At 47.0% G+C, this 60948-nt stretch overlaps 4 protein-coding genes across 10 annotated transcripts; 2 read left to right on the plus strand and 2 right to left on the minus strand.

The window, feature by feature from the left end:
* Positions 1-21233: 21233 nt before the first annotated feature.
* Positions 21234-28773, plus strand: LOC143694281 (SWI/SNF-related matrix-associated actin-dependent regulator of chromatin subfamily A member 5-like). Its single transcript, XM_077179463.1, has 8 exons — positions 21234-21319; positions 22563-22699; positions 23158-23807; positions 24041-24151; positions 24690-24803; positions 25422-25544; positions 26819-26951; positions 27911-28773. Exons 3-8 carry the CDS (start codon positions 23637-23639, stop codon positions 28084-28086), a joined length of 828 nt encoding a protein of 275 aa, XP_077035578.1. The 5' UTR covers positions 21234-21319; positions 22563-22699; positions 23158-23636; the 3' UTR covers positions 28087-28773.
* A 101-nt stretch (positions 28774-28874) lies between these two features.
* On the plus strand, positions 28875-38229 carry LOC143694245 (uncharacterized). Its single transcript, XM_077179418.1, has 4 exons — positions 28875-29138; positions 29325-29720; positions 32985-33109; positions 37083-38229. Exons 1-4 carry the CDS (start codon positions 28875-28877, stop codon positions 37216-37218), a joined length of 921 nt encoding a protein of 306 aa, XP_077035533.1. The 3' UTR covers positions 37219-38229.
* A 7861-nt stretch (positions 38230-46090) lies between these two features.
* On the minus strand, positions 46091-52230 carry LOC129122245 (uncharacterized). Its single transcript, XM_077179422.1, has 6 exons — positions 52093-52230; positions 50439-51080; positions 49857-49921; positions 49174-49237; positions 47564-47685; positions 46091-47154 (listed from the first exon to the last, which is right to left on the minus strand). The coding sequence occupies exons 1-6, from the start codon at positions 52228-52230 to the stop codon at positions 46926-46928; spliced, it is 1260 nt and encodes a 419-aa protein (XP_077035537.1). The 3' UTR covers positions 46091-46925.
* A 2383-nt stretch (positions 52231-54613) lies between these two features.
* On the minus strand, positions 54614-60497 carry LOC129121906 (uncharacterized). Of its 7 annotated transcripts, none has more exons than XR_013182633.1 (12): positions 60441-60497; positions 59251-60360; positions 59145-59172; positions 58726-59057; positions 58510-58648; positions 57601-57641; positions 57461-57502; positions 57319-57362; positions 57175-57218; positions 55609-55721; positions 55215-55381; positions 54614-55043 (listed from the first exon to the last, which is right to left on the minus strand). XR_013182633.1 is itself a non-coding variant. In XM_077179467.1 (12 exons), the coding sequence occupies exons 8-11, from the start codon at positions 57329-57331 to the stop codon at positions 55235-55237; spliced, it is 297 nt and encodes a 98-aa protein (XP_077035582.1). In that variant the 5' UTR covers positions 57332-57362; positions 57461-57502; positions 57601-57641; positions 58510-58648; positions 58726-59057; positions 59145-59172; positions 59251-60360; positions 60441-60497; the 3' UTR covers positions 54614-55043; positions 55215-55234. The 7 variants fall into 7 exon arrangements, 3 of the variants coding, with proteins under 3 accessions (XP_077035582.1, XP_077035581.1, XP_077035584.1); XM_077179467.1 differs by having other exon boundaries at positions 55629-55721; XM_077179466.1 differs by having other exon boundaries at positions 57303-57362.
* Between the last annotated feature and the right edge of the window lie 451 nt (positions 60498-60948).

The raw sequence follows: 60948 nt of genomic DNA on the forward strand, positions 1-60948 counted from the left end.
CTCTGTGCACAGCACATCAGAGAACAGTGTTTTCTTTTAGTTGGAACACCAAAATCCAATTGCAAGTGTAGAAAAGGAAAGTATTTGAATTCTTTTTGCTTGCCTCAACTGAAAGGTCTTAGTTCTTGATGGTCTGAGCATTTTTACAGTTCAGAATTGGTCACTAATATTAGGAGATTGAGTTCTGCCATCTGACATGTTCTGAAAAATTGGCCTGTATAGCAGCATAGTGCAGATCCTCAAACCTTCTCAGCATAAAGAAGTGACAGACACCACCTCTTCCCTCTGTCTAAAGCTAAACATCTTATGTGAGAAACAGAGAACTTGGCCTGTGTTAGTCTGATAGATGTTTGTCTCTAACAGCAGCTGCTTAAGTGCCTTGGCTGCATAAACACTTGGTGTAAGTAAAAATGGATTCAGATCTGACCCCCTGTTCCTTTGGATCTACTTTCCATGTGTTTGCTGTTTTAATGGTTCAGTTCTTGAACAGAATTTTGGTAAGAAACCGAACTTATACAAAGCAGTTCAATTTTTTTCCTTTTTCTTCCTCCTGGCAAGAAGTATTCTTAAATTAGAGCCATTAACATCTATTGTATTGCGGAGAGTGCACGTGCCAGACATTTTTTCCCTCACTAATGTGGAGTGGGAGAAACAGAAGTTTGACTACATTAATGGATTGTGGGGAGTACACTCGGCTACCCACCAGCTTACAAGGCAAAATGTAGCAGCATACAGAACTGTAACAAAAGGAACTGAGCTGCAGGAGGCTGTAATAAAAGGATGGTAAATGAAATCTAGCTGCATATCACCATGACAAGTAATTCCTAATGCAATTCACTGATCAAAATTCTGCTGGCCTGTCTAAGGCAAAGGAGCGGTTGAAGCCTGCCCTGAAGGCTTTGTGCTGATAATGCATAGGTGAGATAATCACACTCAGTAGTAGGGACCTTCCTAAGTGTTAGAGTTACACATATCAGAATTATGCTTGTGTTGGGAACGCTGGGATCTGCAAGCATTTCCCTCCAAATTTCACATATTCAATCCTTCTGTTAAAGATAAAAGCTTTTTTGGCAAGCCAGTACCCTTTTAATTTCCATTATTCTTTTAAAAAATAATCGAAACGGTCAGATGACTTTGACATACTTACCTGTTTCATAGGGTACAATTAGTTGCATGCATTGAAAGATGCAAGATTGCCATCAGAACCATAACTCATGGTGTGAAAATAGATTCCAAGTGAAAGAAATTAATAAATCCATGCTGGATTATGCTACTGACATTTCTCTATCTTCAAATGTTTCTGTGAGAAAACAATGATGTAAAACAAGGAAAACTTAGCTGAATGAAAGGAATAATTTCAGGATGACTCCCCTTATGAAAGATGTCCTAATTAATTGTTGTACAATATTTAAGTGATGAGAGGAAGAATTGTATGGAATGTAAACAAAAAGTATTTTAAAGCATTTCAGAAGTTTTAAAGTTATTTAACAAAGGTTTAGATATTGCCTACTTTGTTTTCTTTTTGCAAAGACAAAGGGGAAATTGGCATGCTGAATCACAGTAATTCGTGTCATTAAGCTAATTGTTACCCAGGCAGTGTGGCAGTAGTCACTGTTGGAGCCATTCCTGGCCAATTTATCAATATTAGAGTCTAATACATTGATTAAAATCAGTTACATATGTCAAGTGAAACCTTGGTTTTCCTGCTTCACGATGCTAACTATTTGCCAAAATGGATCTATAGAGGAGTTTTCTTTTTGGCAAGTTGAAAATGTGTCATATCGAGGCACTAAGCCAGAGACTTTGAATCAGCTGGCAGAATGACAAAAAGCAGAATTACGTTGAAGGGAAAGAAGTAAAGTTTCTCTTGGATGAAGGATCAAAATGATTTCTGGCAAGAGAAATAGCTATTGCCAAGGAGATGTGAAGGCCCATCTCTGCTCTCAGCTACCAGCACGTCTGGTGCGGCTGTAACAGCTTCTTCTGCTGTGGAGTCATACGTGCCGCTGTGGCCTCTGTCCTTCTCATCAAAACAGCCTTAGTTCTCTAATCATTTCCATGAGAATGACCATTCCTGGTTCTTTTCTGAAATATTCTATTTGTGCATAAACATTTCTAAACTCTTAATAACCATTCTGTAGTCCATGTGCCTGATCTGTTTTCACTTCTATTCAATTTCCACTCCCCAAGGGAGAAAATAGAGTCCTTTCTCAAAGCATATGACAATAAAAGGATGTAATATTTTGGCAAGCCTCATTACTGTCAGGTGACCTGCTGATCCTCATTTATCAGGAGAGCACGAAATAATAGAAATAAAATATTTTCAGCACTTGTAAGTGGTTATACAAAGACGTACTGTCACCAAGGATGTAGGTCACTTCAGAAATCAGAGCCTCAGTAAGGGAGTACCTGACCTGAAAATGAGCAAAACTTGGAGAAGTTAGACTCAAATGATTTATTGTAGTGGTCCAAGCTGACTTAGGTGGCACACAACATGCATTGCTTTGGAGTAATCACCTGCAATGTCATGTAGGAAGTAGCACAGGAGAATGGTTAGGAAAATAATAATGGAAATGAAAAAATGACTGTTCCAAGGCCAGCAGTATGTAAAACTCTGCAGAGGATTGGTTTATCACTGCAGGTAATACAATAATGCAGACACACACACACACCAGGTCTTGCCAAACCATCTTGGGGTTCTCCATTCTCCTATTTCCAGCTTCCAGCTCCCAGTTCACACTGCTTTTAGCTGGCACTTGAGTTTACATTTTGAAAGGTAATGGAGATGCAATTTTGTGGTTGGCCAATCATTCCTTGACCTTGGTACAAACCTGGGAGAGAAGGGAGGGTGGTGGGAATGCAGTGATCATCCACCTGCTTGTAGCTGCTACCTTGTAATGTCAAATCAGGCAGGACTTGTGCCCATCCAAGAAGGATTTCATCAGGCCTAGCACAGACAAGCTGAACGTGTCCTGCCCTCTAATCACAGATCTGGGCCTTTGTGTTATTTCAAATTATTATTATTAGTGAAAACAACACTAATATCAACATAACAGAAAGCAAAGTAATATTGCTGAAAAATAACACACCAAATGTTGAAATTGAAGGAGAAAAATAAAAGGATTTGCACACTGGTCAAGATGTTGATTGTGATTTCAACCAGAAAGTGCAATAAACATCCCTGAGGAAAAAGTTTTTGTACTGATATGTGCAGTTAATCCACGTCCTCACCTCTCTTTCCTGGTCACAGTGTTTCCCAATTAGATTTCTATTTCAGTACAGTTTCTATAGCAAAGAACTTGCATAAAAGAGAAGGAGGGGGAGATTTTCAAAGTACCCTTGCTAATTAGGTGTCCAGCACTCATGGATTTGGAAGAGGAGCTGGGTCCCTGAGAACTCTTCATGCCTTTGAAAAATTGTGCTGTAATCTCTGCCAGTTCCCTGTACAGCCTCCAGCCTTCAAAGACTTCAAGCCCACAGAAGAGACAGTGCGAGATGCCTGGGCTGCATTCCCCTTCCTGTCAGACCTGCTATTTACAACTGGAAGGTTTCAAAAGGACAGCCTATATGTTGTTGACAGAAAGGAATTTTAGGGCTCTTAATGTTTTGCACATGAACTCCTTACCTGCTGCAATGCCTGCTTTAGTGTAACTTTAAACATAGGATTTCAGTAGGTCTGTGTGGAATCAATACATGTGACAATGCATTGAGCACCACTGCTCAATGCTCAGGGTTTAATCAGTTTAAGAAACATTAAGTCAGAATCACAGCTTTAAATGACTCTGCTGTTTTCTAAAACTGTGACTCATTTGTTAGGCCAGACAAGCTGGGAATTAGTTATTCCATGTACCATGCTCAAATTCATTGAATCAGCAGTAAGAATAGCAAGTTATTTTAAATCATTCATCTCCTGGCTCATCGGCAGTCAGAATGTCTTTTCTTTGATCTTAAAACTAGCAGTGAGGATTTAAAGAAATTTCTGTTAATAGAAATGAAAAAATACTGTCTGATTTTTACTTGACAGAAGTTCTTGAAATGTTAAGTGCATATTTCTCTTTTTCACCACGGCTGTTATGTGGGTATTGCTGTGTTTTCTGAGCTTTCAAAGGCATAAAAAATGAAAGCCTTACCTATGTCCCTGGACTTTGTTAGATAAATAATTTTAAAGGATTTTTAAATGTTTTTAAATCACCTGGGTTTGTTTGGAAAGAAAGAAAAGATATGGTACTGCCACCTTTGTGACTGGGACAATCATTTTTACTGCAATTTTCCAGCTAACCTGCAATGTCTGCTCTGAAATAATGAAATAGACACGATTGCCTGAGGCCTATGCAAGGAGTCTGAATATGTCTTTTGTTCTAAATTTTCCAAAATAAATTGAATGGAAGCCCAGTGTTTGCTGACATTACAGCAGTAAATAGAACATGGTGTCTTAGGGCAGAGTTCAGGAAAGGGGAGAAAAACAGGGAGCCTTTTTCAAAGTTTTTTTTTTCATACATTTTCAGGTTTGCTTACATCAAAGATTGCCCCCAAGCCTGCAGGAAGGAATTTCATTACTTGCTTGTAACATTTTATGGTTTCTAAAAAATATTGCCTTTATGTTTGATCCAGCATTAGGGAAAGAATAATTTCCATTTCTGGTTCTGCATCATTTGATCTTCCTGAGGTAAGGAAATTGAAAGCACTCTTGCAGTCATTGTAGGCACACTACGCAGGTTTCTTCCAGGAATGCTACTGATGAATTCATTTGGTTAAAAAGAAGCTGAAGTTTAATCTCACCTAACTATAACTAATACAAAGATCACAAATACAGATGATTTTCTAGATTTGCACTTAGAGTTTCTCTCTTTTGATCACAGGGGACCTTGGACAGCTCCTTCCTTAATTTCTGCTCTAAGTGTTCAACAAAGTGAATCTTCACTAGTTCTGTGTCTTGATAGTGACTTTTGATAATAAATAAACATTCTTTTTTTTCTAAAATACTGTAGCCTAAGAAAAAAAGGATGATCAAAAAATTACCTCTAGGTTTGTGGATACAAAGGTAAGTTGTTAATTTTCAGGTTCTTTTGTTTACTTGAAGCAATTATTGACGCCTCTGAAAACCAGCACATTCTGTTGACTAAATTCACTGGAAGGGAAAAATTTACATGTTTTATACAGACCTAAGTCACTGGCATAGAACAAACAAGGTACCACAAGTGAATATATATTTCACTTAATTGCAGGAGATGTGTGATTCTTTGAGGGGAAAAATTCAAATAGCTAACACTTCAAATGCAGGGAACTTTTGCTTCTTTTAACTATTAAATAATTAATAAGCTAAATATAACCCCCCCAAACTTTTATTATTTTCATGACTAGAGGGTGCTGATTTGTCTAATTTATTTAGAACAAGAAACATTTTAAAATGTTATAGCTTTGGTTTGCTCAGTCTGATTTCTTAAGAATTCTTGATAACCCAGAGTGAGGGTCGAGGATAAGAAAGGTAGGAGGTGAAGATGGTAGGGCAGTATCACCAATTCAATTTAATCTTGAATTCTAAAAGCCTGTTCAAAATCAAATCAAACATAGAAGGAAAAATTAGCATAAGAATCACCAGCAATAAAAGTAAAGAGAAAGAATAAAGTAATTGCTTTTCACTAAAGTTTAAAGCAAAGCAATAACAGAGAAAATACTGCAGCTTAAAAAATGATTTTCCATTGTGATGATTCATGTCTAGCCGCTAATAGGTGTTATTTCCCTGCTTTGCAGTAATGCATTCATTACATGCCCAATTTAGAGCAAAGTTAGCCGCAGAATTCTTTATAAATATCCAACAGTCACTCTTCAGCTCATCTTCAATGCTACATCAGCACCACAACCCAGATGGTAACAGTGCAGCACGACAAGAAAATGTGCACAATCCTTCTCTAGCACTGTCTTATTAGCTGAAAGAATGGGCAAAAATGACAGCAGTTCATTGTATAATTCCTTAGTCCAGTTTCCAGTCCCTTTGGAATCAGCATTAAAATGCTTGTTGTTTGGAAAGAGCATTTGCTTTTCACAGGCACACCCTGGATAATGGTTAGTGCTGTACTGGGAGCACTGGTCTGGTGGAGGTCTTTGTGTTTTGGCACGCGTCACACGCTGTGAGTCCAAACATGTCCTGTCAGGCAGGAACCATGGGTAAGACCATTCTGATCTAGAAATACTTCCACACAGTCTTTGTGTCATATACAAGGTGAGGGAAAGGTGCATCCATTCAGGCCAATGAAATTACACTGAGGAAAGGTGGGCTTGGCTGAAATTAAACCCAACAGCAATTTACCACTAGAAATTGGTAGCCATTTAGCGGTTACTGTCGCTACATGAATTCAAAGAAGAGGAAAGATGTACTGGTTTACTCAAGGTACTGAAGAAAGAACCTTTTTAACTAATGCAGTAGCTAACTTTCTTCAAGCCCAGGAATTTCCAGAGTACTCTGCAGTGAACAGACAGCAAGGAGTTTTCAAAGACATTTCTATCTTACTCTGCTGAGTGCCTATGAAACTCTCAAATTTATTTTCATTGCCCCAGTCTTTAGGGAACTTAAAATTTAGGTGAAATCTGGGTACATTTGTAAACACCTCCAAAACACTACATTTTTTTCAGATGAGTGGATTATGATGCTCATTTGCAAGAAATTGTGAAGAGAAACATTTGAAATCAAACTTTTGTTTCAGGAAGCTTTTAAAGCACCTGTTTTTTTACAGGTTATCAATTGTATATTGCATAGGTACTGACCTGTAAATATGAGCAATGCAGTTTGTATGTTTACAGTTTAACAAAGAAAGCATTATAAAATATGTCACTCAAAATAATAGTCCAAAAAAGATTGATGTTGCCACTTTGGACATGCCTTTGCCAACTGTCATAAAATGATTTTTAGAGCACTCTCAGTTCCTAAGGATTGTCTGTTGAAGCAATAATATGAGGAAACAATCTATCTGTCTGGAAATTCCATTGTCAAAATAAACCAGACATATTTTCAACTCTGGGATGTAGCAGTGATGAAAATGTAACAGTGCTGAATCAATGGCAGAATTGTCCATGAGTTCAGCAGGACTGAGGTTTCATCTCAGAGCTTCTAATTTTCATGAGTTTATATATTCATTTTCACCCCTAAAAGGACACATCAAGAAATACAGGCGTTTAGTTATTCTGATGCACAGACTAGGAGAGCAGGCCAGGCCATCTGGCATCCAAAAAAATATTATGATTACTGGGGACTTGTTTCCAAAATATCAATTGCTGAATTGGTTTTTTCATTCCAGCAAAAGCAAACAGGTTAAGAGCTTTCTCTCTGAAGGTGATGTTATTTCTGCACAATACAACAGATGGAAGTGCTTTTCACCCCACTCATCACTAAGCAGGAGCATTGAGCCTTATTTTGAGAAGTCTACCAGCTGAAGTTTACAGCTTCATCAGGAACATATTCTAACTTCTGCTATCAGTTCTTGAACAAGTTACAGCTTTGTGGATTGTGTTTTGTCTGGGAAACATTCCAAGTTTCAGAGACCTGCTCTCCACTAATTTAAAGTGGATGTTGTGTGAAAATGCTTTAGCCTCGTTTTTTGAAATAAAAAAAAAAAATACACATGCTGTTAACCCACTCAGCTGAAAAAAAAGCCACTGGCTCAGCTGCCACCATTGGGCTCCTGACTCTTAGACATCCAGTGTAAAATCAAACCAAATCATTGAACACAAAGGGCAGTGGCCTCAGGTCCAAGTCAGATTCCTCCCTTAATTCCAATTGTATTGTCCTTAATAATTGTATTAAGGACAATAATTCATTTTTTTTCAGCAGTCAACAAGTGCGTATATGTTGCAGACATCTTTCATGAAAAATCCTTTCTTAGGATTTTTCCTTGTGAGAAGCTGCAGTTTCAGCAACCAAAAGTAACCAATGGTTATCTGCTGCTGTGCAATGCAACAGGTAGACCCGTGATTGGTCTCCTGTGGATGTTTGGATTTACTGACCACTCATGGCAGAGCTGGCTCTTGCTCTCTGTCTGAGACACAGATCTTTGTTAGTCCTTCTTTTCTATTCTTAGCTTAGCTAGCTTCTGAAGAAACCTTTTCCTTTCTATTTCTTTTTAGTATAGCCTTAATGTAACGTATATCATAAAATAATAAATCAAGCCTTCTGATCATGGAGTCAACATTCTCATCTCTTCTTCATCCTGAAAACCCTTGTGACCATACATATAAGTCACACATAGAAGTCATATCTGTACCGTCCATATTTCTAGGCTGTTAAAGAGGGCTGGACAAATTATTAACTCTTAACGTTCTTACCAGCATTGCACAGCAAATTACATTCTAATGGGCAGGTCATGAAAGGAGCAACCTGATGTGGTATTGGACTGAATGCCTAGATTCACAACATTGGGAGGGGTGGTAATAGTAATATTTTGTGTAGCTGTAGAATACGTAAATGTACAAAGAAAGAGCAAAATAGAACAGAACCAAACAGAAATAATAAGACCACCTTCTGATAGGTGACAGTATTGAGTATCCAGTTATGAGAGCCATTTTTCTAAGGTGTGTAGAAATGCTGGAGATACTTATTTAAGAGTTTCTGCTAGAAAAGTTTAATAACAGAGTAATATTATGAAACTGAGAAAACAGGCTAGCTATTGAAATTACCATCATAGCTATATAAATTTGGCTGTAGATTGCTATTGCCAGTAAAGGTAACAACTCTGCACTCAAGTCAATGAAAACTTTTTAAATATCAAGTCCCACAGCAACCAAAGCAGAAAAAGTTGAGCAGCTCCAGGCGAGCCAATAAACACCACTGAATTTTATTACTCTGAGAACTGAGGAATGAAGAAAGTTGCACCCTGAGCTTTGTGAGCTTTGAAGAGAATATTTAAAAATTAGGTTGAATTTTTTTGGGACCTGAGCTTTGATACGTGGAGTACAATGGAACTGAATTCATATGAATTTTCTTTGTTACAAGCCTTGCTTTGCTGGCTGAAACTGTAACCCAGGCGGAGAAGAAGAAAGGCATTGGAAAATCTCTGCCTCCTTCTGCCCCTCAAGTCATTACTTGTGTAAATACTTAGGAGAGAAGAGGGTACTGTAAGACACACTGAGACAGAAGACAAGTATTTTATGACAAATTAGCTTCAGATATTATAGGAGTCTCTATTAGGAAAATAAAGGAATGCACAAAGATCTTACCAGGGCAGCCATTTAAACCATGCTGCAGCCTGGCTGAGTGCTCAGGACTGTCCTTGGTGCATTCCAGTAGTACAAGGACTTCTGTGGTTTGTCATTATTGATTGGTGGGGCACAAAAGATCAGTTTATTGTGATTTCATTTCTCCAGCCCTAGACTGTGGAAATGAGCAATCCTCAAACACATTTACAAAGGGCTGTAAATGCAATTAATAAGAAAAGCCACCCTGCAGTATAGGTGGAAAAGCCCACACCTTAGGTCAAAGATGCTCAATATACTTTCAATCTCATCTAACCCATTGGAACTTGCAGATTTGTGTTTCCTGAAGGCAAAATCTGAGAAACGGAAGAAGTATTTTCACTTACTTCAGTTTAAATAAGAAGGTGGTCTCTGTTCTCAGCTTCTGCAGCCATCTGTGTATGTGGTCATATCAAATCCTACTGATACTAATTTCGATGGCAAAGAGTAATATAATGAAGAGTTAAGTTTATCAGTCAAATGGATAAAAATAATCCCACTTCAAAAGAAATGATTTTCTAATTCTCTAATGAGTACCTGATTTACATGTAAACAATGGTTATGGTTAATTAATTAAATGTCACATGATTGTTCAAAGTGCACTTACTGCTGCTTGTGATGCAGTTTAGTCATAAACAACACAGCCAAGGAAGAATAATTTGAGACACATTTGCTTGGGCTTGCTGCTATTGGAATATCCCTGCAATTGCATTTTGCTTCCTGAAAATGGGACCTACATGGGTAGGTCCTTTTGTGGCTGTAGTACCAGCATAGCAGCAGGGCTGCTCTGCTTTACTGAGAAGGGAATCTGCAGTGTGTGTTTGAAGTTATTATTGCATTTCCTGATTTAGAGTGGAGATCTGTAGCACAGAGTGGCAATCTTCTCACTTTGGTGTTTTGGTAAACCAGAACTAACTGTTGCCAAAAGGCTTTCCTGTGTTCTCACTGGTACAGTTGGTGTCTCCTCCTTAGGCTCGCTTTGTGGCTAGAAAATTTTATACTGACAGCTGTATGTCTTATTTTTGTTTGCTTTGTTTTCTCATGTTGATCTTTGCTGATTCTTCCCTGCAGTGTACCCCTGAATTAGAATCAATAGACAGTTTATTGTGGAGGAAGAGGAAGAATGTATGCAGAGGACAGAGAGGGGAATCTGAAGGCTTTGTGGCCTTTGGATTTTGTCATAGCAATTTCATTTCTAATCAGAGACTTTATTTATTATCCTGGCATCACCTGTCATCCTGATGAGGATAATGATTCAAGTGTGGTACATTTGTACTTCCTTTAAACTAAAAATAGGCTCCTTTTAGTTCTGTGTCTTTTCAGGATGTCTTTCATTTTTCTTTGACAGCTTAACTCTGGTTTTCATTTTAACTCAGGAAATAGTTCATAAAATACAAGTAGACAAATTCTTCCAGGGACCATGATTTTTAAAAACATTTAATGATGCAATTTTTGTAGAGGGACGGCACTGAATGTTTTGTATGTAAAGTAGCTATTAATCAAAAACTACAATATGTAACAAACAAGCAAAACAAAATTGAATTCACCTCTTTTCTTAAAAAAGAGCTGTTCCTAATGATGGAAATTAGAGATACTTTAGCAAAATTGAATGCTCTCTATCACAGAGCTGAAACCCTGGAAAATGCACTAAATGCCGTGAAACCCAACTGGAAATTCTTGTTTTCATAATCTATTACAAACTTGATGGATAACAAAGTCATGGTTGACCTTTCGGGGAAAGCAAATCAGATGTTTTTTTCCAGAGCATTTATTATGTCCCTACTGGATTCCTTATTTATCTGGTGTGAAGAAATCATACACATGACTTCTGATGAAGACCGTGTGTAACTGTATCTATTTCTGCTTGGGCTGAGGTTTTCCCTTTATTGGTACTATTGCATAGATCACCTTGTTGGGATGTATTTTTCCATGTAGAAAAAGAAAAAATATAATATTATGTTTTTTAATGTAAGGAATGCAAGTTTTCCATATCTTGAGGCTATCTGGAGCATTATTTGGTTTAAAGGAAGCATTATTAGGGTTAGGATTCCCACTTTGAGGCAATTGGCCTGTGTTGATCTAAAGGATCAGGGACTGTAGCATTTTCAAAACTTTTGTCAGAGGTTTCTCCCCCTTGTTTACTTTGTGTCACTGATAGAAATGTATCATTTTTGGAGTTGATATTTGTCATACCAGACTATGTGCATTTAGAAGGGAACACCCGCATTCAGCATCACAACAAAACCTAAACACCAGCAAAGTGGTGACAATCCTTGAAAGGAAATTGTAATTAAGTTTTTAATTATTTATTATTACTTCTATAATCATTTCATGTCTGAACAGTAGCTTATGATAAAAAAAATCTCCATCACCTGGAGCCGTGAGGCAAAGGCTTTCCATTAGTCATCATACTCTGCATAATGAGCAGCATTGCTAATGAGACACAAAACACTTCAAAGTTATTCAATCAGCAGTCTGAATAATGAGATTTTACACAAAAATGTAAATAGTGAGCATGCAACAAAAGCAGTAAGGTGGATTATAGCTTTTTCTTTTAAGCCACCATGAATGGATAGATTGAACGAAAATTAATTACATTTTATAAATAATATAGTGTTCCACAGATTCCTAAGAAAACAGAATAGGCCAGGGCACTTGGTGCTTTAGAAGAATATGAAATTAAATATGAGACATAGCTGCTATGAATAAGCTTTATTGGAATCTCTAACATTGCCTTTAAATTTTTGTGGGAAACATCTGCAAAATGTTTCTTATAATAAGTCAGAAGATTATTAATACCATATTTGACAATTAGGTCAGACTTAGAGATCGGCCTGTAGTATACATTGATGCAAATTACATTAAAATATATATTCTATAATATAATAGGCATCAAGCCTGTCAGAATTCAAGGGGCATCCAGACAATGCTCCAGTCATGCTGCTTAACTTTAGGTGGTCCTGTGAGGAGCACAGAACTGGACTTGATCCTTCGGTGTCCCTTCCAGTTTGAGATATTCCATGGTAGCAAAATACCACGTCACATAACAGCAACCTGAGAAAGGACAATGGGTGACTGAGAGTTGAACATAATTTTTTCACATGTACAATCATATGGTTTTTAATCCTACTACTTGAGAGAAGCAAAATTAGAGGACAATGTTTCAGTTTTATTTAAAATGCCGTGAAAATCAGTATCAGGACTGGTAAAACTAATGGCAGCTTCATGATAGATATTACTGAAAAATAAAAATTTTTACTGATGGAAACCAGGAACATTTGAGATTTGACTTTGGATGCTTTGGAAGGTCTATGTTGCAGGATCATGCTTTTTTCAGAATAATTCCTGTATTTTTATATGAAAGAAAAAATGTCTTTGATGTAAAATTCTGCAAATGTTCAGGTGGAGCTTTATAAATCAATCAGTAGATTATGATTATGAGCAGTAGCAAACTCAGTTTCAAAGCAGTGTGCTCCCTTTATAATCATGTCAGCAGGGAAAAGCTTTGCTGCTGGCCATCTGCTGTTCAGGCAGGCTGCACTAACCTTCCACCTGCCTGAAAGAATAAAGGTGTTCTTTAGAAAGAGACACCAGAATTGTATTTAAAATTATTATTCAGAGCTGCAAAAAATTGTCAAAGTCGGAACCAGCAATGGATAGAATATAACTTAGAATTACTGAGTTATGTTGCATTGAAGAGAAATATATGATATGGGTCTCAATTTCTTACAAAATCTATTATCCCTTATGGAACAAACAAACAAATGAACAAGCAGACCCAAAATAAAACAAAAAAATTGTCTGAAAAATAGATCAATTTCTAGTGAATGTTTTTTACATTGCTGATTTCACTAATTCTGTTTTAAATATGTAAGCTACTAATTATCTCTGGTTATCAAACCAGATTCAGTGGCTAGGAGATGAAGTCCAATGTATTCAGACTTTAAATGCAAACCATGAAATTTTTACAATTCCCAGTTTGGTGAGAAACAACAAAAATCAATAAATAAATTTCAGTTGTAAGAGACTTATACAGAAGAGACTGGGATTAGGATTTTCAAGTTTATCTGTTAGAAAGGGCAGAAAACTACAAAGGGCAGAAAACTTATTGAGCTTCACTTTTTGCTGCACATAAATATCTGATGGTTTAAATACCACTCCTCCCAAGATTCATTGCTCCCAATGATGAAATGTATTTTTAGCTCAGCAGCACATCTCCCGGTGTGGGATAGGTAGCTGTAAACTGGACCAAGACTTAAAATAATGGCCCTGTCATTTTTAATTGTTCAGTAATAATATGAATCATTGTGAACTCATTTAGTATTAATTTGGTTGTTATAAAATGCTTCTATAGATCCTCTCAACTAATTAGCTTGACCTTCCTTTTGAAGGGTAACCGGTGGCTGTCTGGTGTTCAAGCTTGACTTGGAGCAGAAGGCAGGCTGGGAGCAGATTCCTGAGCCCCAAGTTCAGCCTTTCCAAGTTTCCTTCCCACCCTTTGACAAGAACTTGGTTGGATAAATGCAACAATGACCTGGTTTGCTGGTTGCATATGAATAATGAGACTTGATGTTCAAAATGAAAAGCTTTTCTGGATCTCCTCTAGCTGTGGATCTCCTTAATTGCTGTGATGTTTGAGGTAGTTCAAACTTCTCCACTCTTCTGGGAGTAATGATGCTTGTGCATCAGCACAGGAATGTTTAATGAAGAGTGTCTGGGATGCAAGCATATGCCTTAACAGCAAGTTTAAAGAGAAAGAAAATAAACTGTATTTAAGATACATTTCTTCAAAAGGGGCAACACCATGCCAAGAGGGAGAGACAAATAATTCCCTGAAAAAACAGTGATTTCATTTGTCCTACATGACTTCAATGAGATCATAACTTTTTTTTTTGAGAAATAGTGATGATTTTGCTAAACTGAGCTTTTAATGCAGAAGCCAGTGACCCATCCTATTGACAGAGATGGATACTGCAAGTGCAATAATTTGATTGCCAGAATATGACACAAAGTAGATAAGGTATTTTATCTTTTTCATCCACTAGATTATGCATTCTCCTTACTTTGGTATTTCTGATATATTTTCTGAGAATCAGTTTTGTCTCATGTAAATGGTTCTCTGGAGAATTTCATAACTAGAGGCAGCAGAAATAAAAAATAAAACCTGTCATTAAGGAAAAAATATTTTGCATTGTTGGCACAAAAATAATCCAAATATGCACATGGCCAGGCAAAGCAGTGGAGCAGTGGTTGAGTTTGTTCAGAAAAATGTCACGCTGTTCTGTCAAAAGCAGCACATGTATCTCATGTCATTGGGCAAGATGAGCAGTCCAAGCCGTAGACACTTGGTAAATCACTCCTGTTCTTAACCAAAGGAGTCTCAGGCTGAGAGCTGTATGCATTTTAAAATCAAGAAGCAGTAGGGGTGATGATCATTTGCTAACAGATATGGATGCATCTCAAACCCATTGAAAAGCCAAACATTCCCTGTCTGCCAAGAGTCACGAAAGAATTTTGAGCACAGTTGAAACTTTTAAAGGACAACAGCAATTAATCCTCTTCATTCATTACCAGGTAATGGCTGGAAATAATAATTGCACTGAAAGCAGTGACCACACAGTGAATAGAGAACGTTCCCCAAGTAATGACTGCTTCAGTAAATTCCTGAGTGCTTTTGGTCAGGATAAAACTAAACTCAGTCATTTCCAGCCCTCTTTCTCATTACCCAGCCAGGGCAATTTTTATCAAATCCCACCAGAGGTTCACATCCCACATCACTGTTGTGCAAACTCAGGCTGTATTGATGCAACTGATAAAATTTACTCACCACCTTCCAAGAAAGAAAGACATGAGAGATCCATGGTAGAAGGTTCCTTCATTCTACGAAGGTTTAGAAGAATGCAGGGGAAAAAATTACCTGACATTATATAGGGCTCACAGCGTTACAGGGCTCATTCTGCTTTCTCAAAATCCAGGTTATATTTCTTGGCATCTCCTCAGACTTTTTCAGAACAGAGATTCTGACTCTGTTCAGTTCATTTTCACTGCAGCCCAGATTTTCTCCTGTCACCACATGTACCATTGCTTTCCTGCTTTACACCTTCCCTCCCGTGGAAACTTCTCATTTCCATTTGGCATTTCTGTTCCCTGCCCTGCTTCAGAAAACCTTCATCTTTCATCCTACTTCTGCAAACTGCTACAGTTCTTTACTTTAGCTACTTCCAGGTGGTTTTGACCAGCATCAAGCCTCCGCACATCTACAGCCCCAGACTAGATAGATCTCTTCTTGTGCCCGATATAGAGACATGAACTGAAAGCAGCTGCTGTCAGGTTTGGCTTCAGGTCTGGCATTGTGACTGGAATTTAAAATCCATGTAATCCATGTTAGCAGACACTGTCAAAATTTCCTCAGATCTAGGTGTTCTGCTTTCCCCTTTCAGCTACCTTTTATTTCCAAGGTGACACATTTTTCTAGTTAGAAACTAGTTCAGTTTTCCCTGATTTGTGTTAAAATACCCAAAGAAGAGGTGCAAGTCTAGGATGTCCTTCCAGGAAATTTTAAATCTATGTGCAAGAAAGAGGAAAATACTGTCTATTTTTTTATTTTTCTAAGGTGATGAGTTAATATTAACCGTTTTCCTGTTTCTGCTGCTGTGCTTCCCCCTTCTGTGCAAATGTGTGCAGAGTTGCTGCTGTTACATAAAGAATGCAAAGCAGTAGTTTATTTTCTTCTTGCAAATTAAATATTCTGTACATTTTTTTTCTGGTGTTTTTTCCCCTTTCCTGAACATCCTTGTTGCTGTTATTGTAGGCAACATAACCCTGGTTGAAAAGAAATCATCTGTACAGAAACAAGAAGAGTGGATTTGGGAAGAAATTGCTGCAAAGAATAAATGCTAGACTGATGTTTTCAAAAGAATAAATGCTATTTTCAACATTTTTGGCATTTTTGGTAAGTGCACAAGTAATATTCTGCTGTAACCTATTTCCAGAAATCTTTTGCATTGTGTAAGTCACTCCTTTGAATGTCTGTGGCTGGGAAGATCACAATATTGTCAAAAGGTGTTCAAATATGATTATTATTTCAAATGTAATGGATATTTTCTGAGCAAATGAATTCTTGAAAATCAGAGATGTTAAAGATATATGAAGACTGAACCCAGTAACCTGCATTCAGATTTTGATGTTTAGTCAGAAACATGTCATAAGTCAAGAGACATTGTAATTACCAATGGATATTTACCAAGGTGCGATTATTAGTTTAATTTTTAATTTTTTCAACTTTGCTCATTCTTACTTAAAGGAGTTTAAGTCTTTTCATTTTCTTTTTGTAACTAACATTTAATATTCCACATCTGGTTGCCAAAATGGAAAATGTGTATTATTTGCTTACAGTAGAGGTGGGAATTATTCCTTGCCATAGCACTGGTATGAAGTTTGTTTTAAAACATGAAAGATCCATTTTAGATTCCTGAAAAGAGGTATTAAAATTTCTTGTTAGATATTGCTGATTGTGATTGAAAACCACTAAATTCAATTACAGTAGAGGGAGATGAAGGACATCTTGCAGCAATGAAAATGGTTGCAAATTTAATTAAAACATTAAATTATTGTTGGAATAAAGGTCATAATCATAAAACCTAATTGAAGGAAGTACATTAGCATGTACCCTAAGGTATCCTTTCCATTTCCAAATATCTATTACATATTTGACATTTGAAGAGGAAAGAGGTTCCATTTTATCTGGATGGATGAACGGCGATGGGGAGAAGTGTTATACATAATACAGTGTAAGAGCCCCATTTTTCAAAACATCATTTGCTCCTTGCATAGGTGCAACACTCTGATTTTATGTCTCTGACTGAGGAAATTCCCCTTATTTATTGAGCATCATGGACCTGCATAGGGCAGAGGACATCATATCATGTACTTAGACTTTTCCCTGTGGAAAAAGTGGAACTTAACTCCCTTTAAATTTGACAAAGCCTCAGTTACCAGCTGTCACCGTGTTACCTAGGCTGCCTTTGTGAGAGATGTGTTGCTGCCTGGAGAATGGGATGTCTGTGTAACATCATATGAAATGCTTATCAAAGAGAAGTCAGTATTCAAAAAGTTCAACTGGAGATACCTTGTTATAGATGAGGCCCACAGGATTAAAAATGAAAAATCAAAGGTAATTTATTTTACACTAAGCAAGAGATCTGTGGGGGTTATTTAGTTGATGGTGTAGGGACTAGTAATGTTTAAATATATATGTTTGATATTTGGTCATGTCTCACTGTCCTTCAGTTATCAGAAATTGTAAGGGAATTCAAGACTACCAACTGACTGCTATTAACTGGAACTCCACTTCAGAACAATTTACATGAACTCTGGGCACTTCTCAACTTCCTTTTGCCAGATGTCTTTAACTCAGCTGAAGTAAGTCTTTTGTTTCTGAATCAAATTAATTTTGCTGGTTTTCCCAATTTGAAAGTAGACCTGGATATGTATAGTTAGTGGTGTCAGTTACTGATAAGTGATAGATTGAGTTGGAAATGTTTGTTATAAAGCCTTTCATAAAATAGGCCAAATAAGGTCATTTGTTCTTTTACTTCCTGGCCATATGAGAGTTGTATTTGTTCACCATTGTGATGCTATTGTACCTTGAAAGGAAGCCTCTTATAAACCAATGATTTTGTTGATACAGGATTTTGATTTGTGATTTGATACCAACAACTGTCTAGGGGATCAAAAACTGGTGGAGCGCCTTCCTATGGTGAGTCCTTTTGCCTTTTATACAAGGGTTACATTTACCTAAGTTAAATCCCAAACAGTTCTTCTAATACTTCTTATGATAGACTATTAGGATGAGAGAGATTATTCCACAACTTTTCAGTCAAGCAAAATTAAGTCCAAGGACACAGAACCATGTCAAAGATCATTTTGACCTAATCTTTGAGTCTTTCAAATAAAGCACATGTATATCCTATGTATAGCAAATAATTTCTCCATATAGGTTGCTTTTTTTTTTTTCAGATTGTCTAACACTAGATCATGTATCTGTGATAGAGAATATCTGCTCTTTGATTCATCCATTGACCTGATCAGTGTTTCAGTTTCCAAAATGCATTTAATGGTGAACCTCTTTCAGGTGCTACGACCATTCCTTCTCCGTCGCATCAAGGCTGATGTGGAGAAAAGCTTGCCTCCAAAGAAGGAAGTTAAAATTTATGTGGGCCTCAGCAAAATGCAGCGAGAATGGTAATTAATGCATGTGCTTGACTGGGCTGTGGTTCAGGCTCAGAAGGAATGTGCTGTCTGTGACTTGGAGGTTGTGTAGAACTCAATTTATTCTCTCTGGTATACTCCCAGTTTATTCCTGTTTCTTTCTGACACTGCTATGACAGAACCATGCATGTCAGGGAGATTTACCTGATTAAATGAAGAGAGGGGTGAGCTTTAGACAGTATTTGTAGCCTAAAGACTTATGAAAACTTGCTTAACTTCTTGCTTAAAGGAGAGGAGGTTCAGGAGGAACCTTTTTGCTCTGCACGACTCCTGGATGGGAGGGTGCAGCCGAGGGGGTCATCAGCCTCTTCTCCCAGGCAACAGAACAAGAAGAAATGGCCTCAAACTACACCAAGGGAGGTTCAGGTCAAACATCAGGAGGAATCTCTTAATGGAAAGGGTTGTCAAGCATTGGAATAGACTGCTCAGACAGGTGGTGGATTCACCATCTCTGGAGGTATTGAGGAAACAGCTGGATGTGGCACCCAGTGGATGGTGGTGTTTAGCCTAAGGTTGGAACTGATGATCTCAGAGTTCTCTTGCAACCCAATCGATTCTGTGAGTCTGTGCTACATTTCTGACTTGCCCAGAGGCAAAAGAATGACACCCAAACCATGTCCCATGGCTGCCATGATGCTGAGGGCAGGTTCTGTCTCCCACAGGCTTTTCCTGGCTTACATGTATTCAAACCTTTCCTCCTCCTCCCTCTGCACCAGCAAAAGATGCAGCTTGTAAGTCATCCTCCAGCTTCATTTTAGAGTGAACAGAAGGGTTTTTTTCTTTCCGTGCTGTAGGTATACCCGAATCCTGATGAAGGATATAGATATCCTGAACTCAGCTGGGAAGCTGGACAAGATGAGACTGCTGAACATCCTGATGCAGCTGCGGAAATGCTGCAATCACCCGTACCTCTTTGATGGAGCAGAGCCTGGCCCACCTTACACAACAGACATGCATTTGGTCACTAACAGTGGCAAAATGGTACTTCTAGACAAATTGCTGCCTAAGTTGAAAGAACAAGGTATGCATCTCCTTTCTGGGGTTTTGAGAGTTTTTTGGTTCAGTAATGCTTTTGTGTATTCTGAGCAAAACCCAGCGGACTTTAGCCAGGATTACTGTTGGTTTCTAGTATGATACCAGCTTGGATCAATAGTCCATTAAGGCTTTTTGTGTTGAAGTGTTTTGATTTCTTTTTTTTTCCCATTTTTTCATCGCAGCTAAGTTCACACCATAAAAACATCATTTGATTGGGGCTTTAGATTTTCTTTCATAGTTTTCTTAGCTATCTGAAATATAATTATGTAGTATTTTAGCCACACCTTTGATTTGCCATGAAGGACCATTTCAGATTCAGAGTCCTCATACATAGTTCAAGTCAAATCCTGTGTGAAATGTTGGTCTTTCTTGGTGGATGTGATTTTGAACAGTACCTGAGGTTTTTCTGTGTATTCTATAAACACTCAGACATGGGGGAACTCTTAAGTTGTTTTAAAGTTATTTGAGCTTTGAAATGGATTACTGTAAAAGTCACTTGCAACAGAATTTTTGACACTGGAATAAATTTTTAGCTCACTATTTTTTGAGTATGCTTACAGTAGTAACTTTGCTAAAGAAGTTGGATGTAGGTTTGTGAGTGGGGACACTTTGCAGGAAAACAAAACCACGTCCAAACCTCAACCTTCTGTAGTATAGAAGTAAACTGTACTTTGTATCTAGGTATCATCCAAGCAGCTGTGACTGTATAACTCAAGACTGAAAACCAAGCAATTCAGTGGTTACTGTGCTTTTTTGATCTTGGTTTCTTCCTGATATCAGGTTTATTGATTAGGTGTTGTAATTAATACTGGACTGGTCTCAAATCAAATTAGCATCTTAAACAAGAGAGTTCAGTATTAACCCTTGAGTCCAAAGGACAAAAGGAAGTAGAAACTTTGTTATATCCTGTGTTTTACTTAAATTTCTCCAGTAGACTGGAAATGGTTGAGTGTATATGCATAAAGTACTGAACCTTTTCTTTTTTTTTTTTTATTTAAGTTGTTCTTGGCAGTAAACTGACAAGTACTTAAGAAGAATTCACTTTATTTCTAGAGATCTTAAATCCAAAACAATCAAATACTTCAAAATTTTATTATTTATACTTGATAATGTTTTTATATTTGTGTTACCATCTTACTCTGCCATGTCTGGGAACTTTTTCTTGAGGAGTACAACACAAAATGAAAAGGAGAAGCCAGCCATTAATTAGACAGTGACATATCAGGGTAAGACAAACGTGTCCTATGGCATGGATGTGCTGTGGCAGCAGCAGCTGCAGCCCTGCATTGTAGTTTGGGTCTGAAATTCAAACGACTTTTCTTCTTAGTACATGGAATTGCCCTCCTTCCTTTTCTGGTAGTGCAGACTTGGAGAGTTTGTTTAATCTTACATTTTGGTGAAAGCATAAGAAACCTTTTTACCCAAACAGGCTCAAGGGTTCTAATCTTCAGGCAGATGACAAGAGTTCTAGATATTTTGGAAGATTACTGTATGTGGAGAAATTACGAATATTGCAGACTGGATGGACAAACTCCTCACAATGAGCAACAGGTATTTACAACTTCAGGGATTGTATTTATGTAAAAATACTACTTGTAAAACATTTTGTTTAACTGATACATTCTTTTCATTGATTTAGGCTTCCATTAATGCATTCAATGATCCTGACAGCTCAAAATTTGTGTTCGTGTTGAGTACACGAGCAGGAGGTCTTGGAATCGATCTGGCTACTGCTGATGTTGTAATTCTCTATGATTCAGACTGGAATCCACAAGTAGATCTCCAGGCTATGGTAAGATTCCAGATGGAAATTATGGGGTTTTGTTTTTCTTTTTCTCACAGTACTTTGCTAGAAATGTGTACTTCCAAAATAAATTGGTATTTTCCCATTTTAGCACAGGAGCAGGATTTGTAAGACTAATTTTCAGTTCAAGTGCAGCTTCCACTGTGTGGAACCATTAGTCCTCAGTCACATTTGGGTTATACAGTGTTTTATGTAGTGGGAAATGCTGGGTGTGTGCTACACCTCATAGTATTGTTTAATGCAAATAGCCTACTTGAGTAAGTAAAAATGAATTAAATCTAGGTTGTTAATCCCAAAACTATAAAGCTGTTGTGGGGAGTGGAGGTGAATGTGTTTTCACTGTTTTTCCTGCGATCTTGAAAATGAGATAAAGAAAAGTTGAATTAAAGTTTTCAAAAACTGCTTTTATGGTGATGGTAATGAAAGGATCTCATTTTAGTAACTATCCTTAGGGGTTTTTTTAAGTAGATGTGGATGCATCTCCATCCTGGATACATGTCAAGGACATTAGTGACCACCTAAGAAAGGAAAGCTATCTAAAAACTGCCAGTGGATTTTTGGATTTTTGGTTGGGTTTTTTTTGGTTTTTTTTTTTTTGACAAATGAGGCCTTTCAGAGACAAGTCTTGGAAATGTCTTAAATTATTTCAGTTAACCTGTGGGTCTCAAGTACTCTAGCAAAAATCACTTCAAAAGAATGATGGAACTGGTGTCTAATAGCTCAAATGAGGCAGTACCAGCTACCACTACAGGTGTGTGTTGAGAATACTGATTCTCACAGTGGTTCATGTTTCACTAGTCAGGAGAGGCAGGGTTATTGTATTTTTCTTGAACTATTCATGGCACTACTGAAGGATTTTGAGAAAGGCAGCTTTTGGTCAGCAGAGAGATGATTTCTTCATGCTTTGATTCTACAGAAGGTTGCTTAAGGTCAGAAGCATCCAAATCTTCTCCTCTGTGTGATTTAATGAAAAACCCCAAATCCTGCTGTTTTTTAGCTATGACACATAGAGACACACTCACTGTCAGTGTTATTGAAAAAAAAAACCCCAAACCTGCAATGTAGATAAAAATGTAATATCTTGGGTAGCCATGGATAGCTGTAAACATTTTAGTAACCTGTGCTGTTCTGTTTTGTAGATTTGTGTGCTGTAAATAATGAAGATCTTAAACCTCATTATGTAGTCATGCTGGAAGGCAAGTGCTGACTTTTTTGTTACTGTTTTGGGCAGGATCGAGCGCACAGAATTGGGCAGACCAAGACTGTCCGTGTGTTCAGGTTTATTACAGACAATACCGTGGAGGAAAGGATAGTGGAGCGTGCAGAAATGAAACTGCGCCTGGATTCCATAGTCATCCAGCAAGGCAAGTATTATATGAAGGCACTTCGGATCTAGGATGAAATTCCCTTCTTCTCCCATTGTAAATCATGGTGCAATCAGCCAGTAAGAACCAGTGGGAGTGTTGCTTTTGCCTCATCTGAACTCTGAAGGGAGTTCATGTGCAAAGGCCTCATCCACTTGGAAATTTGTTTTACTGTAGGAGTAGGCATTTCCTCACTAACTTTTTGCTTACCTGCCCGGTGGGATATAGTCAGATTTGACTTTTTAAAGCACTCAGTTTCTTCTTTCACTTTAAATTTAAATGAATGCCTTTCCTTTTTCTAATAGACAGAGAAAAGTAAGGTAACCTTAGTTGACTTGCTTGGAATCAGTAATATGTAGTTTGTATGTGGAAATATAAGGGGGAGAAAATCCTGTATTGCTCCTTCCGTAACATAAACTCTTCAGTGAGTTGCTATCCTCAAGCATTTTTATCTTTAGGAAGATTGGTGGATCAAAACCTGAATAAACTTGGAAAGGATGAAATGCTGCAAATGATCAGACATGGAGCAACACACGTGTTTGCTTCAAAGGATAGTGAGATTACAGATGAAGATATTGATCACATTTTGGAAAGAGGGGCAAAGAAGGTGAGAAGGTTTGAAAAGGGGAAGCTCACCTGTAGATTTGAATGTGATGGCAAGATAGTGAGTCTCTGGATGATAACTTGGTTCCAAGCTGGAGAGAAAAGGGGTTTTTGCTGTAGAGGGTTTTTGTGTTACTCAATCGTGTCTGTTTTTTCTGATGTTGTCAATAAGATGTTTTATAGTCAAGTACCTTCTAGAATGGCTCCTCTTCTTTCTGGCAATGGGATGTTTTAAAATGAAGTACCTTTCAGAGTGGCTCCTTTCTGGAATGAGGTGTTTAATAATGACGTGCCTTCCAAAATGGCTCCCGTTCTATCTGGGAATGAGATGTTAAATAATGAAGTACCATCCAAATGGCTACTATTCTTTTCTGTATCCCCTGTCCAAGACTGCGGAAATGAATGAAAAACTTTCAAAGATGGGTGAAAGCTCCCTTAGGAATTTTACTATGGATACTGAATCTAGCGTGTATAATTTTGAAGGGGAAGACTACAGAGAAAAACAGAAGGTAATGTTTTAAGTTTCTTTTGGAGGAATGCACTGAATTGCATGTTTTAGTCATACTTATTTAAGAGGTATTGGGTAAACTACAGTGTCATCTATGAAAATAGTTTAAATAACACTTATAACACTTATAATGAAGTAGATGTAGATCTAATTTTACATAAAACTTGTAGCTGGTCTCATGATCTTGCAAGACTTAATTTTTGGTTTTGGGGGTGATGGGTTTTGTTTTTATAGTTGGCATTTACAGAGTGGATTGAACCACCTAAAAGAGAAAGAAAAGCCAATTATGCTGTGGATGCTTACTTCAGAGAGGCTCTTCGAGTCAGTGAACCAAAAGCACCCAAGGTGAGTTGACTAATCAAAAGAAATAAATTTTTTCAATATGTATGGTAAATGGCTAAAGCTCTAAGCAACAAATAGGTCTTGAGTCATAAAAACTGCTCTGTTCACTTTTATAAAGTGGAGGGACTATCTAAATTTAGAAAAAATTTCCAAAAGACTTGAGACAAACTTCTGTGAGAAAAAATAAGAACAGTATGAAACTTGTAAGACGTTAGGGAGGCTAAGATCAAGTTTTTTCTAGTTCTTATTTAAGCAGCTGTAAATTTTCCTGTGGAAGATTAATGCTTTAAACACGTGTGACTTTTTCACCAGCCACCTCCTCCCAAAAGACCTCTCTTCCCCTTCTCTCACTGCTCTTTTACTTTTAGAATTCTTTGTGGTGGTTGGTGTGTCTTGCATGGTGTGACTTTTTTCCCCCCAAGTTAAGACAGTGCATTTTTGTAACAATAATGCTTTTTGTTTGCTCATAAACTTAAATTACTTCTTACAAGCAAGCAGATTCTGGATGTGAAAGGGAGCAAATGCAAGCTTTGTGTTTCAGGCTCCACGGCCTCCAAAACAGCCAAATGTACAGGACTTCCAGTTCTTTCCTCCTCGCCTGTTTGAACTGTTGGAAAAAGAGATTCTCTACGACAGGAAAACAATTGGTTACAAGGTAACTGAAGAATTTCCTTGACCAGAGGGCTGGAGCACCTCTCTTAGGAGGAAAGGCTGAGAGTTGGGATTGTTCAGTCTGGAGAAGCAAAGGCTCTGGAGCAACCAAATTGCAGCCTTTCAGTACCTAGAGGGGGCTTGCAGGAAAGCTGAAAAGGGACTTTTTACAAGGGAGCAGCTTTAAACTGACAGAGGGCAGGTTTGGGTTGGATATTGGAAGGAAATTCTTCACTGTGAGTGTGGTGAGGCACTGGCACAATTTGCCCAGAGAAGCTGTGGATGACCCACATTCCACTTGCTTGGAAGTGTTCAAGGCCACGTTGGACGAGCCTTTGAGCATCCTTGTCTAAGCAGAAGGTGGCCCTGCCCATAGCAGGGGCTTGGAAAAGAGGTGATCTTTAAGGTCCAGTCCCTTCTGTGCTGTTCTCTAAATTCTTGCAATGGAACAGTTTAATGCAACAGTAGGAGAATAAGTACTTTTCCAGCCTTTCACAGTAATTTAAATGAAATAAAATCATGTTCAGCTGTAGAAGCTATTAGGTTATATTAACAAAAAGGTGACAATTAGTAATTATCTGTGAAAAATTAATTCAGTTTTACAAAGTGCAAAACCTTTCAGGTACCTCGTAATCCTGATCTCCCAAATGCAGCCCAAGCACAAAAGGAAGAGCAGCTTAAGATTGATGAGGCTGAACCTCTTAATGATGAAGAACTAGAAGAAAAAGAGAAACTTCTAACCCAGGTATTGTCGGTTCTTCAGTGAGACTGAAATCAGCCAAAGCTTGTTTTGTGTTTCACAGCATTATGGGAGCATTTCTTGGTCACTGATCGGCATGTGCCGTAGTTAACACATCTGCACAGTTTGGTTCAGACTGAAAAGAGTTTCCAGCATTAGGTTTGTCATAGGCCTATGTCATAGGATATCTTTGAGGAATATGCACCAAGGATTCTCCTGAATCCTAGTCTGGCATTCACTATAGACTGTGATGTCTTTCCATGAAACCTTGCAGAATGGCTGCAGAGCTGGGTGTGCTGCATTCCACATTATTTAATGCACATATTCTGCCTCAGTTTCACACCCTTATGGAAGTGAATCTTGGGGTCTGAACAGTCAGTTTTCCTAAACCACATCTGGTAGTGGATAGTTCCCCTCACTAAAAGAGGGTGTGAGCTGAATAGGTATATAATTAGGAAGCCTGTATATTTAAATAATTTAAAACCAGGTGAATGCTTGATATGCCTTATTTGGATATTTTATTTACACGTTGTATTTTGGCAGGGGATCGGAATTACAGGACAGGATTTCTTGCTTGCGTAGTAATGAGCTGGAACAGCTCACTGTGGAGACACCAGAATCACAGAGGTCAGGAATCAGTACAGTCCAGTAAGCTGTGGCTAAATCACAACATGGCTGGCAGAACTTGCTACTTCCCACTACTTGTAAAAGCTACTGGTAATATGAAATGAACCTACTTTAGCTCATGACTTCAGCAGTGCTACTTGTGTCTCTGCTGAAAATCACCATCACAAGGTGGCTTTAGTCCTTCTGAGGGAGAGTGACCATGCAGCGGTCACTGCAATGATGCAATGGCTGAGGGTGTCTGTGAGGCACTTGGGGGGCCTTTTTGACAAAACAAAAGCCATTACACTACTTTCACTTGAGCAATTTTTTTTTTCTTAGAAAGTAATCCCACAGAGAGACTATTAGGAGGAGGGATTAATTTTTCAGCTGAAAACTTACCAGAAATTACTAGGTAAATAAAGAACTAGTGCTAGTCATTTTGCAGTATTTAAATAGAGAGACTACAGTGACTGCAGTATAAAAGGAGTTCTACTAAATTACAGTGACTGCAGTATAAAAAGAGTTCTACTAAATTAAACTGCAGAGAAAGAAAAGGTTTAACACTGTGGAATGATGGAAGTGTTACAGGCAATTTCAAGAAACCAGTTGAATCAAATTCGGAGATGGACAAATCCTGAACCTCTGTGCAATGTTTCCTCTTGATTGCTGTATAGGGCTTCACTAACTGGAATAAGAGAGATTTCAACCAGTTCCTCAAAGCCAATGAGAAGTGGGGCCGTGATGACATTGAAAATATAGCACGAGAAGTCGAAGGAAAAACCCCAGAGGAAGTCATTGAGTATTCAGGTAACTTAATTCTGTACTCAGCTCTGAGAGTATCTAACTCTGCTTGGCTCATTTGAACTGCCTAAGAACATGGTAACATCCTACTGCTGAGAATTTCTTACACTGCTGTTCTAAGATTTTTGGGGTAGAATTATATTGATGTATTTTGGATCTGCTGCTCTGTCTTTTACCATCATTACTGCCTGCACAACTAAGGCTGTACTAAAATGCACACCTAAACTCCTGCTGAGCCACTTCACTGTATCCTGAATCTAACTGGGTAGCACTGTCTTCAGTTCTTGTTAATTTTTGCAAAGGGAAATGCTGAGAAACACTGCTTAGCTGAAGAGATTTCCCTTTTCCTTGTATTCATTAATGAGAAGTTAACCTTTACCTCCTCCTCGAGAGCAGAACTCAGTAAATACATCACGATTGAACCTACAGCCACCACTGGTAACCTGAGTCTTAACCTCGCATTAGAAGAGATTTTTTTCCACTGTAGTGTAGCTGCAAAGTCCTGGCACTACATTTCTAAAGGTATAGAGCAAGTTGAAAATGTGCAAAAATCTTGTACAAAAACCCCTTATTTAAACACCTAATGGTCTTTCAGGCACTTGCTTGTCTTCAGGCACTCAGTTGCCCTCTTGCTTCTATTGATAAAACTGTATTCTGTTACATCTGTTTTCATTTGAAGAAGCTTTGTTTCCTTTGAGGAGACTGACACACAAAAGTCTTACTGGCCTGTATTGTACCTCACTTAAACTGAAGATTCCTATATCTACCCTCTTCAAAACAGCATTTGTACTACTGCAGCACATGGTAGCTGGAAGGGAAGGTTTCTTACCAGCTCAAGGCATGTCTGTTGTTACACAGCAGTAAGCTCTGGTAAAAGGAAGGAACAGCTAACATCCTTTTTTTAAGGTTAAACCTCTGACTTTTACAATGCATGATAAGATACTAAGAAGTTGTTCTTTTCTTAGCTGTGTTCTGGGAAAGATGCAATGTACTCCAAGACATAGAGAAGATCATGGCTCAGATTGAAAGAGGAGAAGCTAGAATTCAGAGACGAATCAGCATAAAAAAGGCTCTCGATACAAAGGTGGGTTTGCTCAGTTTCTTTTTTTTTTTCCTGGTGCCAGTGAGGGGAGATGCATGACCCCTGTCTGACCAGTGCTGCTGATGTATGAAGACATCTTGGGCATGACATTGGTCTCTTTGCATAACACTCAGCAATTTCTTCCTATGGCTTTTCCATCCCATGGAAGTGCTGTGATGACACCCTTAGCTATGGTCTACCCTGGTGTTTGTAACAGTCTTCTGTATTACAGCACACAGTTCAGAGCGCTGTGTAACTCCACATAGTACAGGCCTTGGGGAGGAGCACAGTTCCTTCTGGACACGTGGAACTGAAATTAAGAGAGAGAGAGAGAAATGGAGAGAGGGGGATGGAGAGAGGGAGAAATGGGGGAGATAAAGGGATGGAGAGGGATAGAGAGAGGGAGAGAGAGAAATGGAGGAAGAGAAGGGAGAGAGGTAGGTGGGTAGAGCAATAGGGGGGAGAGAAACATAGGAAAACAGGTGGAGAGAATTGGAGTAAAGTAGAAACAGGTAGAGATGGCAGAAGACAGAGGGAGTTAGAAACATCAGATTAGAGAGCACTTAAAAAAGACTGATCCAACAGTCTTGGGGAAGGATGGGAGATAGACCTTTTAACATTTCTGCTTTTGTCTCTTTCTGTGGTGCATCATATCCATCCCTTCCATAGCTGAACCAGTGGGTCTGGACTTTCTGACAGGAATTCAACAGAAAGCTTTTTCAATCTTTTGTCCCCCTAGAAGCAGCCCAAGTTTTTGGGGCAGTCCATCTCAAAACATTTCTGTAAAATTTCCTTGTGGTTCTCGATGCTGCTCAGGCCCATCAGACTGACACAAAACCCCCTCAGTCATGTCCCCAGCCCCGGTGGAACGGCCGAGCTCTCTGAACTCCAGCCTGGCACTGTCCCACCGTAATTACATTGCAATTGTAGATAGAATTGTGGCAGGTTCTGGGCCACTGGCTCGGAATCCTCCTGAATCCTCAGGGCTGACCATGGCATTTGTCTGTACCTTCCTGTCCCTGGGGCTGATCACTCCGTGCTTCCCAAGGGACGGAGCGCTCGCTCTGCACAGCTCCTTGGAGCTGAGGGTGCCTGCCCACACTGAGAGATGGGTGAGTGAGCGACGCCGTAATGTTCAGGTTGGTTCGGCTTATCTAGTTCGGTCGGGCTTATCTAGTTCGGTCGGGCTTATCTAGTTTGGTTGGGCTGAACGCGGTTCCGTCGCGTTCCGTTCAGTTCACCTCAGCTAAGCTCGGATGGATTCGGCAAATCGCGGCCAGAGTCGGCCGTTCGGGTAGGCTCGGCTGTTGTCGGCCACACTCGGCTGTTGTCGACCACACTCGGCTGTTGTCGGCCACACTCGGCTGTCGCCGGCTCCACTCGGCCACACTCGGCTGTTGTCGGCTCCACTCGGCTGTTGTCGGCTCCACTTGGCCACACTCGGCTCTTCAGCCCTACCTGACTCTGCTCCGCGCTGCAATGGCGGCCGCTGGCAGGGCCCCGCTCCCCGGCCTGAGCCCCGGGAGGGGACAGAGCGCTGGGACAGCCGCCGCAGCCCGGCTCACCCTGTCCCTGCCCGCCCCCGCGTCCCCCGGAGCGCGCCCTGCAGCGCAGAACGCGGCCTTTGGGCCAGGAGCGGGGACAATGCCCTCGGCTCGGCAGCAGCGCCGGGAGGCAGCGGGCGGTGCCCTCAGGTGAGCGGCCGGAGGGGAGGGAGCTGGGCCGGGGGCACCGGGGCCGGGGGCACCCACAGGGGGCCGGGGCTGCTTTGGGCGCTGCTGCGTGGGACCCGCTGCGGGTGGCACGGCTCTGTCCCGGGCCTTGCGGCTCTCTGGGATCGTGTGCCGTGGAATGAAGGTGGGGCTCGTCCCAGCTGCGGGAACAGCGTTTTATTGGGTGAGAAACAGAGCTCACTCTCTAGAATTTTTACACGTTTGTTAAGGGATAAAAGGCAGCGCTGGGGTGCTTGGCTGTTTGCCAGGAGCACCCGGTTCCCTTAAACCGTGTTCTCTAGATTCTGTTCCATTGCAGTGGGGTGTGCATATTCATTAGAGTTTATACATATTCCAAGAGTCCTTTTCAGTTTAGATGTTCTTTTGCTTGGTTGGAACCTTCGTGCCATCTTGTGGATTCAACCAATATACTTTATTTCTTCCTGTGGTGCCATCCTGTCTTATTTTCAGTCCCTCGTTATTTGATAACGAGGGTCAGTAAATTTTTCCTTTTTTTTCAGTGCTCTGGTTTCTGTTTCTGTTATCTTGTGTTTCAGATAAGATTGTCCCCAGCTGTGGGAAATCACCTCATTATCTGACACCATTTTCTGAGTTCCTTACATGTAACAGCATTTGAACATTTCACAGTCTCTATTATAGTCTATTATAGTATTACAGTCTAAAATAGTATCTGTTACAGTGCTGTTTATGAAAGCTGTGCAGTGCATACACGAACTGACAGATGATCCTTGATCCAGAGCAGTAGTTACAGACTGTCCCCTCTCGGGAGTTTTGTGCTCAATAACACCGTGCCAGAGCTCAGATATAAATGGCAAGGGCAAGAACTGCATTTGTTCTGTTCCATTCTGGGCTGGGCTGAGCTCTGTTTGCCGGGAAGCAGCGGGATGGGTGTCCCTGTGCCCACCCCCCTGGGTCCCAGAGAGAAGCTGCTCCTGTGGCTGCAGCTGAGGGGCACTGGGAAACCTGAACGGTCCTGATGGAAACCGATGCCAAAGCAGGTTTGGTTGGGTTTGGGACTTGCCATTTTCCCCTGATCCGTGGGTTTTGCCTTAGGAAACAGGAACTGGGCACCAGGACATTTTGTTAGCCTAGAAGGGAGGAGTTGGTTTGTATTTATTTCCTGAGGCACCTGGATCGATTTGGGTCTCAGTTGGCACCCGAGAGCCTCCTCTGTGTCCTGGGTGGGGTGGTGGCTACCAAAGGGGTAAAAGGTGGAGCAGGAGGGTGGGTGGAAAGGAGAGCAGTGGCTCTGTGGGGATTTGCATCTGGAAAGGGCCCTCAGTTTCCTGGCGGGAGTCCTGGAATCAGAGCTGAGAGTCGCTGAGCAGTGAGGATCGTGCAGCTGCAGTGCCGAGAGTGCAGAGGCTGCAGTGGGCGTTGTCTGCTCGCTCTCCTGATGTTCCATCTCTAATGCTGGGCTGGCACCCAGGCACCTCCCAGGGCTGCACAGCCTCAGGGCAGGGGTGGTTTGTAAATGTTTTAAATGCTGCAGCAGCTCCCTCAGGCTGGATGAGTGTGAGGATATCCAGCTCTGCCTTCGGGCTTGGAGCACGGCAAGGGTGCAGGGCTCACGGTCAGTCTTGTTTAAACACTTGTAATAGCAAAACATTTTAAAGCAGAGACTGTGAGGCAATAACAAAGGCGAGTCTGTGGCAAGGATAGGTCCGGGCTGTCTTTATTAAAGATCCACACTGCTGGATGTTGTGTCAGAGCCCTCTGGGGACAGAAGGTGTCCCCAGAGCTTCATGAAGCCCTTGTTTCCTGCTGGCAGGGCAGGGGGTGAGCCCAGCCTCGGGGGCTGTGTGGCTCCTCCTGCCTGGAGCAGGGACAGCCCGTGGGGCTGAGCCCCAGAGGTTCAGTTGCTGGAGCAGGTGGGGATCTCTTTGTGCCTGGGAATTGTCGCTGCTGCGTTCCTGTCCCAGCTGCAGGGTTCCCTCAGAGCCCGTGCCCTGCAGCAGCACTGGGAGCTCCTGGGCTGGGCAGGGAGCAGCTCTGGCCTGGGGCTCTCAGTCCCATCAGTGCCCATGGAAAGCCAGCTGGGTTTGTTCTGCTGCCATCAGCCTCTCTGCTGTGCCAGCCTCGGTGCCAGGGCACAGATGGGATGGAGCCTTCCCACAGCTCTGTGCCAGGGCACAGAGCTGTGGGAAGGCTCCATCCCATCTGTGCCAAACACTGCCAGCGCTTCCAGCAGCGCTGCTGGGGCACCAAGGGCAGCCTTTGGAGCCTGGCTGGCACAGAGGGTGACACACTCTGCCCTGCAGCACCCAGCTGCATCCCACAGCTGCACAGTTCAGCCAGCAGGGAGCAGAGTCAGCTCTGGGCCCAAACCAGGCTTTGTCGCCCAGAGAGCCCCTGAGCTTCCTGAGGCAGCACACAGATGTGCCCTGGCCTTTGGGGCTCATGGTGAGGGCTGCCAGGGGATTGTGATAAGGCTGAGCTGAAGCTTTCTTAGAAAAGCCATCAGCTGTAAGGAGAATCTCTGGCAAACAGGTGGCTGGGGCACTGGCTGGGAGCAGGTCCTGGCCTTTTCTCTTCTTTTCTTTAAGCTGTTCTTAAGAGGAGCCCAAAACTGCAAAATGGAAAGGAAGGGGGCTGTGGGGGTGAAAGTTGCTTTGCATTTTTTGAAGTGTTGCTGTGGATTTTGGTGTGTCAAGTGGCACTACCAAAACAGCACTGGAATAACCAAACTTCAGGACTCTGCGCTTAATTCCTTGAATGTGTTTGTGTGGGTGCAGGAAATGCCAAATCCCAAAGCAATTCCATGTCTGTAACTTCAAGTGCAACATCTTTAAAAGCAAGTGCTCAGTGTGGGCTTTCCATGTGGGTGCAAATGGCCCAAGGCCTTTCTTGTGTCCCAAAAGCAAAAACCCTTTCCCTGGGAGGTTTTGGAGGGGATTCTCTTTGGGATTTCTTGTGGTGCAGCATCCCGGGTGTCCCTTCCTTTGTGCCAAGTCCAATGGGAAAGGATGGAATGGCTGCCACGTGGGCTCTGGGATAAAAATGGTTCTGTTCAAATGAGGCAGAGAATGCAAGATGAAAAATGAGCATCCTTTCATTGTCTGAAATAGTCAGGAATAAAAGTGCTGGCAAAGGACACGTTTGTGTTTGAATTGGTGTCACCTCTCCTGGGTAAAACCCCATAGTGAGCCAGCAGAGCAGAGCTAGGAGAGCTGGGATCCTTGGACTTCCACAGTGGACTTAATTTTCTTTTCTCCTCTCTTTCAGGGCAGGAAAAATCATCCAACTCCTCCCATGTTTGCCCGAAGCTTTGGTGTTGGAGCAGCCAAAGGCAAGAGGCTTCAGCAGCAGGGCTCTGCGCTGGAGGGCTCTGGTCCTGCCCACGCTGTGGGGTGAGTCAGAGGGACACAGGGCTCCCCTTTTCCTCTCTGCTGGCATGAGCTGCCATGGCAATGCCATTGCTGCCAGCCCAGCCCCAGCTGTGCCTGCTGGAGAAGGGCAGAGGTGCAGAGGCAGTGCCAGAGTTCCCTGGGGCTGCTGGAGCTGTGGTGCTGGCTGTGCCCTGAGGGCAGCTTGGGCATTGTCTGTGCAGCCCAGGGCTGCTCTGGGCCTTCCTTGGGGAGCTTTCAGTGCATGCCCAGCTCTGCCAGGGCTGGCAGCCGATGCAGGGCTGGGTGACAGCCTCTGCTGGGGCTGGGGGCAGGCACGGCCCTGGCACAGGGGCAGGGGCAGGGCTGGCAGCATTTGGGAGCCGTGGGAGCAGAGTGAGGGGTGGTGCTGGGCACAGGGGTCAGCCTGTGCTGGTGTCAGCACAGCCCTGCAGGGCCCTGGCATCTGGGAGCAGCTCCAGCTCTCCTGGGGCCCAGGGATGGGCTCTGAGGGACTGGCTTTGCCTGTGCCTTTCCAGGGCAGCAGGAACAAGGGCAATGTGGTGCCAGAGCTGGGGCCCATCAGGCTGTATTTCCCTCTGGGAAAGCAGAACAGACTCTGGGCTGAGCTGAGTTTCCTGCAAGGGCTCAGAATCCAGGGAAAAGGGAGTTCAGGAATTGCATCTGCTGCTGGGAACATTGCCTTAGGCTTGCTCAGTTTGTGTCTGTGAGCAGTGGGCTCTGGGCTGGAGAGGTGCTGTTGGCAGCAAAAGATGGAGTCCATGCTCTGCAGGGATGTGCAGGGAAGGACTGAGTGGGAGGGAAGGGCAGTATTTAGAAATGAGATCAGCATTTCTCCCAGAATTGGGGTGCAGCAGTGATGGGGGTGGTTGGCTTTGCTCTGGGCCTTGTTATTCCTTGTGCAATTTGCAAATTCTGCTGCATGATTTCCTGTCCAGTATCTTTCTAACAAAAACTGACAGAAATTGAGGTTTAGGAGTAGAGCTGAGGTCCATTCACTGCACAATCTTGCCAAGGCTGGAGGACTGGGATGATGGCTGCTCTCAGCAAAGGTCACTTCTCAATGCTGTGTCAGATTTGCCTCAGTGCTGGGCAGGAAAGGTGAGGGTTTGGATCAGGAATTGTGCAAACAAGGCCTGGGTGTGGTTGATTTGTTTTGTTTTTCAGTGAGCCAGGGCTGGCACAGGGAATGGTGCAGGTGCTGCTCTGGCACCAGAGCTGCTGCCCTTTGGAGCCATGTTCAAGGTGTGACCATAGAACACTTTGGGGGCTGTTTTCAGCACTCTGGGTTTCAGAACTGCTGTCCCCAGCCCGTTGCCAGCCCTGGGACATCTGCTCTGCTTCCAGGCTGTCCTTGCTGGAGCAGCCTGGTCCCTGCCGTGCCCAAGCCCTGAGACACAGAGGGAGCCCTGTGCCCAGGGGCCTTTGGCACCTTGTCAGGAAGGTGGCAGCAGCCCCGGGAGCAGGCTGGAGGTGAGAACTGGGTGTTGGGAGCTGAGGAGTGCTCATCTGGGCTGGGGGGAAGGGGCAGGAGTTTCCATGCCCCTGGAGCTTTCCTGCTGGCATGGGGCAGCACAGGGAGCAGAATTCATTGTGCCCCTCCCACGGGCAGTGCTGGCCTGGGTGTCTGTGCTGTGCCACCAGAGCGTGGCACTTGGCTGCTGTCACTGCTGTCACTGCCAGCCCAGCTGGGGGCTGTGCCCTCCTGCCAGCCCCAGCCAGGAGCTCCAGGGGTGCCTCTGGGCCCTGCTGGGAGCGTTTGCTGGGAATGTGCCCCATCCCTGGGAGCGTCCCTTTGTCCCTGGGCTGCCAGCCAGAGCTTTGGGCTGCTCAGGCTCAGGCTGGGATTGCCAAAGGCACCGAGAGGGAGCAGCACAGGGAGGGTGCTCAGAGAGGGGCTGGCAGAGCCCAGCTGGCAGGCTGGGCTGGCTGCTGCAGGTGGGGCTGTGTGCACTGCAGGCAGGGAATGTCCCCTTCCCTCAGCAGCCCTGCAGATCCCAAGGGCTCCCAGAGCAGGATTTTTATTCCTTACCTCCCTTTGTGGAGATTGATTCTCCACATTGCCATGAGCAATTCTTGGATTTCTCTAGGAGCAAACCTCCCAGCAGAGCCAGATTGCAGTGGAGGCCAGAGCTGTGTTTGGAGCAGGGAGTGCTGAGAGCTGCGTCTGCCTGTGCTGCCCCAGCCTGAGCACAGGCACAGGGAACAGCCTGGGCAAAGGGATTGGGGCAGTGGCTGATGCCCAGGGAGAAGAACACAAACCCACAGCCCTTCAGCCTGACAGTCCCCTCCACCCAGAGCTCAGCACACATCCTCACAGGGAAGCCCAGCAGCTGAAGGGAAAAAAAACCCACAGAAGAAAAAGGTGATTTATTTTGCTGTAAAGTTATTTCAAGTTGTTATTAAAGCCCAACCAACATTTGCTCTTGATTTTGGTTGGGTGAATAACGAGCAGTGGGCACAGGTGATGCCCTTCATGTGGCTGAAAACCTGGTGTGATCTAGAGGGGATCCAAGAACTGTTTGTGTAGGGCAGTGGAATGTGAGGGGATGTCAGGGGCAGTGAGGTGGCATTTTGGAGGGAATTGCTGAGGTCATGGAAGGGAGACCAGCAGACAATTTCCCTGGGAAATCCCAGGCCCCTCGGGCCCACAGCCAGGACTCTCCAGGGCTGAGGGGGCAGCACTGGAGACTCCCTGTGGCCTCCTTCCTTGGCAGCAGCCAGCAGGGAAGGGAGAAGAGGATCCCTGTGGGATGAGACTGCAGAGAGCGAGCAGAGGAGCAGCCTCGGGCTGGAGAAAGGCCAAGGGACCAACACGGCGGCACCAGGGCACCTGTGAGGAACAGAATGGACACTTGGAGGCCACATGGAGGTGAGGGAGTGCATGGTTTGGGCAAAATGTCAGTGAATCTCCAGAGAGATAAGGAGGGGATATTTAGGAGGGAAACGCTGAGGTGAGGAGTTCACCCAGCCTGGCACAAGGTGTGTTTGCACAGGCTGGGGCCAGAGGTGGGGGTCAACCCAAAGCCAGCCCTGCTCAGCCTCTAAATCCCAGGATAAGAGGTACAGGCTGCCCACTGAGGGATTAAAAATACATAAAACTGAAACCAAGAGCATTAATGAGATTCTTGGGAATCCCATTAACTTGTTGGCAGAGCTCTTGACACAGTTTGGAGCTTTGATGCCAAGAATGCATTTCTTTATTTGGATTATTCACTGTGTGGGATAGGGGGTTTGTTTGGATTTTAAGGCCCTCATGGTGGCCCTGACACTGCTCAGGAGCTGGTAGAGAAGCAGAGTCAGAGCTCCTGGCAGGCACAGGGTGTTTTCCCCCATAGTGGATTGTGGAGCAATTGTCTGGGACCTGGATTGTCCCTCTGGGTGATGCCACTTGCTGTGGTTTGTATCATTCCATCCATTTAATTCCCAAAACTTCTCAGCCCAGGGGTTGGAGCTGACAGGGCAGGACAAAGATTGTTCTCTGTGTGGTGCCCAGATTTGGGGTTCCCTGTCAGCTGTGCCAGTTCTGATGAATTCTACCCATAGCCCCAAATTCCCTGCTCCATCCCCGCTGCAGTAACCTCCCAGTGCCCCATGGAGTGTGGGCATTCCCATGCAGAGCTGCTGCCTTGGACAGCAGCTGTGTCAGGAGCCAGCAGAGCTTCCAAGGAAGCTCAGCAGCACAGGGCCAAGGCCAGGGTTCTATTCCATAGAAGTGGCTGTTGAGAACCCTCAGCCCAATGGTGTCCCTGGGCTCACTGGCCAGAGCTGCCTGGAATGGAGCCCATTTCACCCCCCTGAGCTCCAGGATGGAGAAGATCCAGTGGATGGTTTAGAGCAGGAGAAGGCAGTGGCCAGATGTGCTCCCAGCCTGAGCTGAGGCAGCCCCTGTGCCCAGGGGGGGACATCTCTCCCTGCAGAAGCTCAGCTCCTTTCAGAGCCTCAGCAGGGGCCTCAACAAATTCTTTTCTCTCAGGAAAGGGATGCACAGCTTTGTCTTCAGCACACCTCCAGTGGCACCTACCTGGGAAAGCTTTCCATCACTTCTGCACTTCCAGCTGGATCCCTGGAAAACTCTGAACTCCATCCCACTGATTTTCAGGTACCTCTGAGGGCTGCTGCCTGGGATTGAACACCTGTGGGGGAAGATGGCCTTGGCTTTGATGCTGCTGATGGCCAATGGCCTCAGGCTGGGAAGGAGGGAAGGGATTTGGGGTGGCTGGGCCACAGCTGGCAGCTGTGTGGGAGCTCTGAGCCAGGAGTTGCTGCTGAGCCCCTCTGCAAAGGGCCCGTGCCTCCATTCCCAGCAATGCCAGCTGCTCCTTGGGGTCCTGCTGGGCTGCTGGTGGTCTCTGTCCGGGCTGAAGCATTTCCAGGGGCCTGCTCAGAGCAGCCCCTGGCCCAGGAGCCACGGTGCAAGCACAGCTCCTCCCCTGCAGATGCCAAAGACACGAGGTGCTGCTGCCTTTCAGGAGCTCCTGGCCTCCTCCTGCCCTGCGCTCCCAGCCAGCTGGGACACAGCCAGGGAACACCAAGGAGCATGGCTGGCAGCCAGCAGGAGACACCGAGGCCCCTGGGCCAGAAAAACAGCCCTGGCCTCAGCAGCCAGCATCGTCTGGAGCTGGCAACACTCACCTGCAGGCAACGCCCCCCGGCACTCTCCAGAAGAGCTTTGGCCACGGAGCAAGGTAACCCTCAGGGCTTGTCTTGTTGGCTTCTTCCTGGGGAAACAAAGGGACATTGTGGGAGCACATTTACAGCTGCTGGGGAAATCCTGGCAAGGGCAGAACAATCAGGGCTATGGGGAAGAGTTTGGTGCTGCCATGTTGAGTGCCAGCCAGTTCTGCCCCACAGCCATTGCAGGGGCTGCTGTGCAAAGCAGCAGTAGCAGAAGGGAAGGAGCTGCATTTGCAGAGGAGTTCTCTTAGTGGCAGCAGTCATTGCCATCCCACACAGGGCCTTTGGAACAGCCCTGGGATTGGCCCAGGTGTTTGGAGCAGGGTGCTGAGAAGGCCAAAATTCTGGGTTTGATGCACAGCTGGGCCAGTCACTTCTCAGCATTTGACTTGATGATTCTCACGGCTCTAGAAATAAAGAACAAATCGTTTGCAGTGGTTTTTTAACCCATGGGGTTTTTCCTAGCGTTTCCCTGGGGCTCCAGTCCCACCCCAGGCACAATGGCAGCGGGAGCAGCAACGCCTCGGCCCCAGCGGCCGTCCCAGAGCGGCTGCTCGTGGCTGGGAAGCTGCAGCCCCCAGCAGGGGCTGCGGGCGCTGGGGCTCGTAGGGAAGCGCGGCGCTCGTGGCGTTACCGGGCCGGGGGGGCTGCGGGGCGGCGCCGTGTCCGCCAGGGGGCGCCCCGCGGGGCGGGCGGCGGCGCTGAGCGAGCGGCGATGCCCATGGGGTCCCGGGGCCGGTACGGGCGGTCTCGGTGTCCTTCCCGCTGCCAGCCGCGATCCAGAGGCTGCTCCGGGCAAGCGTCGTCCTCCTGGCGGCCATAGCAGCGGCACGGCACCGGCTCCCTGCCGCCGCAGCCGGAGCGTGCCTGGAGCCCCGGCGGGACCCAGCCCCGTGCTGGCCGCAACCGGAGCGGCAGCGCCTGTCCCGGAGCGGCTTTTCCCGACCGCAGCGATAGTGGTCCCGATCCCAGCCCCAATCCTACCTCGATTCTCTGGCCTTGGCACCCATACCCTGCCCGCCGAGAAAGAAGCAGCTCGGCCCAGCTCCCACAAGAAATAGCGGCAGGACCAGGATACGAATTCCCAGGCCTAAATCGCCATCCTCGTCCCGGTCCCAGCCGAGCGCCATGGACCCCGCGCAGCACCAGCAGCAGCCCCCGATCCGGATCTCCGCACAGCGCTCCGACCGACGCTCCCGCCGCCTCCCGGGATGAGCATCCCGCGCAGAAAACGGGACAGGCGCCGATCCGCCGGGATTTATGGGCGGGCGGGGGGCGGGGGGGAGGCGGGGCCCTGGGGGCGGGGCCGGCACAGGTGCGAGGGGCGGGGCCTGCACAGGTGTGAGGGACCCCAGTGCGGCTGCGCGGGGCGGGGCCTTGGGGGATTTAAGGCGCGGGGAGGCCACGGCGGAGCCATTTGCTCCTGGGCGTTGGGTGAGGGAGGTTGCTGCCGGCTGGGGCCCTATATTTCTTTTTCTCTGCGTTTCTTTTCTCCTGCGTTTCTGTTGTGTTGTATTTCTGTGTATTTCTCCTTTCTACCCTCCCTTCCACCCCTCCCCCACCCCCTACACCCTCCCCCCCCCCAAACCCCCCCCCTCCCTCTCCCCCCTAGCCCTCCCCTCCCTCCCCCCCTACGGCCGCCCCTCTCTCGTTCTCTACCCCACCTACCCTACCCTACTTTCCCATCCTCTGCCTTCCCTCCCCAGCCGGACTCCCCCCTGACCCCGCTCCCAGCTCCCCCTTCCCCCCCACCAATCGCTCCCCACCCGCCCTCAATCCCGCTCCTTCCTCCAGCCTGCCTTCCCCCCAGCCCCGTCCTCTGCTGTCCTGCACACCCCGATCTCTCCCCACCTTCTTCTCCGTTCCCCTGTTCTTGTTTTCCATTCCCCACTCTCCTGCTTTTCTCGCAGCCGCGGGGGTGCCGGGCAAGAATAAAGCCCTGAGGGCCGGAGCCCGGCGCCCCCGGCCTCGCTGGGGTCCCCACACGGGGCCGGAGCCGCTCTGCGGGTCCCCCCATTGCAGTCCAACACACCGCCCGACACCGCCGGGGCTCCGGCTTTCCCAACATCACACTGGGGGGGTCCTGGGGTGGGGGGCCCGAGTTACAGGGGCCCCCTCATTAGGAGGGGGTCCCAGGGGGGAGGGGGGGGATAGGAGGGGCCCCCTCATTAGGAGGGGGTCCCAGGGGGGAGGGGGGGGATAGGAGGGGCCCCCTCATTAGGAGGGGGTCCCAGGGGGGAGGGGGGTTAGGAGGGGCCCCCTCCGGAGGAGGGGGTCCCTGGGGGGGGTTGGGGAGGGCCCCCTCCGGAGGAGGGGGTCCAGGGGAGGGGGCGGGGCCTGGGGGGCGTAATCCCCCTCCAGGCTCCGCCCCCTTCCCCGGACCCCCTCCTCTGGACGGGGTCCCACCCCGGCCCCCTCCAGGGACTCCCTCCTCCGGACGGGGGGGGGGGGGGGGGGGGGGGACAGGACGGCAGGGGACGGTCGTGTGTCTGGCAATTTTTTTTTTATTTTTACGTGAGCTCACGCTGCAGAGTGACGTGCCCCCCTCTGCTTCCCCCCCACCCCACCCGCCCTCCCCCCCCTCCCGGGCCCCGGTCCGGTGGAGGGGGTCCCTGGAGGGGGCCGGGGTGGGACCCCGTCCAGAGGAGGGGGTCCGGGGAAGGGGGCGGAGCCTGGAGGGGGATTACGCCCCCCAGGCCCCGCCCCCTCCCCTGGACCCCCTCCTCCGGAGGGGGCCCTCCCCAACCCCCCCCAGGGACCCCCTCCTCCGGAGGGGGCCCCTCCTAACCCCCCTCCCCCCTGGGACCCCCTCCTAATGAGGGGGCCCCTCCTATCCCCCCCCTCCCCCCTGGGACCCCCTCCTAATGAGGGGGCCCCTGTAACTCGGGCCCCCCACCCCAGGACCCCCCCAGTGTGATGTTGGGAAAGCCGGAGCCCCGGCGGTGTCGGGCGGTGTGTTGGACTGCAATGGGGGGACCCGCAGAGCGGCTCCGGCCCCGTGTGGGGACCCCAGCGAGGCCGGGGGCGCCGGGCTCCGGCCCTCAGGGCTTTATTCTTGCCCGGCACCCCGAGCCCCGCGGCTGCGAGAAAAGAAGGAAACGGGAGGACGGGGAGACAGGAGAGATGAGGGTGGTGAAGACGGGGAGGGAGAGGGGTCGGAGTGACGACGGAAGCGGGACAGGAAGGGAAAGGCCGAGGGGGGACAAGAGGGACGGTGGAAAGAGGAGGAATAGAAGGGAGTAGTGGGGAAGGGACACGACAGGAACGAGTGGGGGGAGTCGGGTTTGGGAGGAGAGGAAAGGAGCGTTTTAGGGCGAGAGGAAAGGGGGAGAAAGAAAGGGAATACGCGGGGAAGGAAGGAGGGCTAGAGAGAGGGACAGAAAAGGGAGGCCGAAGCCTCCGCGCCTTACCTGCGGAGCCCGCACACGGAGCTCCCGTCCGCACCGTGCTCTGAGTGAGCAAATGGCGGCCGAGGCGATTTCCGGGGTCTAAAACACCTCGGCCCCGCCCCGCGCAGCCGCTCTGGGGCCCCGCACACCTGAGCCGCGCCCGCCGTGCACACCTGAGCCGGCCCCGCCCCTGGCCCCGCCCCCGTTCTCTCAGGCCCCGTCCCTTGTGCCGCCCGGTTCCGCCCCTGTCCCCGCCACCTGTTTTCAGGCTCCGCCCCCCGCACCGCGTTCCCCCGCCTGGCGGGGGCGCCGCGCTCGCACCGCGCTCCGTGTCCGCCAGAGGGCGCCCTGCGTGGTGCCGGCCCCACACGGCGGCTCCGCACCGGGGAACGGCCGCGATCCCGCACCCGGCAGCGCCCCGTGCCCGCGGCCATCCCGGGCCCCAAACCGGTCCCGGGCCCGGTGCCGCTTCCATCCGCCCGACGGGGGAGAGGCGGCACCGCCCGGCACACCCCAGCGGCGCTCTGCCCGCCACCCCCGGCCTCGGTGGCGGTGGCACCGTCGCAGCGCCCCGTGCCCGCGCTCCGTGGCCCCGCCCCTCGCACCTGTGCCGGCCCCGCCCCCCTGTCCCCCCCGGTCCCGGGGCCATCGCTCGGGAGCCTCGCTCGGCGCTCTGCGAGCCCCGCCCGACGGCTGCTCCCGCCGGGGATCGCTCGGAGCCCGGGCCGCTGCGGCGGGGCCGTGACCGCGGCCCGGGCTGCGGGGGCCGAGCGCTGCCCGGCTCTGCCGGGGGGCCCCGGGCGGTGCCGCCTCTTCCCCATCGCCATCGGGACTGGCATCGCTATGGGGCGGGAGGGGCCTGGCTCTCCTGAGCCCGCAGAGCCCCGTCCCGGTGTCACCTTCCGTGTCCCGGCGCCGCGGGCGGGAGTGGCGGGCAGGGAGCGGCAACCGTCGGCCGCGCCTTCCCGTCCCGCTCCGTCGGGCCCGGGCTCGCCGAGCCCCGGCCGGGACCCGCCCAGGCCCGGGGACACCGCGGCTCCCGCCCCGCCTCCTGCCCCCGGCACCTCCCCGCCCGCCCGGTAACGGCCCCGGGGCCTCCGGCACCCGAGACCGCGGCGGGGGCTGGGCCCGAGCCCCCGAACGCCGGCCCCACGGGCCCCGCAACGCCGCGCTCCCGGCTCCTCACCCCCCGCCCATCGGCACCGGGGAGAGGCCCCACGAGTGTCCCGGCTCCGGGAAGAGCCTCGGCCGGAGCTCGGCCTCCGCTGCCGAGCGCCACGAGGGAGCGCCTGAGCGCTTCTCTCAGCCCCGAAGCCGCCCCCGTCAGGCCGGGGCCGGGCCCGGACAGCGCCGGGCCGGGGCTCCGCCTTCCGAGCACTCGCACGCAGCATTTGGGCTCTGGCCCCGGGCCCCAAAATGCAGGACTCGGCCTCTGTGCTCCAGGCCTGGGCGAGCCTCGTTCTGCACCCCCGAAACACAGGGCTCAAGTCCCGGCTTCACAGCCCTCGGCCTGGCCAGCTGCGACTGGGTCCAAGTGCCAGCAGCGGAGCACTTTGTCCCTGAGCCCTCCTCCCCTTCACCACCACCACAAAAAAAAAAAAAAAAAAAAAAAAAAAAAAAAAAAAAAAACAACCACAAACCCCACCCAAAAACAAAAACAAAAACAAAAAAAAACAAAACAAACAAAAAAAACCCAAAAACAACAACAACAAAAAAACCCACCCAAGCAAACAACCCACAGGACTCCCGATTCTGAGACCAGAAAAATGCCCAATTTATTAGTCTCAGTTCACAGGGTGGTGGAATTGACTGCGGCCATCCCCACAGATGGTCACAGGGAATGGACCTCTCACACATTTGATTCTCCTGGGAGAACTGCTGCAGGCTAGCAAAAAACCCACCCGTGGCATTAGAAGGTAGGAAGCCTGCCCTGAAAGGATGCCATCAAATGCAGCCTGTCTGCAATACCGCGTTATCCCAGCACTGCGATATCCCATTATCCCCAGCCGGGTTTGTTGCGCCGCCTCCGGCTCACGGAGCGATGCCGCTCGTGGCTCCGGGCGCTGCCGCGGCGCGGGGAACAGCCCCGGATCCGCTCGGCCCGGGGGAAGCGAAGGGGTGGCCGGTGCCCGGGCCGGAGCGGGCAGCAGCGGGTGACGATCCGGGCGCTCCTGCCCGGCTCCTGAGCTCAGGCTGAGGCAGCTCCCAGCTGCCGCCGCCGGGAAGGAGCAGCTCGCCAAGGATGGCCGCGCTCCCGGGCCATGGCAGCTGCCCCGCCTCGCTCAGGGACAGCGGCAGCTTTGGCAGAGGAAGCGGAGCCCCAGCGGCCGGGGCTCGGCAGCAGCCGGCACCGAGCCCCTTGCACTGAGCGGGAGCAGAGGGACGGGCCCGAGCCCGGGACTCGCATCCCGCCCGGGGACTCGGGGACGCGGGCTCTCTGCTCGGGCTCCGCCAGGAGGAGGAGGCGCATGGCAGTGCCCGGGAGGAGCCGGCACTGCCGGCCGACAGGGCTGCTCCTGAGGGGAGAACTCGCTCTGTGCTCCTTGCGCGGGATCAAGGCATGGCCAGAAGCTTTCATATTCATTTGACAGACTCTCGCACACCGACCGCTACCAACGTGCACTGTGCAAAGCAGCCACCATGGCTGCAGGCTCCAAAACAAAGAGAAACAGCGCTGTTCTCCTTTCCTTCTTTACGCAATCACACCTAGCTAAGATTCATAACACCTGATGCCATTTTCTGTTTAAAACTCTGGCCAATACCGTGCCACTGACTAGGTCTCAAAAGCGGAAAGATGACAGCCATCAATTAAAGCTGATGCCAGATCTTTGCCTATTTAGCTTTCCATGAGAGAAATCCCTGGATGGATCCACGTGCTCCTCTGCTCCTATCAGCTGAGCTTTTGTCTCACTCCAATCTCCTTAGGATGCCCTAAATCCAACCTGTTCTGCTTCTCAGAGCAAAGCCTGCTGCCATCTCTGCTCGTGACCTTTGCATGGCACACATTGTTAGCACACTGCTAATGGCAAAACAAATTGCCTCTCCTTCTTTCTGCAGTGAACAGTTCAGCTTCTGGGGAGCTGCTGCTGTGACACTCATGAGCAGCTCTCAACATGATCTCAACGTGGAGCTGCTCTTTTCCAAGTCTGCCCCTGTAGAAAATCCACGTTGTTGGAAAATGTCACCAAAGCGGGAATTGCTGCTGAAGCTCTCTTAGCGCACAAGGGAAGAGCCATTCCTGGGGCTAAAAGTGCCTCATTCCCACTTTTCACTGCTCTTGGATAGCTGACAAAACTTCCGATGAGCCTCTGTTCCAAGACATTGGAATGCAATTTCCCTGGGCATTTGGTGGCAGCTTTGGGTCCCTCTGGGGGACGGCACCCAGCGTGACCCCCCCCCTCGCCCGCCCCCCACCTGCTCCTGCACCGCAGTGGGGCTCCCTCTCCTGGGCACCTTGGGGTGACCCCAACGGCATCAGAGCCCCGAGTCTTCACCCCCCCTTTTCCTGACCCCCAAAGAAGGCTCAGAACGAGTCCGACTGCCCTGGACAGCAGCGCAGCGCTTCCCCCAAGCCCTTCCCACACGTGCATGGCCCCAGCAAGGGATTCTGCTGCAACAAGAAAGGGGGGGCAGCCCCCAGAAGGCTTGAGGTTCCTGCCCAGCCTCGCTGTCACGGGCCAGGGGCAGCGAGAGAGGGAGCGGCACAGACGGCGGGGACGGCCCGGCACGGAGCGGGGGCCGCTCTCAGCGCGATGCCGGCAAAGCCGCAGCTCCGGCGCTGTCGGCCGCGCTGCTTGAGCGGCACGGGGGGATCCGCCGAGAGCCTCCGGCCCCGCGCGGGGACTCCCGCAAGGGCCCAGGGGCGCCGGGCTCCGGCCCTCGGGGCTTTATTCTCCGGCAGCCCGAGCCCCGCGGCTGCGGGGCAAAGAAGGAAAGGGGGCACGGGAAGAGAGGAGCGAGAGCAGGGCACGAGAAAGGGCGGCGAGGGAGCTCGGGCTGTGCAGGAAAGCGGCACGGGAAGGGAAAGCCCGGGACGAGGGTACACGGAGGCTGGGCAGAGGAAGGAGAAAGGGGGAACAGAAGGGAGTAGCGGGCTAGGGACAGGACAGGAAGGAGCCGGGTTTGCGGGGGGAGAGGGAATGGGGGAAAGGGAGCGAGAGAAGGCGAATACGGGGAGAAGGAAGGAGGGCTAGAGAGAGGGACAGGCGGGGAAGCCTCCCAGAGCCCCGGGCGCACCCCGAGCCCGGCCCGGCGCCTCGCCCTGCCCGGGATGCTGCGGCGCTCGGCGGAGCTCGGCTCGCTCCGGAGACGCTCGGCTCCAGTCGGCTCTTGGCGCCTCAACTCGGCTCTTGGCGCCTGCATTCGCCTCTTCGGCCGAGCTCGCCTCGCTTCGGCCCAACTCCCAGCCGCTCTGTGCCTTCGGCGCGCCTCGGCTCCGCTCGCCTCGCCTCGGCTCCCCGACGGCGGGCGGGCAAGCGCCGCCGCCTCCCGTTCAGCTCGCCCGGCTCGGGGCTCTCCCGCTGCCGCGTCCCGCGGGCGGCCCGGCCACGGCGCGGACACGACCGGGAGCGCGGGCTCGGGCAGGAGCTCATTAGGCTGGGAGCGCACTGGCGCTAAGCAGCGCGCACGAGAGCAGCAGGCTCGCTTCGCCTGAGCTCGGCTCGCTTCGCTTCAGGCAGCCTCGGAAGCCTCGCCTCGGTTCGCTCGAGGCCGTCAGGGTCGGCCGCTCTCGCCTTGCTTCGGCCGAGCTCGTGCGATTCCCCCGAAGGCGGCGGCGTTCGGTTGTGGTTTTAGAAATATCCTCCTCTATCGATTGTATCTTTCTATAGTTAGATTTATATTTCTAGAATACTTCTATTAATCCAAAGAAAAACCCCATCTCTAACCAAATAAATACAAGAAAACACCTTCTTTTAAACGGTATCGAAATATTTTTATACTTTGTATAATTATATTCACATTTATATTTATAGTCTCTTTTGATGCAATCTATTAATAATTATCTATAATATCTATAAAATTCTAGACATGTATTTAAATTATTATTTATATTATGTATCGTATCTACTGCTGCAACTGATTTTTTCTTCTAGTGTTAAATGTTATCTGTATGTATTTATGATATCTTTCTAGACTTAGATTTCTACCTTCATATTCTTTGTATTTATAATTTTTATCATCAAAACCCTGCCTATTGACAGGTAAAAAAACCCGCTTTATTTAACGACTTAAAAAATATTTTTATATTTATAATTTTCATATTTCTATTTATAATTTGCTCTCTAGTACGTGATAACATACCTGCTCCTGCACCGCAGTGGGGCTCCCTCTCCTGGGCACCTCGGGGTGCCCCCAGTGGCATCAGAGCCCCGAGTCTTCACCCCCCCCTTTTCCTCTAGTTAGAAACTACACTGGAACTTTTTTCTGGAAACAAAGACATGACCTAAATCCTCTCCCCATGCCCCTGACAGAGAGATGTTCAGTTCTTAGTTGACTGGGCAGCAGTTTCTTCAATAGAATGATAAACAATATGGAAAGGTTTTAGCTACAAGCAAATAGGCAAATCTGAACAAGGTCCTGGTGGCCAGCCACTGCAGTTCTTTTGAAGCAATTTTTTAAACAATCAAATACTGATACCACAAAAAATAAAGCAAAAAGCTGACTACTGGCTAAGAAAGAAGGAAAAATTAACTTTTGACGACAACAACAACATTCCAAGGACACAGGCTTTTTTCCAGTCTCATACCTTATTACTACCTCTCTTGGGAATTCTCATCGTGGATCCCAAAAGGAATAAATCCCTCAGTGTGTCCTAAAGCACAAAGTAGCTGCCTACAGGTGAAGGTGGCTACTTTCAGTGCAGACACAGCTGATGACACAGCAGCAGCACAGTTCTGTGCTGCACAGGGATAGTACTGTCTCCTCTTCTCCAGCAGCTGACTCTCTCCTGCCATGGCTTCTGTAAATGCATCAGAGCACGACCTTGAACACAAACAGGCAAGAAAACACCATCAGAAGTCTTTCATTAAGCAGTACAAGAAGGGTTCCAAGCAGAGACCAACAGAATTTCAAGGAAGCAGTATGCAATTAAACACCCTCAGATTTGTTCAAGTATCCGGCAAAATGGAACCATTCAGAAATGACAAAGAAAACCCCCCCAAGTATTTATACAGGAGTCCTTAATGTCAGAAAGGGGATGACAGGTTATGTTCAGATAAGATGAATGTTTATTCGGATCTATAAATAAACTTCTCTCGTGGTCCTTTGCCAAAAAATAGAACCTACAAGTGAACACCTACACCTTCCTAAAGAGACCTAACGAGCCCCTGGCAGCCACCGGCATCAAAGCGCAGTGGATGTTTCTAATCCAGGGGAAGGAGAACAATATCACCTTTTGTTCTCTCCAGTTTGTTTCCTCTGCAGTCCTAGTTGCTCCTTATGATTTTTACAGTCTCTGTATCTTCTCGGGCAGCGCTGAGTCTGACGACCAGGATACGAGAGTCCTTCCCTGCCCTACGGAGAGAACCAGGAAAAAAAGTTAAAAAAAGAACAGGGCAGTTTGAAGTTAATACCTCCGACGAGAAGCAGCACCCGACAAGCAGAGCAACGGTGAACAAAGCGTGACACCTCCCTGGGGACAGAAGACTTACAAACTCTCCGGGATTTACAATTCCAGTAACCAAGCCCTTCAGCACAGCAGCCAAGTGTCCCATTAGGTGGTGCTGCACCAAAGCATGATCCCAGAGGTTCCAAAGAGTGAAATGCACGTTATTGTCCAAAGACGTAAAATCTTGAAAATACCAAAACTACAATAGATCTAAACTACATGGCAAGAGTACCAGTGTTAGCTTGAGGAGCTGGAACCATCCAGGTGAGCAACTGCTAACCGGATCCTCAACAGAGTTTGAGGAACCCTTCAGGATACAGAAGGGTTTTCCCCAGCAATGTCACAGGCCGAGTTTTGATAGAAGTGCACTTGCCAGATGCTCAGAAACGTCACCCATCCTCCTCCGGGTGTCCTGAGAGAGCTGCGAATGGCTCTCACGTGGTTTGAGCTGGTTCTGTAAGGGCTCAGGGTGAATTTCACCAGATGCAACAAAACTGGGCAACACCCAGTGGGACAGAAGGAACCCAAAGCTTGTTTTACCCAAAGCTTGGGTAAGCAGAGCTCCAGCAAATACTGAGGAAATGGACAGAACGGGGTAACAAATAATAAACATACCTTTTTTAACTTGCCTTTTTTTTTTTTTCAGATGAGCAAAACAATTAAGGAGAAAGTGGAAAACTCACCATGACTGAACATTTCATCACCTGTAAGCTGACCATCCTTAGCATAGAGGACTCCAAATTTAAAATTCACCGATCCCTGGAAAATAAAACCAAATATTATTTGGTAAACAGTCAAACAGAAGACATAAAAATTTGTTTCCTCTAATCTTTGCATACATCCAACACATTAGAACATACATTTTATACCATCTCCTAATACATAATAATTTACCTTTAAACTTTGATAGTATAGCATAAAATCATTAACTTATATTGGTGATCTATTATTATTTAGTTGGTGCTTCAAGTTATTTTTGCTGTCATGTTCAAAAAAACAGGACTTATTTTTACTGTAGTGAGCAATTGATTTAGAAGTCATCAAAAGCCCATCAAAATACAAAGCTGTATTCACCGGACGGGTCTGTGAGCAAGAAGTAGTCAGGCTTGTACTCACCTCTTGCCCTTCAAGAACCAATAAATCCTGTCAACAAAAACAGCATCTTTGGCCCCCTCCTATTAAAGATTCTACAAGGATGATGGTTTTATTTGTGTTTAGAAGTTTGGATTTGAAATGGCCAGTTCAATGGATAAAGAGACAGTTTAAGTAGTATTAGATTATTATTATTCTTATTATTAGCTACTGGAAGAAACAAACCAGTAGGATCTATACTTAATTACTTCTATTTCCAGGAAATCATAAAGGAAAAGAACCAAACAAAAGTCCCTTCCTACCTTTTGTATCTCAGGATGAAAAATGTCTCTTGGGCTCTTCTCCAGTTTCTCCAGACTCCTGGCACTGAAATGCAAATGAACGAGTGCTTTATAGGAGGGCAAGTGCACATTCCAACCCCGAACCCCCAACCGATGGCAGTTACAGCGCTTACAAAATGAATCCTTCCCAGAGCCTCTGGGAAATGGAACGGTTTGTGCAACTGCCATTTCTTCCCCAAAATACTAACTCCCAACACTTCCTAAACTGAGTTTGCATTTTAAAAACAGAAATTAGGGAGACTCAGGGTGGAGATCAGGTTGAAATTGATTTCCTTCTAAAGCAAAGGGCTCTGTTCCATCACCCTTCACTTTGGCTCCACACAGAATCACGGGGAGCATTTTAGGAGGGCTCAAGAACCAATTCTATTTCTCTCTTTTTTCTAGTGCTCTCTCTTCCTAAATAATTCAAGGCAAGTCAAATGAAAAATTACAAGTTCAGCATCAAATTCACACTTTTTCCCTTTGTCTGGTCAAGAACAGCCTTTAAAACCACTTCTTGCTGCCTTCAACGGTTAAGACTTGCAAAACAGTTTCGCAAGTTTGATAGGTTTATCATAAAAACCACAGAAAGCAAGCTCTGAATGACAGGAAAAGGTACACAGGCAAATATCTCAGCTGATGGTGGCTTATTTGTAAACACAGACCTTAACGGACATTGCACGGAGAATGTTTCAGTGGGACTCGAAGGGAAAAATATTTTCTGAGTACCCTGTAAACAAGAAAAGCTAGGCTATGTTACAGGACATACCCACTTGTTCTGCATATTCAAATAGGATTATCAATAAAAACAGTTAAGAAGGAAGAAAACCAAGGTAATTTTACTCAGCTATATTTACTGCCGATTTAGAGGAAAAAAAAAAGTCACGGGTGCTGCAAAGAAAAAAAAAAAGTGAACCAGAAACGCCTACAGTAGAACTTTAAACCAATTGCTTGGATAAAAGCAGCTCATGGAACATGAAGTAGAAAAAAAGCGAAACCAGTATCAGACTTGCCTATTTTCTTACCATTGCACAAGAAAATCCGACAAGCGGTAGAAAGTCACTGCCTAAAACCGATCCTAGGATGCAACCAAGAACAATGGAGGCATTTGCTAATCTAAACGGAAACCTTTTCCGGACCCTAGTGTCAAATCACACGTTTTGTCTCTCAGCAGCTCGAGGCTGGAGAGCATTTCCCCTGGGGGTCGGGAGGGCAGGGGCACAAGGGGCTGAGTTTGCCGATCGCACCTGTGCCATCAGAAGGATCCTGCCCGGCGCTCCTTGCGCTCGCCATTCTCCGGGCCATCGCTGTGTTTTACTGCTCAGCGATGCCGCTCCATCCGTTTGCGTGGAAGGAAGAGCCACGAGCACTGAGGCACTCAGCAGCCGTGTCATGCCAGCGATGTCGAGCGCTCTCTGCTCGCAAGGCTGAGCACGCCGCGGAGCCGCCTCCGCAGCCGCTCGTCCGCCCCCGCCCGCAGCAGCGGCAGCGGCCCGAGGGAGACGGCTGCAGCTCGGCGGCTCCCGCGCCTCCGCCAGCCCGAGGGCAGCCGCCGCACAGTGACCGCGGCAGCGCCCGGCGCCGCTCGCCCGGGGCGGCTCCTGCAGCTCCCGGCCCGCGGCAGCAAAGCACCGCCTGGCGCTCCGCCATCGGCGGGCGGCAGCGCGCCCCGCCCGAGCCGAGCCCCCGCCACCGGGACCTCTGAGCGAGGCCGAGGCACCGGGCGGACGCCCCTTCCGCGCCGCTCGGCTCCGTGCGGGCGGCCGGACGGAGGCTTCGCCCCTCCAGCGTCGCTGCCGCGGCTCCGTCCCGCGCGGGACAGGCGCCGGGAGCTCCCCGCGCCCAGCCCGCTCCCCCGGCGCGCGGCCGCCTCGGGCCGCCAGCCACTCCTACGGCGCGTCGGCCGTTGCGTCAGACGCCGCGCTTTACGGCCGCAGGGCCTGCCGGGAGTTGGAGTCTCGGACTGACAGCCACCGCTCCGTTTGCCGCCACCGGGAGCTGCGCTCCTGCCAGGGGATCAAACGGCTCCTTCGCTCCTGGGCGCGGAAGCACCTTAGGCAGCACCGCCCCTCCCGAATGTCCTTTCTTTTCCACTCCAACTCTTTTTTCTTTTTTTCATTCTGTTTTTCACCTCCTTTTCCACTTTCCCTCTTTCTTTTTCACTCTCACCCTTTTCCTTTTTCATTTTTTTTCTTCCTTTCCTTTTTCCTTTTCTTTCTTTCTTTCTTTCTTTCTTTCTTTCTTTCTTTCTTTCTTTCTTTCTTTCTTTCTTTCTTTCTTTCTTTCTTTCTTTCTTTCTCTCTTTCTCTCTTTCTCTCTTTCTTTCTCTCTTTCTCTCTTTCTCTCTTTCCCTGTATTTCTAATCTTGGCTTTCCATTCTAGCTTTAGGATAAAAAAAAGGAGCAGTAGAAACGTTCAGGCTACCGGGGAGTGCAAAAAACCCCCAAACGGTAATGATTTTAGGAAAACTATTTCCTCCATGGGAGCCTGAAATTTTCTACAGCTGCAGATGACATAGAGCTTTTATTTCTTCTTCTATATCGATTATACTTTATACTCTATTTATACAGCGCCCCCTGCCGTCTGCATGGGCGCACTGCAGGCACAGCGCCCCCTGCCGTCTGCTTTGGCGCACTGCAGGCAGAGCGCCCCCTGCCGTCTGCACCGGCGAACTGCAGGCACAGCGCCCCCTGCCGTCTGCTTTGGCGCACTGCAGACACAGCGCCCCCTGCCGTCTGCTTTGGCGCACTGCAGGCACAGCGCCCCCTGCCGGCTGCACCGGCGAACTGCAGGCACAGCGCCCCCTGCCGTCTGCATGGGCGCACTGCAGGCACAGCGCCCCCTGCCGTCTTCATCGGCGAACTGCAGGCACAGCGCCGCCTGCCGTCTTCATCGGCGAACTGCAGGCAGAGTGCCGCGTAATGACGTCAGCCCGTAGAGACGGCGCCCCGCCCCGGACACGCCCACTCGGGCGGCCGTCGCCATCTTGTACGGCATTCCGCGACGGCCACGGCGCTGCCATCTTGTACGACACCCCATGTCGGCCAGGGCGCCGCCAGCCTGTACGGCACAATTTTATGGCAGTCGCGCCTTACGGCAGTTTTACGACATTTGCGCTTTACGGCACCTTTTACGACAGTCGCGCTTTACGGCATTACCCTTTTATGGAACTTTTATGGTACTTTACAGCACTTTACGGTTTTTATTTTGTTTTTCATTTATTTTTATTTTATTTTTTAAATTTTTTTTAACTTAATGTTTATTTTTAATTTTTCTATTTTAAAGCTTTTTATTTTTTAAATTTACTTATTTTTAATTTTTCTATTTTTAAAGATTTTATTTTTCTAATTCTAGTTATTTACTTATTATTTTTAATTTTTCTATTTCTAAAGCTTTTTATTTTATTTTATTTTTTAAATTTTATTTTTTATTTATTTTTAATTTTTCTATTTTTAAAGCATTGTATTTTTAATTTTTATTTTTAATTTTTCTATTTTTAAAGCATTTTATTTTTAATTTTTATTTTTAATTTTTCTATTTTTAGAGCTTTAATTTTATTTTTTTATTTTATTTTTTATTAAATTTTTATTTTTAATTTTTCTGTTTTTATAGTTTTTTTTTTTATTTAGTGCTGCCCAGACCAACTCAAGCTGGTGAGTGTGGTGGTGTTTGAGGTCTTGCATTACGGCACTACCTTTTATGGAACTCTTACAGCACTTTACAGGTTTTACTTTGATTTTCATTTATTTTAAATAAATTTTGTTTTTAGAATTTTATGTAATTTTTTTTTTATTTTTAAAGCATTTTTATTTTTTTTAATTTTATTTTTTATTTACTTATTATTCTTAATTTTTCTATTTTTTCAAGCTTTTATTTTTTTCCTATTTTTTATTTACTTATTAGTTTTAATTTTTCTATATTTAAAGCTTTTTATTTTATTTTTTAAATTTTATTTTTTATTTACTATTTTTAATTTTTCTATTTCTAAAGCTTGTTATTTAAATAAAAAATAAAATTAAAGTTTTTTCTATTTATAAAGCATTTATTTTTTTATTTTTATTTTTCATTTAATTTTTATTTTTAATTTTTCTATTTTGGGTGCTTTAACTTTATTTTTTAATTTTATTTTTTATTGTTAATTTTTTAAAGCTTTTATTTTTTAATTTTATTTTTAATTTAATTTTTATTTTTAATTTTTCTATTTTTAAAGGTTTTTATTTTTTTTTATTTAGTGCTGCCCAGACCCACTCAAGCTGGTGATTGTGGTGGTGTTTGCGGGTCTTGCATTACGGCACTACCTTTTATGGAACTCTTACAGAACTTTACAGCACTTGACAGTTTTTATTTTGTTTTTCATTTATTTTAAATTAACTTTGTTTTTTTTTAATTTTATTTAATTTTTATTTCTAATTTTTTTATTTTTAAAGCATTTTATTACATTTTATTTGGTGCTGCCCAAACCTGCTGTAGTGCATTTTTATACTTTGTAATACTTTGAAGTCATTTTGTTTTGTATCCCCATATTTTTCCCAAATGGTTTATCCCAAACTGTACCCCCCTCCTTCTCCCTGTGTTATCCCTCTCCCAGGATGAGATCATCCCCAAACCCCGACCCTGGCTCTCTGTCAATCACTCAGCCTCCCATCCCCTCCATGCAGAAGTTTCGGTCCAAGTCGTCCAGTGATCAGCCAGAGGCCAGGGGTCAGCCCCCCGAGCCTTGCCCCATACGCTGTCCTGTATGTCTATGGCCCAGCATCCATCCCTTAGGGTCACTTAATGGTTGGTAAGATGTTATCTACTTTGGGTTTCCACCTCCCTTTAAATGTGACCTTGGCACATCTCCCTGGGGCGTGGCAGGAGGCCCCTGAGGTGCACGAGCTCCTTTGGGACTACTAATAAAGCCTTGGATTAACCCCTGCTAAGAGTCGGCCCTTTATCATCTACCGATGTCTCTGGTGTCTCTTGTGCTGCACAGGGGCCCAGCCCAGGTGCCCTCAGCACCCTCGGGGCACAGAGAGTGTCTCCCTGCCAGCCCAGGTGCCCTCAGTTCCCTCGGGGCACACACAGTGTCTCCCCCCAGCCCAGGTGCCCTCAGCACCCTCGGGGCACAGACAGTGTCTCCCCCCAGCCCAGGTACCCTCAGCACCCTCGGGGCACAGACAGTGTCTCCCCCCAGCCCAGGTGCCCTCAGCACCCTCGGGGCACAGAGAGTGTCTCCCCCCAGCCCAGGTGCCCTTAGCACCCTCGGGGCACAGACAGTGTCTCCCCGCTCTCGGCCGTGTCAGGGCTGCCCCCCGGTGTCTGCCGACTCGGGACCGGCCGAGGGTTACTGGGAGGCTCGCACAAACCCGCTCGGCCGCTGATTGTGGCGGTGTTTGAGGGTCCCCAGGACGAGGGAAGAGACGAGAATCTTGACTCCACCTTTCAGAAGGCTGAAATATTATTTTATCATCTCTATTACATTAAAAGAAAATGAGATAGTAGAACTATACTAAAAGAGCAAGGAGACATCAGAAAGCTGGAAAGGAATGAATAATAAAAACCTGGGACTGCTCACAGCCCCGACACAGCTGGACCATGATTGGTCATCAAGTAGAAACTACACAAGAGACCAATCCAAGATGCCCCTGTTGCTAAACCATCTCCAGCCCACACTCCACAGCCAGCAGATCGTTACTGGTTCCATTTCTGTTCTGAGGCTTCTCAGGAGAAAAATCCCAGCAAAAGGATTTTCATCAAACACGTCAGTGCCAGGTGAAGGCACAGGCAGCATGGGCCGGCCGAGGTCACTGTGTCATCCCTGCCAGCCCAGGTGTCACAGCAAGGAGGAGAGAGTTCACCCTGTGCTCACCCTGCAATACAGAGCAATACAACACAACACACATATTAACACAAGATGACAACCTTTTTCTATTTTCATTACATGTGGATTTATTGTTATAGGAAACCCAAAACAACAAAAGCACACAAAAAACAACACTCATCTACCATTAACACCCCCTTCAGATGACACACAAACTCACCATCCATCTCATCACAACTGCTAAATTACACCCCAGCAATCACTGGTCCTCGGGAACGTGGTTTCCGGGAGCCTCAAAAAAATCCTCCTGCCTGACGAAAACACCGGTCCCTGGACAGTCCGTGCCCAAACTTGGGTGATGAACGTCGCCTCACAGACTGACCGGGACTGAGGAAAAAAAAAAAAAAACAGCTGGGGGGGGGCGGGGGGGGGGAATACCCAGCTGGGGATTCTTTATTCTAAATTTGAAAATGAGTTGAAAAACTTGAAAAGCAAAAGTCACACACACAAGGTTAAATCCAGTAATCCAGTCGGCATGCGCTGACACACGCAGAGACGAGCAGACGCAGACAGACACATGCTCTCACACACGCTCACACGCTCTTCCCACTTACACACTCGCTGCGGCCCTTACTCGAGACGCTGAAGAACGTGCTGCCACACATCTTCTGGCTGCGCTCCTTGACGTCAGTTGGTAGGTTCTGGGGAAATCGGTAGCCTTGGGGACCTGTGAGACGACAGGAAGAGGTCAACGAGTGGCTATCTGACAGCTAGGACTTGTCTCCACTCTGGACCAATAAGTTTTCTACCCAAAATCCCATAAAAGACAGATGAACAGTAAAGTTTTTATAACTCTTCTACCTAACTGTGACTACGTGCCCCGGCAGGGCAGCTCCAACCTTAAGTGGTACAATATAAGTACACACAACAATGTAAGTCGATGGATAGAGTGCAAGTGTACATAGAGGGTAGGTACATACAGTATAAGCCAGCACAGGTACACACAATATAAGCCAGGACTTGAGATAACTCGCTGGAAGATGAATTCTTGAGTCCTATACTCTTGAGAAGATGGAACCTATAGAAGTACTGCAGTCACATGAGGAGGGTGCAAGACACTCCCTCTAGCAGTCCAAGAGAATGGCATGGAAAAAAAGGCACCACCAAAGCTGGTAGTGAGAAGGAAGACGGATGAGAACATCTTCTCCCTTTGAGACAGGAATGTCTCAAAGAGTAAAAATGTAAAGATGCCAGAATAAGGGATATCCAGAAAGGAATGTGAGTAGAATACGGCCTATATGGCACAGAATAGTGCCGATAAAGCATTGAGACGTAACAAAGGCCTATGACGTGGAAGACAACGGACACAGACACGGACAACATAACATAGACACAGGTGACATAACACAGAGACAAGTGGCAACTGCCTGGCACTGTCCCCTTAGGCACCCGAGATGCCTAGCGCAAGATGAGCCAGAGGCTGATGATGCCAAAGGAGAGGAAGCCCTATGACGATAGCATGTGATGATGAAATGTAACTCGTTAAAAGAAGTTAGTGCCACAGCAGTTAAGAGGATGCTCGAGAGGCTCGGTGAGCCTAGAGAAGGAAGCCGACGGCCAGGTGACCGTGGCTGTAGCTCCGGACGTGAAGGCGAGCTCCTCGGGGGAAACATCCGTGACAATGTTGAGTCGAGGAAGGCGGACGATGCAAAGCACACAAAAATGTGGAGATGGGTCAGAACTGCCCTGCCCAGCAAAGGCCCTGGCGAGGCTGAGGGGAAACCCTCTCCCTTTACTTCCAGAGAGCCCACCCCACTACAGACCTCTCCACTAAGCTGACATCAAATTGCCCTCTGTGAGAGTAAAGGTTTTTCCCCTTCTCCTAACCACTGGCCCCGACACTCCGCTTTTGGAAGATGAGAGGACAAAATCCATCCTCGGTCGGACATGGATGTTGAAACGTGCTCCGTGTGTGCCTCGGTGCTGTCCTTTCCAACCTTTGGCTACGAGGCTCCTCAGTAACCCCCAGGGCTCCTCCGCACCCCTGCCCTGGCCCACCTCAAATCTTGATTTGACTCCAGAGGGTGCCCAGAAGATACCTGCAAAAAGAATAGGTACACGCTTAGCATGCTGCTGTGTAACACTCACCTATGAGTCAGCCTGCCTAAACCCCAACTCACCTGCCCTCCTCTGTTCCTGGACACGCCTAGGGCAGTGACAGCACCTGCAAAGAAACAAAGCAGAAAAGCATGCTGAGATACTGTGAAAACACAACCTCCCTAACCTGACAAGGATGCCACACTGATACCTTAAGCTGCACACACCTGGAATGGGCATGCTCGGCCAGGATAGATGGCAAGCAGACCACCTAAAATAAAAAAAAAAAAAAGTGCAGATGCTTAGAGCTGCACCAGAAACTGAGACATCAGCAAAAACAACTGCTTCTGTACACTACTCAATGCTCACCTCGCCCACTCGGCCTTGACTGCTGCTCTCAGCCTTGACTTCCTAAAAAGCGAGACAAACAAGACTGCTGTAACAGCCATCATTTATGCTTCTTCTGCAGAGACAAGCAGTGACTGACCTGCTCAGAGGAATCCCCTCACCTGGGATGGGGTGCTCTGCCCTGGATTTTATCCTTCTGCACCTGAAAGTTAGGACAAAAGTCAAAGAGCTGCAGGATAACTTAAGAGCTCCAGATATCTTGTGTCCATCTACACATCCCACCTAGAGTCCAACGACACCCCACATTACCAACATCAAGTCCCCGGGACTTCTCCTATTGCACCAGACTATGTGGCAGGGCAGAGCAGCTCCGGCACAAATGTGTGCAGACACCCATGACACAGGACAGGACAAACAACGGGGACACAACAGGAACAGAAATCTCTGGGTAAGGAAAATGACAGCGAGGACCGAGAGGATGCAAAATTAGAGGACCGAGGTGAAACTGATGAAGTTCAGAGAACCCTGGAGGAACAAGATGCTAACTGAATGATTTATTCCAAGAACTGCAAAGATGGATGCCCGAGAATCAGACCGGTCAGAAGCCTCTACCTGTCCCCACATTCTTACAAGTCCTAATCCATCATAACAGAACCTTGCAGGGTGCAGCTGTCCGTACAGCTCAGAACAAGACCTGAAAAGACATCTGACCGGATGCTTCGAAAAAGAGTTGCCATTCTGATACCTGTCTGAGCTGCCGAGTTAAAAGTTCCATGGCATCGGTGCCAGGACAAGGAACGCTGAGAGTACAGATGCTAAGACTGGTGCCAAGGTTTCTGACAGGCCCCTCAAAGGGCTATGATAAAAGACATGAGATATCCAACAACACATAATACACAAAGGACAAGGGACACAATACACACCAGGACTGCTCTGCCCTGCTCACCTCAGCACTGGGATCAAAAGTTAGATTTTGCTTTTATGGGGCCTAAGGGGCCGCTTCATGGACACCCCCCACCTCCAAAGTGGACTCAAACCACCCCCCCTCCCAGTAATTCCCAAACCAGCACCCTGCTTTCATCCCCCCTGGGGGTCGTGGCCCTCTACTTCTCTCTCAGACATCTGGGGATGCCGGTCTCAGGTGCAAACAAAGGCCACCTCATCAGCTGGGAATCTCCTGCTGGCACCAGGCTGTTGTCTCTTAGACAGCTGTACTAAAGAGAACCAAACATCAGTACCTGGTCTTGGCAGCCCCTCGGCCAAAACCCCACAAGTCTGCTACTCACCGTGCTCCTAAGAACGCTCAGCTGCTCGGGCCGCACGCTTCGGGCACACTCAGAGACCGAGGCTGTTGCCACAGGGGGTGCCTGGGTTCAGAGGAGATGAGGTGATTTGGCACGGCTGAAACCTGAGTGGACCCTCGCTCCTCCCCCCTACTTCCCCGACTCACCGCAACTCCTCAGCACTTGCTGGAGGCCACCTGGATGGCACCTTTAAATAGAAAAGTTCAGGGCTTCATCACCAGGTCCTGTAATGCATCCACAGGGCTCACATTTGCAGGAAACCCGGAGCATCGGCCGGTTGGTGACGGGGGCTTGGCATACCCTGAGTGGCTTGCCTAAAGCGCACAAACGAGAATGGAAGCTTAGAGCTGCACCAGAAATTGACACCTCAGCAATAACAACTGCTTCTCTCCACTGCTCACCTTGACTGCTGGTACCCAGACTTCCTTCCTAAAAAGAAAGACAAAGAACAGTGCTGTAACAGAGTCACCCTATACACTTCTGCTGCAGAGACAAATGGTGCCTCACCTGCACGGGGGAAACCCCTCACCCGGGATGGGGCCCTCTGGCACACATTTAATCCATCTGAATCTGAAAAAAAAGTTAGGACAAGAGTCAAACTGTTGCAGGATAACTTAAGAGCTCCAGATATCTTGTGTCCATCTACAAATCCCATCTAGAGTCCCACTACACCCCACATTACAAACGCCACGTCCCCGGGACCTCTCCTACTGCACCAGGCTATGCGGCAGGGCAGAGCAGCTCCGGCACAAATGTGTGTGCTGACACCCGTGACACAGGACAGACAGGACGTGACAGACAGGGGGGACACAACAGGAACAGAAATCTCCTGGCAAGCAAAGTGGCTGCATGGACTGAGAGAATGCAAAAGGAGATGACCGAGGTGAGACAGATGGCAAACTGATGAAGCTCAGAGAACCCTGGAGGAAGATGCTGGCTGAAGGATTTATTCCATGAACTGCAAAGATGGATACCCAGGAATCCTGCGGTCAGAATCCTCTCCCTAACCTCGCATTCTTACAAAGCCTAATCCGTCATGACGGAGCACTGAGGAGCACGGCTGTCCGTGCAGCTCAGAACAAGGCCTGAAAAGCCACCTGACTGGATGCTTCCAAAGAGAGATGCAATTCTGATGCCTGTCGGAGCTCCCGAGTCAAAAGGTCAATGGCCTGGGTACCAGGCCAAGGAATGCAGAGATTACAGATGCTAACAATGATGCCAGGGTTTCTGCTAGGCTCCTCAAAGGCCTAAGGTAAAGGACATGACACATCCAACCACACAGAACACACAATAGACAAATGACACAGTACACACCGGCACTGCTCTGTCCTGCGCACCTCAGCACTGTGATCAAAAGTGAGACTTTGCTTTTATTTCCCCCCCAGGCCTAAGGGGCCGCTTCGTGCACACCCCCGTCTCCAAAGCGGACTCAAAAACCCCTCCCGGTGGGTCCCTGCCCTGCGCCCTGGTTTCATCCCCTCTGTGGGTCGTAGCCCTCTACTTATCTCTCAGACATCTGGGGATGCCAGTCTGTGTCAGGTGCAAGGGAAGGCTGCCTCAACAGCTGGGAAGGTCCTGCTGGCACTCTTGTTAAACAACTTCCTGTTGTTTCTTCGTCTGCTCCAATAAAGAAAACAAAATATCAATGCATAACCTCAGCAGCACATTGGCCAAAACCCAACAATTCCGCCACTCACTCTTTTCCCAAGAATGCCCGGCTCCTGGGGCCGCACGCTTCAGCCGCACTCGGAGGCCCTCAGAGCAGCTGCAGCTGTTTGGCTCCTCTGACTCAAATTCAAAGGGAGTAAAGGCCTTGTTATAGAAGAAAGCTCTTCAGAAAAATAACAGCGCTTTCTTTTTTGACGCAACTGCTTGGAGCAGAAGAACAGAAAAATGGTAAGACATAAAGCATTGTGTTTAGGTAGCATACCTAGATAAATTGGGTAATTTGCTGTTAACTTACATAACTATTCTGTGTTTAACAAAAGCCATGTAATAAATTAACACCCAAAACTTCAGCAGCCCAGCTGGCCCTACCAAATCTCTCTGTTGATACATGCAGTAAACAAAACCAAAATCCCAGGAATACCTATCAGAAGTCTAGGAAAGAAACCTCTTGAAATTAATCCTACCTCAAATACAAACCAACCCGTCCAGAAAGTTAGCTTCACTCAAAAAACTATTTACACAGAGTTAATAAGACCA

Source organism: Agelaius phoeniceus, chromosome 6 (genome assembly GCF_051311805.1).
Source record: "Agelaius phoeniceus isolate bAgePho1 chromosome 6, bAgePho1.hap1, whole genome shotgun sequence".
Lineage (NCBI taxonomy): Eukaryota > Metazoa > Chordata > Aves > Passeriformes > Icteridae > Agelaius > Agelaius phoeniceus.

What these genes read in the sequence shown, in the direction of transcription:
- LOC129122245 (XM_077179422.1), bottom strand. Translation starts at nt 52,230, where the DNA reads ATGGGGTGTCGTACAAGATGGCAGCGCCGTGGCCGTCGCGGAATGCCG. An exon ending in GGATCCTTCTGATGGCACAG is followed by an intron (nt 49,922 to 50,438) that starts GTGCGATCGGCA and finishes TCTTGTTTACAG; the next exon opens with GGTACTCAGAAAATATTTTT. An exon ending in TTCATCCTGAGATACAAAAG is followed by an intron (nt 47,686 to 49,173) that starts GTAGGAAGGGAC and finishes TTCTCTCCGTAG; the next exon opens with GGCAGGGAAGGACTCTCGTA.
- LOC143694245 (XM_077179418.1), top strand. Translation starts at nt 28,875, where the DNA reads ATGTCCCCAGCCCCGGTGGAACGGCCGAGCTCTCTGAACTCCAGCCTG. An exon ending in GCAGCGGGCGGTGCCCTCAG is followed by an intron (nt 29,721 to 32,984) that starts GTGAGCGGCCGG and finishes CCTCTCTTTCAG; the next exon opens with GGCAGGAAAAATCATCCAAC. An exon ending in GGTCCTGCCCACGCTGTGGG is followed by an intron (nt 33,110 to 37,082) that starts GTGAGTCAGAGG and finishes CTTTTCTCTCAG; the next exon opens with GAAAGGGATGCACAGCTTTG.
- LOC129121906 (XM_077179466.1), bottom strand. Translation starts at nt 57,331, where the DNA reads ATGCCCATTCCAGGTGTGTGCAGCTTAAG. An exon ending in CCAGGTGTGTGCAGCTTAAG is followed by an intron (nt 57,219 to 57,302) that starts GTATCAGTGTGG and finishes GTTTCTTTGCAG; the next exon opens with GTGCTGTCACTGCCCTAGGC. An exon ending in CCAGGAACAGAGGAGGGCAG is followed by an intron (nt 55,722 to 57,174) that starts GTGAGTTGGGGT and finishes GTCGTCTCACAG; the next exon opens with GTCCCCAAGGCTACCGATTT.
- LOC143694281 (XM_077179463.1), top strand. Translation starts at nt 23,637, where the DNA reads ATGAAGTACCATCCAAATGGCTACTATTCTTTTCTGTATCCCCTGTCC. An exon ending in ACTACAGAGAAAAACAGAAG is followed by an intron (nt 23,808 to 24,040) that starts GTAATGTTTTAA and finishes TTGTTTTTATAG; the next exon opens with TTGGCATTTACAGAGTGGAT. An exon ending in GTGAACCAAAAGCACCCAAG is followed by an intron (nt 24,152 to 24,689) that starts GTGAGTTGACTA and finishes TTTGTGTTTCAG; the next exon opens with GCTCCACGGCCTCCAAAACA.